The sequence below is a fragment of the Pararge aegeria genome, chromosome Z (genome assembly GCF_905163445.1).
Source record: "Pararge aegeria chromosome Z, ilParAegt1.1, whole genome shotgun sequence".
Lineage (NCBI taxonomy): Eukaryota > Metazoa > Arthropoda > Insecta > Lepidoptera > Nymphalidae > Pararge > Pararge aegeria.
This window is the reverse complement of record NC_053208.1, coordinates 22,370,169-22,442,257: the sequence shown is the minus strand read 5'-3', so window position 1 is coordinate 22,442,257 and position 72,089 is coordinate 22,370,169. Positions and strand designations below refer to the sequence as shown.

Genomic DNA, 72,089 nt, shown 5'->3' with positions numbered 1-72,089 from the left:
AATATTATTGGTTTGTTTATAATTTAAGTAGTGCCGTCCTTGCCGTTCTTCACTATGTTAGCTGGAGCTGAATTTAAATATAAATTGACTGGTTTTTAAGGGTGTATCGTAATTGGTTCATAACATTGTCGATTCACAGTAGAAGAGTTTGAGCCTCAGACCTTAAAAATCAATTGAAGCACAGTTATTTATCTAGTTTCATTGATTGAATGAAATATTTTACATCAGAAATATCTCCCAACACGAAACTTAATTACTTAAAATTACATACAACTCTGTTAATTTAGATAGATATTGCTACATTTTAGTTTTAGTTTTTACCCAGTATTACACCGCATATAATTGATACGTTATTATTTTAGTTCGTACGGTCACGACATTTAAATTTATAAATAGGTTGCACAGTTCTAAGGTATAACTCTCTTCTTTTGTTTTTACTAGGTTTAAAACAATAATACATATTTCAGATAACAAACAAAAAAAAAAATCATTGGTTGGACATACCTTTCACTGTTTCATTGCCAAGTTACCGAAAATAATTATACAAACAACAAAACAAATTCCGGAACTACAGTTTTAAACATGGCCCTTCGTGTACATATTGATAGGTATATTTTTACTAGCTGCGCGACGCAATACGAAATAGTCAATAAATTATTACGAAAAAATATTTAAGAAGTAAAAATTATTTTCAGTTTAACTGTGAGCTTCTGCTTTATTCTCATTAAGTTTTTCTTTATTTCGTAACATTTACTTAAAGGTAGAAAAAAATATCGTCCTAGTCGTTCTAGGTAGGGATAAGTTATAGAACGCGCAATTATGCTTAATCAATAGTCAAGCATAGGTAGGTTAAGGTAGGTAATGTAATATTATCCATGTGCTCAAACAATGGCGTTATCACAGTAATCTGTACAGTTAGTAGTAAGTTAGTTACATTACGGCGTAGTAATAAATTCCACCCTCATAATCTTCTAAAATTCGAAGTACCATAACATTTCTACCGCGCACTTGCAAATTGTGGAACAATCTCCCATCAGATGAGTTTCCTCCAAAATAAAATCTAGGGACATTCAAGGGTTGGAACAGCAAACTCCTTAAAAGCCGGCAACGCATCGGTGGCTCCTCTGGTGCTGCAGATGTTTATGGGCGGCGGTGATCACTAAACATCAGGTGACCCACTTGCTCGTTTGCCAAAATATATATAGTAGGAAAGACAGAAAAACATTAAACATATGGTTAGTTCATGAAATACAAACGAGTGGTATGAAATATAAAGGCCCAAACGAGTATTCAAACTAGTTGATATCTTATCGTTATCGTCGTTCTAAGTAACGATTAGTTGAAGAACAGGCATAAAAGCAAATGGTGTAATATAATACAGATACCCAATCAATAGCGTTGTATAAAACGAGTAGTAGTAGAGAGTAGTTAGTAGTAGGTTATATTAGTTTTATCTAGAACGACTAGAACGATAAAATATATCCTTTTATAATTACTGATACAGTTTTACCAGTAAAAAAGTGCACCAGACTCCGAACCTGAAATAATATAAAAGTTTTCTTTTTAATTGTAATTTTAATTTTTAATTTTTGGTTTTAATGTTAGAATTATAATTTATTTGGTCTATTTTGTATGTTAATTAATGTTAACTTTTATTTTAATCTCTTTATTTTGATATTCTTTTGTATACGAGTCCTGACCTGAAACTATAATAATTTTATTTTTATTCTTTCAAATGAGTAGTGTGTAGGGAGTAGGAACAGTTAGTAGGTTAAATTAGTAAAGGCTGAGTATCAGTTATTATAGTAAGATATATTTTATCGTTCTAGATATGGGTACATTTTTGACACAACTTAGTTAAATTGTACGTTGGTATGTACAGTTACTAGTAATTAGCCAAAAATTAAAAAAACCTAATTACCTAGAAACATCAGAAATGAAACTTTTATTTGATCGTTCTAGTCGTTCCAGATGATGATAAGTTACTGAACACGCACTTGTGCAGTAAAAACGAATAGTCTGTACAGTTAGTAGTAAGTTAAAATATCTCTGTGGTTTGCCTATGAAATTAGTAAAGACCTAGAAGATCGAGGCATAAAAGTTTTTAGTCTAGTTATTCGCGCACAAAATGCCGTTAAAACGAGTAGTCTGTACAGTTATTAGTAAGTTAAAATATATCTGTGGTTAACCGATTAAATTATTAAAGACCTAGCAGATCGAGGTATAAATGTAGTTAATATTCTATCGTTCTAGTTCTAATTATTCTAGGTTAGTTATTGGCGCACAAAATGCAGTGAAAACGAATAGTCTGTACAGGTCAAAATATCAATTCAAAAAATTATAAAGATAGTTAATAATCATTATAATTTTATCGATCTAGTCGTTTTAGGTAACGATTAGTTATCGAACGCGCAAGAAGCAATATAAACGTAGTTTAAGTTAGGTTGAGGAAGTTTGTTGTATAGTACGAAGACACGAAAAATGTGTTAAACGAGTAGTATGTACAGTTATTAGTAAGTTAAAATATCTCTTTGTTTTTCCCATTAAATTAGTAAAGACCTAGCAGATAAAGGTATAAAATTAGTTAATATTCTTTCGTTCAAGTTATTATAGGTGAGTAAATGAACACAAAAGCAGTAAAAACGAGTAGCCTGTACAGTTAATAGTAAGTTAAAATATCTCTGTAAAAACCTAATAAAAATAGTAAATAATAATTATATTTTTATCGATCTAGTCGTTTTAGGTAACGATTAATTATCGAACGCGCAAGAAGCAATATAAATAAGGAAGTTTGTTGTAAAGTACGAAGTCACGATAAATGTGTTAAACCAGTAGTATGTACAGTTATTAGTAAGTTAAAATATATCTGTGTTTTGCCTATTAAATTAGTGAAGACCTAGCAGATCGATGTATAAAATTACTTAATATTCCATCGTTCAAGTTATTCTAGGTTATTCAGATACAAGACCAAAAAAAACGAGTAGTTTGTACAGTTATTAGTAAGTTAAAAATATCTCTGTTGAAACTGAAAGCAGAACAAATTATTATAAAAATAGTTCATAATAATTTTAATTTTATCGATCTAGTCGTTTAATGTAACGATTAGTAATTGAACGCGCAAGAAGCAATATAAACGTAGTGGAAGTAGTTGTATGGTACCAAGAAGACGATTAATTTGTTAATTGAGTAGTGTTTGTACAGCTAAAGTCAAAATATCTGCGGGATCTGACGCATGAATTTAGTAATAAGTGGTATGGTTATTGCAATTCACGAATGCGAGCGGGATTAATCAGCGGTAAACATATTATATCTCTTAATATGTTGCAGCGACGTGACGTATCGAAAGATCGAGTATAGTCATAAAATGAATTCGTTTTGCAAAATTACACTTGTTATTTACATATTTTAGACCACAACTATGTATGCCCTAAATACAACCCCAGAAAAAAAATTCCGTGTTGCAGCTGTTCATCTCATAGTAACCATATTAAAATAATTTGAATAGGCAATACAGACATTAAAATATTACGCTACATTAGTATTATTTTTACTGATTTATTGTTCATTGGAGTTAATGCCCTCTGAATCCCTTTAACTAATCGCTTTGTATGTCACTTTAAACAAATATCGTGTGCTGACGGCAGGTCAAAATACAGTTGTCAACATCCCCTCCTCTAGTACCATCTATTGTGAATTGCGTTCAAAAGCTCGTCTGCCCAGCGTGGTGATTTTAAACAAGCCCTCCCCCCTTTCTTGGGAGAGGCCCTTAGTCCAGCAGTGGAGTGATATCGGTTTCAATTTACCGGAAAATTTTGGTTATTAGCCAGTTTATTTTAATGTTTTGCGTTTAACCGGTTAAATGATTAACGAACCGAAATGCTATAGGTTACCGTTTCTTAATGAGCGAACGATTTCATAACGTTTACCTGTTTACGCAAGACGCGCTAGTGACAAATGTCAAGCCTAGTTCGTGACGTGTGCGAGTCGTACTTCGCGGCAAAGAACCAAAATGGTATACATTTCTTATAAATCTTTTTAAATTTATATTTGCCGATTCTTCTAAATGTTGATTTGTAATGACGTCCAGTACGAAATTTTGTTAAATAAATTGTATGGTTTAGGAGTACGGGGCATACACACGCATGGTTTAGATCATATTCGGAAAATCGCGGACAATACGTTGACGTAGAATACTAATACCAGAAAACTGGTTTATTAACCTATACTCGATCAGACGTGGAAAACATGACTAACTCAATACCCCAAGGAAGCGTCCTTGGGTGTATTTTGTTTTTAATTTATATCAAATAATTCAAAAATTTCTGATGAATATTGTGTATTATTTGCGGATGACATTTCTTTATTATTCTCTAAAACAAATACTTTAAATTTTCACTAAATCGATTACTTAATGACATAACAAATTGGATGAATGACAATAAATAAGACATAAATTTACAGAAAACAAAAACAATTCAATTTAACAATTCATTTTTTCAAACAACAAAATATTTATTTTACTTTCAATAATACCAATATAGAATGTGTTGATAGTTTAACCTTTTTTGGGCATTGACACTAATTTAAATTTGAAAAGTCATATTCGAAAAAACTGAAACGAGATTATCCAAATTCATATACGGACTAAGGGAACTAAAAAAGACCACAGATCTAAAAACGGCATCTACACATATTATACTAATGATACGCGTAGTTAAGATTTGGCGTTATTTTGTGAAAAATAGCACAAATGTACAGGACCTAAGTATTTAAATTACAAAAAAAATGCATAAGAATAACAGTCAATATAAATAAAGCAGACTCATGCCAACCTTATTTCAAAAACTCAAGACATCCTAACTCTTCTCTCCATATATCTATGAAATCTCAAAATTTGTAAAAAAAATATACAATTTGACACCAATATGAAAGAAAAAGAACGACGTTTTCCGGAAAAAACTAAAAGTAAATTAAATGCCCCTATTCAAAATTAGCAAAGTCCATACGCAATGTCAGTAAAAATATTTAACCGTCTACGTCATTCCCTTACTACTTATGATAAAACAAACTATCAAATCGTTAAACACTTACTGCAAGTCAAAGACTATCTTTAAAAAAATTTTATACCTAAACGTCTATTCGTATCAAAAAAGGTTACAATTTATCAAAAAACGATAATATTTGAAAAATATTTTACCTCGCTATGCTGACAACGTCTATTCGAATCAAAAAAGGTTACAATTTATCAAAAAACGATAATATTTGAAAAATATTTTACCTCGCTATGCTGACAATACTGCGTGGTAAAAAGCGTCGTGGAAACAAAAAGCACAAGTGACCCTAACGATAGCTCGATTGCGACTGATAGCTCCATTAGAACTTGAATTCAGACACGCACACTACCGCATATGCGCATATATACATATATAGTAACACGTTCAACCACCAGTAAAGCTCCTTCGTGAATTGCAAAAACTGTAAGCTTAAAGATTTCATTTTTTTTTAATTTCCCTTTTTAATTTTAATGAATATATAAGGAGAATTTACACACCAAGAATTTTTTAGATCACTATAAAAGTATTGAAAGCTATAAATTTTACCGTAGCTCTTTTGCCCTAAAAACGGTCAATGTCTTCCCTTACGTAAGGTAAATAGGTAGTCCCTTGTAGGTAAGTAGGTACTTTGGGCGATCAACTGCCGATTATTAAGTTTAATTTTACTTCACTTCGTCTTGCCTTGCCTTGTCAATGTAATCTAGGAGTCCACCTATTTCTCTATATTACTAGCTCTAAGGTTAATATAAATATTATTATGGATGGGAAAGCAAGATACAACCGTTCTACTTCGTCAAAATGCATTTTTAATACTTACATAAGATTTCCTTAATCTATATAGATATTAAAATGTTATGTTGGTTTGTGTACGCTTCAAAAACTCAAAAAGTTCTGCACCGATCGGGCTGAAATTTTAGCATGATATATAATACGCATCAAGGATTGTTTTTATCTATTTTTCTCACCCATTCCATCATAATGTGCATCAGCGAAGCGTGGCAGGGTACAGCTAGTAAATTATATTTCCCTATTCTTGACACTTAACAAAACCTTTAATTATATATAGGTACATATATGTCTACCATACATTTACGGTTAGATATCAGTTTCGAGAGCATAAAATTCTATCCTACCCCTCGATAAATGCTGCTATACTAGTATTCCTTGGGAACGCTGCAAGGATTATAGCCCTGACGGGTTTTCGATGCAGGAAGGCTTTCTCATATTCCACAAACACAGAGGCTAGATGTAGTAGAAGAAAGAGGCTCGTAAGAGTATCAAAACCATGCCTTGGTTATCCTGAAGGAAGGGAAACTTTTTGGAATGAAAAATAGTTAATTATCGAATGAGTTTACAATGGCCGACCCATGTTGAACTAAAATACAATACATGCGGAAACAACCAGAGATAAACGTAAGAATTAAATTGATTTATGTAAATTATATAGTGCTGTGAAATCCCCTAACCTTATAGTATAAGAATGTATAAAGCATTTACAGGCATGGGTTATAAATGAAACTATTGAGCCGTGTGGAGTCTTTATTATTGAAGAAAATACTTTTGACAAAATACTCGAGTGTATTAAGATATGGTAGTAATTTCATGATTACTGTCTAGAGTCATAGAACCGTTAGATTTAATAATTTAGTGGTAATAGAGCTTTTTGCAACAGCTCGTAATGTTGTGTTCCGGTCTGAAGGGCGTGATTTCCGGTATTATTGCACCTGGGGCTTAACACCTAAGTCTCAGGTTAATGGACACAGTGCAGTGTCGGTATGACAATACTTGGCATACCCTGCCAAGTATTGCTTTGTTTATAGCCGATGGTTTTCTCTTATCATAAGGGGGCCCATCTGGCTTCGTCCGTCAATAAATAAAATATAAAAAGTAAAGGTGTAGAGATCTTACCTAGGTAATTTAGGGACATATAGGCCATAGTTAGATTTTGCAGAAAAAACTCAAAAATAAAAAACAAAAAAAATACTACTTATTAGGTACGTATGATAAGAGTTCTCATATTACGAAATGCATTTAAGTAAATTAACTCAATTTAAAAAAGCCAAAAAAATAAAAATAAAAAATTATGTTTTTTAGCAATCAGAAGCAAAAGTAATGAAAACAACAATTAGATGGTTCGACAAAACAAATAGCTGTTGTTTTAACAGAGTACTGAGATGATTTTACTAAAAACCATCACGGCATGTCCCATTTGTTGGCTTGGTCAGACGCCCGGGGAACCCGTTGTAAACTTCCGGACGTCTACCCTCGATTGCTAACGAGAAAAGGATCAGGGCGGCTTGAACCCCCCACTTAGACCTCAGAGTCTTGTCCAATAGCTAACCGCTGCCTCTTAAGAGAAGCTAGCGAGCCGAAAACTGCCACAGTCTTCTTCCCACCTGTCAACGCCGCAGCGGATGCGCTTTTGGAGCCTCTCGTTTCGCAGAAATCGGCAACGGCTTCCCAAGAGCTCTCGCCGCTCAACATGGCAAGAAATACGATGGGCAGCGAGAGGTCCCCACTGATGGCCGCCACCAAAGTGCGGCGGGGTCGGCCACTGATGGCCGCCACCAAAGTGCGGCGGGGTCGGGGACGATTGGTCTGTGTGCCTAGGGATAGTCAGGATCGTCCTTTCTTCCGCAGCAGCACCTACCGTCCTAACTTCCACAATCTCGGGTAATATCCCGTCTCCAGGCTGTCATTGAATGGTGTAGTAGCTAAGACAGCTCCCGAGTTGCTTCAGCCAGCCAAGACCCTTCCCGGGATTACACCCGGTCCCGGCGCCTTCCTGCGCCTTCAGCATAACATCTTCAGAGACTAAGGGACTTCGACCGACCCTCATGCTCCTCGGAAGGAGCGCCATAATCGTAAATACAGGTGGTCACAGGTGTTCAGGTAGAAAGAGCCCGGAAACCACCCGATTTGGGAGTTCCGGCTCCAGAAAATCCGTGGAAGGGGCACTCCGCATATTGCCTGTTACGATGCGGGCAACACCCTAAAAGTTTATCGTCGAAATTTTAAAACTTATGAAATAAGGTATCTTTGCATTGTCTGAGCCTCGTACAATGATGAAAGAATCTGTGAATATAGTAATAATACAATACATAGGATATTTTTTATCTTGTAATTATCTTCTGGTAAATAAATTAAATGTAAATATTAAAGCTTCAATCGCTTTATAAAGAGGGCACACGGGTACCGGTAGTTAATCGATAAATAGATCCTTTAATTTAAAAGTAATGATGCCAATGCCTCAATAGCTCAATGGTTTAGGGGACGGACGGATACTGAAATTAGGTAATCGACCGTGAACGGTTAGACCGATTTGGCTAATTAAGGTCTTGAAATATTGGTTGAAATCTAGGGATAGTTAAACGGTGAGAAAATATTGCACCGATAGGTGGCGCTATTGTCGAATAATTTATTTAACGTGGCGCTGCTAAACCAGGCACGACGAAGTCTGCCGCAGTGCCGGGTCAGCTAGTCATCGGTATAAATTTAAAAAAGCAATGTGTCGTATCTCTTTCGAAGTGTCTCATTGTAATATGAACCTGCAAAAAGTAGCTGTAATTTTTCGTACTAGATGATGAAAATAGTCGTAGTACCTGAAACGTGACATAATTGGCAGAGAACTAAGGCCGCTACGCCGGGGAGATGGGGGATTAAAATCCTTCTTTTATTGATTTTTTATCATAATTATTAACACAAATGAGAAGAGTTTACACCGTAGTCCACCTAGCTGGACAAGTGCGGTATGGTAGGTTTCTTCACGATGTTTTCCTTCACCGTTTAATACAGTGATATTTTGATTATCACAGCGTAAATGTTATTTAAATTTTTACTAGTTTCTATATTTCATGTCTTTCGATAAAATAAACAAATAGAAATCTAAATTTAAAAAAAGAATTACGTCATCACTAGTTTAAACTCTATTTATAAGGAAAACTATATCTTCCAAACTGAAATGGTTCCTACTAGATAACGAATAAGTCGTTTTTAAGGGAGCTGAGTATGAGAATAAATTAATAACTACGAGAAGTTAGCCACTCTGTTGAGCTATTGATATCATTGTAAATAATTCATATTGTAAAAATGTATAAGAAAAATAGATAGATAGATAGATAAAGTCTTTATTGTTAAATTAAAAGTGAAAACAATAAAAAAAAACAAAAAAAATGTTTATAAAAAAAAAAACAAAAAAAAATATTTATGGTATATTATCTGCCCGCAAGTACGTATATATAGGTAAATAGATTCAGTTTTCCGTTAGCATTATATCCGTTTTCGCCAACAATCATTTTATTATGGACATGAAATTTTCCATACTGTTTTACACCCTTGAGGTATTTAAAAAATCGCTTTCAGACAGTTTTTAAATTCTAAACGATGACTTTAATGCCCTGTTTACTCTGTTAGGGATATATTTTAGAGAAATTCTTTCTTGGCGCATTAAAATAACCGAAAAGTAAATTTTAATAAACTTTAATAAATACGGGTCTCAGGCGGTCTTTCAATCCCCAAATGGCGGAGAAGTTGACCAACACTTCAATTTTATTTATTTGTATATGTAGGTAGAATTCAGTTAGTACAGTGAGTCAGCGGATGGAGGTTCTGCCAAAAAATATTCTGTGACAGATTTGATCCGTTACGTCCGTTGACCTATTTAACCTTGTAAATATGTATACTCAACGAAAATGGAAAGATAAAATTATTTAAATGTAAGATGTAAGGTTCTGTAAATATAGAAACAAAACATTGCGTGGAAAGTCCTAAAAGTAGGTAGAAATAGAAGTAGGTATTTGAAGTACAATAAAGTTATAAAAACTTCTAATGAAGTACAAGTTTTTATAACACTTGTAACTGTATCATTTAAATTAATTAAAAGTGAAAACAAGAAAAAAAAAACAAAAAAATATATAAAAGAAAAAAAAAAGAAAAATAATATTTAACGTAAGTATATGATTTGCCAGCAGGTATATATAGGTAAATAGATTATATATAATAATCAAGGATTGAAATGATTCAGTTTCTCGTTAGCATTATATCCGTTTTCGCCAACAATAATTTTATTAGGACGTAAAGTTTCTATACTGTGTTACACCCTTGAGGTTTGTATTTAAAAATTCGCTTCCAGAGTGTTTTTTAATTCTAAACTATGATTTTAATGCCCTGTACCCTGTTACGGATATATTTTAGAAAAATTCTTTTTATTTAAAAAATTTTAGCGCATAGAAACAACCGAAAAGTAAATTTTAATCAACTTTAATAATATTTCATGACGGTATTAACATACCGTCTTAGCTCCGTAACTTTGTGTTTTGATGTTTATAAATATTTATATCTATAAATTTATATTATCGTTTGTATTGACTGGAGATACTTTATTTCGCTCAAGCGGCCCAAACGATCACGTGTTAAACGCTCGTTTACGATGTCAAAGACACGGGGGTGACCAACGCCAGTTCTCAACTCTACGTTTGTACTGAGATAGCAGGTACCCACATAATCACTCTCTAACTGTTCTAACTGTACGACATACTCAATTACCTATGAACTAATTAAGAACCAATGTTTTTCATATATTGTTAATTCAGCTACAGTAATGTAGTAACTATACTCAAAATGGTCAAACAAAGCATAATATTATTTCACTTTAACACCTTCTTGAAAGTTTCTTGAAAGTACGAGTATGACTTTACAGCCAAAACGGCAAACACAAATAGCATTCTAATATTTACATTTATTTTGTTAACGGGTGCACCGTTGTACCTTCCGCTTTTCGTCAAAAACAATGAGTATAGGATGGCACTACTTAAGTAACATTTAAGTTGTATTTCGAATTAATCTTTTATACATTATATGATAATACGGACCGGAGAGGCAGGGGTATATTATAGATATAATAATACAAACGGTGATTGTACGAACGAGTGAATAATTTAGCCTGACAAACGGGTTTTTCTTTATTTAGATCATAATCCTTATCGAAGAATCTATTATACGAAAATAATAGGCCAGAATTACTAATTTTTTTATCTGTAGTTCTAACTTCACACAGTATCTACCTACTTTATAATTATTTTAAATCTATAGATTTTACACTTATCATATCTTAATATATTATTTATATTTAAAATAAATTACCGTATTAATTATAAGTTGTATACCTACTGGAAATTACTGTGATCTTAAATTATTATTTTGTCAAAAATACACATTTATGTAACCATACATTATATTCCTATATTCAACACTTGTTGTTTTAATTAACTAGTTATCTCTAATTGTTATAGGCACTTAAAATTTATATTTATGTGCCCGTTTAACAATTAGGGATAATCAATCTCTTAACTCTTATCTTTAGATAAGTTACCCTTTTTAACAAAATCTTATTTCCTGCACCTGCAAACATGTGTAATTAATTCTTCTAAAAATTCGCTCTTGCAATCAAAGCGCCGAGAGCTGATACCCTAAGCCAGAGGCTCCCAACCTTTTTAAGCTCACGACGCACTTACAAGTTTAGAAATTTCTTACGGCTGCACAGATTATTTGAAGATAGATATTATAGTTTATATTTTTGCATTTTTGCTTGCAAAAATGCAAATTGATCCAAATTTCGTCACACGTCACTTTTTTGTTTAAATACCTTCATTTCAGTATTTACATAGCGGAGAACGACGGGAGTTAAAACTATTCAGAAGTGTGGTCTGGTCTGGTCTGGTGAGAGACTTCGGCCCTGGCTAGTAACCACCCTACCGAAAAACACGTGCCGCCAAGTGATTTAGCGAAAAGGTACGATGTCACGTAGAAACCGATTAAGATTAGTAGATGGTAGCAGGTTAGCCCGTATTTGGAGAGGTGACAGAATAATTCCAACAAGCAGAATATTTTTCAAAATTCAAATTCAATTTAACTTTTATTTATTAGTCGGGGAAAAAGTCTTTTTGCATATTTAGTTTCATTAAACGTTTAATGAAATCTCTTTGGCCGTACTATTTGTACCTCTGTCTGGCTGGTTTTGATGACGTTAAAATTGTGAGTGAGTTTGATTTTTTTATGAAAAAAAATACTTGCTTGGTTTGTTAATTGTTGTTAACTGCCATTTTTCTTTTTTAGAACTAAAAATATTATTAACAAATCTAAATACCTTAGAGTGTCTTTTAAGAAAATTAAGGATCTAATGTTGTCGACTTAGTTTTTCGTTTCAAAAATAAGTTATCAAATCAAACGCTGCATAATTTATGTAAAATGAATAATTAAACGTTTCTCAGTAATCATTGGAAAGTAAGAAAATTAACAATTTATTTTTTTATTTTATTTATGGTTTACATATCAAAATAAAATAGCGTTCGTACCTATACCTTCCTTACCTTGCCAAGGACAATCACGTGATAGTTCTGTTTGCCGATGATATATCACTAACTTATAAAATAATTAGGCGTGATATAGCATGTGACGACGTAAACCACTCTCTCGCTTAAGTGATCCAGTGGTTGAAGCTAATAATTTGGTTCTTAACGGAAAAAAATCCAAGTGTACCTATAAATTTTACTTCACCAAATGTTAAACACGTGAAAACCACTGTACTACTTAATAATGAGGAACTGAAACTGAAGGATACAACAGTTTTTCTAAGAATAACGTTAGATTCTTAACTTCAATGGGGTCCTGATGTAGCTAAATAATTTTTCGAAAAGGCTTAGTTCTGCTGCCTATGCGGTAAAGAAGATACGCCATATGACCGACGTAGAAACTGCTGGGCTTGTCTATTTTAGTTTTGTCATATGGAATTTTACTATGGGGTAATGCTGCTGATATTAGCACAAAAATAATGCTACAGAAAAAGGCTTTTCGTACGACCCGGCCTATACGGGTCTATATTAGGACCTTTTCTACTACTTTTTTACATTATTTTACAAAAAACTAAATGCATGAAATTCATATGACCATGACCAAACATGTAAAAACCAATTGAATTGAATCTCGTGGATATGACAGTTTTTTTAGGAATAACGTGAGATGCCAAACTTCTATGGTGCCCTCATGTAAATAATATATGTTAGCTTAGTTCTACGGCCTATCCAAAAGAAGATACGCCTCATGACATACATAGAAATTTCTAGGCTAGTTTATATTAGTTACCTTCACAGCATTATAAAATAAGTAAATCTTTTAAAGGAAACAGTATACAATTTAATTTAACAGTAAACTCCGCTTAACGTTTTAAAAAGTCCAAAGTTTGTATTAAACGTACCTAAGCTAGAAAAGTACTGTTATAGTGTAAAGGACTACGTTAAAGATAAATTAGCTTGGGTGTGAATTATTGCTCTAACCAGGTTGTTTCTTAAATAGTTTTAAGTGACAATGTGAGATGGTGCTGACAGAAAAAATCACTAAGTCCGAGACGTACCTCTAGGGTACCTTTAGTTTTAAGATGCTAGTTATCGCCTCCATCTCACTTCTATTTACCAATATTTTATGTACCTATGTATGTTACATTACCTAATGTAAGCATCATAAGTATCATCCATTTACATATATAATATGATATTTGACTTTTACTTTGATTTGGACTGGGTTGTCGTATGGACAACACGAATAATGAACCTGAAAGGTTATTTAAATGCGTTTGTCAGGACAACTGTTGAATGAATATATAAAATAAATAAATTAACATAACAGAAGTTAAAGGCGGACAAAGTAAAAGTTTTTTTTTTAATCATCTATATTTCAGCCTTTGGCGCAGTCTAAGATGGTAGCAGGTTGACCTGTAAGGGTAGGGTAATCATATTAATACTTTTACTCATTGTAGACCCACCGGACAAGATTCAGAAATGATAAATTCCCTATGCCATCTATGGAATCAAACTCGGGATCACCTAATAAGAATCCGGTGATTTCACGCACCCGGTTACAGCTAATACTAGCTTCTCGCTCTCCTTCTGTAAACGTATTCAGTACAACTCAAACGTATCCATAGTCAAAAATACTAACCACTAGTAGTCTATTCATCATAGGTTGACGTATTAACTGAATGGTACTAACGCCAATATAGTTCACGCGTCACGTTATGATGAAAAAACTAGTCTACTATTTTAATATTTTAATTTATCAATTTATATTTTCAACCAGCGTTTTTTTAAATTTAATTACCAATTAAAGATATTCATACTACTAAAGCCTAATAATGAAGCGGTGCTGAAATTGCAAGAACAACCAAATGTAAGTTGGTAATGCGCCGAGGGATGTAACCGAAATTACAGTCGGTGCAGCTCATGGATCTATCCTAGGTTCTCTATGTTATCCAGAATACGTAAACGAAAAATACTGTGCAAAATTCCAATATGCAGACTCAGGAACATAGCACATGCATAAATAGCTGCTAAAAAGCTAAGATCAATATTTAAAATTAATAATGCTTGACCATTTTGCCTTCACGGGCCTCCACGTATTTAATCTTACAATCGACTATACAGATTGGCTCTGAATCCAAGCGGCACAGAACCGTGGAATTTGTAACTCCCTACCTACCTAAGACCTTTGTCCAGAAGTGGACGTCTATCGGTTGATATGATGACGATAAATTTCCATACATAAAACAAATATAAAATAACAAATGTAGGTACACGCCTTAGGTGAAAGCGTTTTATTATCCATATATTACATTTTTAGTACCTATACTTATTATTTTTATGGAACAAATAAAAAAATGCAATAAAGTATATTAAAAAAAATTCAACTGGACTGAATTGCAACTTTAAATATGATAACTCTCAAATACGATTTCTTTTTAACTTTTTTTTTATTACTTATGGTGTAGCGCTTGACTACTGTCTCGCCTGATGGAAATTGCAGATGTGGCCTAAGACGGGACGCGCTTGCCTAGAAGATACATATTGACTCTTGAATTAAAGATACCCAAGTTGTAAGATTTAGGAAACACATAACTCGGCTGGGCGTTGCAAATCCCAGCTATGCGTATAAAAAAAATGCAAATCGCTTTGTGTGAGATTTTTGGGATACTAACAATATAAGGGTGTAAACACGCCTGGTGTCTTACGGTGCCATTGTAAAATGGTGAAGGGGGAACGAGATCGAACAATTCCTGAGTACACTTCTCGAAGTATATCCTAAAAAACACCGACAAACTGGCTACCATACGACTATGATCGAGATTTTGGAGTTTAGCCAAAAGTGTCTTGGGACGGCAATCTACAGCATCTAAAGCGGCCAATTGATATTTGGCTGAGCCATCATAAAGCCATCACTACTTCATGCGCTGAGCCCACTCATCATTATCGATTCTTTCCTCCGTCTGTCACAGCGTACTGGACGAAGCTGTTATAAATTAAACTTAAACCAAACCCCCGTAATTAAAAAAAGTTACATTTTCACTTTGATTACGATAAAAAGATTGTCGGTTGGTAGTGATTTTACCGCGACACTATAATTTCAATTATTATATACAAATTGGTCTTTCAAAGCCGCCAGCAAATAGCCATTATATTATTTGTTCGTTTGTGTTAATAACACAGCTGCATAACGTATGACAACTAATAAACTAATTGATTTATTATTAGAAGCTGCACTAAGAGCGGAGACATGAAATTTCGCAAACGCATTCAATTGTGACGGTTACTTTTGCCGCCAAGACTGGCTGTTGCAGGTGAAGATGATTACCGACGAGGAACTCGTCAACGGCTAATTGCACAGACAAAAACATTGAACATGCGTTCAATTTTAACATTTTATTCTAAATGTCTTCATGACATAGCTGTTGCATTCTGGGTTGGCATCCGACGAGGAACTCCTCAACGAATTTGACCACAGACTCAAAATTTTGCATAGGTGTTTAATTCTAATCTTTGATTCATATTGAGAAAAAATCTTGTGGATAATATCGAAATTCCTTCTTCAGCAGATGCAGATGGTGAGGCCGAGGCTCGATGTTCGTGCTGTCCGCGGAGCAAGTCCGCACGCTTGTGGATATGGCTAAAACTTGGGCTCGATGGTGAAATTCGACGCCGGACGACACAGGCGATCAGCGATAAAGTTATCCGGTAAGAAGAACTCACTACTTTAATAGACAAATACTTATATTTAAATTTATTTTAAAATTCTGTTTAAAAAGCTCATTGCTAATCGGATGCTAATCGTTTCGAATGACATTTGATCGAGCACTCGCCTACCTATCTGTAATCCTCAGTCATCATAGCTCTCCATATTATTTTTTTCGAAGTTTCGTCCTCTGCAAAAAACCATGACTAAAAAAATATATATGATACCTTAAGTATCGCGATGTAAGAAAATACTGTTTCATGTTTTCAGGGTATGGCACAAACAAGCGGGAAAGCAGGCACCGTATTTAAACAGATGAGCTGAGATGCGACATTTGCTGTGTGATGCATACTTAGACCAGGTAAGCAGAATTTTTACAACTATACAGTCAGGCGAAGATAGGCCATTTTTTACTTCAGTAAAATTTCTACGAAATATTTTGTTCTATTGTCAGAAAAACTGTTTGAATTTGTAGAAATAATGATAGCTTAGTTACCTGAAGTATCGCAATATAAGAAAATACTGTTTCACGTTTTCAGGGTACGGCACAAACAAGCGGGAAAAGCAGGCACCGTATTTAAACAGATGAGATGAGATGCGATATATGCTGTGTGATGCATACTTAGACCAGGTAAGCAGAATTTTTAGAACTATACAGTGAGGCGAAGAAAGGCCATTTTTTACTTCAGTAAAATTTCTACGAAATATTTTGATCTCTTCTCAGAAAAACTGTTTGAATTTGTAGAAATGATGATAGCTTAGTTACCTGAAGTATCGCAATATAAGAAAATACAATTTCATGTTTTCAGGGTATGGCACAAACAAGCGGGAAAAGCAGGCACCGTATTTAAACAGATGAGATGAGATGCGACATATGCTGTGTGATGCATACTTAGACCAGGTAAGCAGAATTTTTATAACTATACAGTGAGGCGAATATAGGCCATTGTTTACTTTGGTAATAACTTAAAAGGTTAACCCGGCTAAGTTTGTTGTGGGCGCGTTTGGAACCCTCGTAGCTTTAGGTTTAAGTTGGCGAACGAAGTTATCACCATCCCTTTACAATTATGTCAACAAACATTTATCGTGATAGGCCTACATGAATAAAGAAATTTTAAATTTTAATTTGCATTTGGATAAAATAGCTAACAGAAATCTATCGTCTTGTTTTAGATTGGAAAATCTGGGCAAACCACATCACATTCAACAAGCAGCATTTGGCAGCAGCAGCTTTTAAGCAGCTTTTGGCAGTACTCTGGGTACGTAGAAGCAGGATTCAGTAAACATTTATAAAATTTGGCTACATTGTTCTTATTTACATCTTTGCTCTGTTTGCCTTGGCGAAAAATAATAAAGTTATAATCGATGTGTATTTGTCCGCGAAAGATGATATTAATTGCGCGATAGATAGTTATGTAGTAAAAGTATAAAAGGAGGAGATAATGAGGCTGATGATAAGGAGTTTTTACACGTCAAGTATTCAAAGTACTGGTAGTGTGCGTATTTGAAGAAAATAATAAAAGAAATCAAAGATGACAGTATGTTCTGCCGAGAAAATTAACGCCTGTGAGACGGGCAACATGAAGGAGAGCATCGAAAAATTACAACCAACATTGATATCATCCTCTTAAAATGTGTTCTATTGTCTTCTAAAACGGTTAATCGTTTTTATTTCAGTTCTAAAATTCCTACAATACTACTGTTGGGTTAAAAGATGTAACTAGAACAATGGAGCATGTAAGGAAGATTTGATCCCGGCAGCCAAGAAGCGACACCCCTGAACACCATTTAAGAAGGACAATAATAGACAGGTACAAACTTTAAAATTTATTTTGAGGAAAATATCAATTTTGAATTGGTTTAGTTCAAACCATCTTCATCGTCATCATCATCATCTCAACCACATGAAGCCCACTCCTGAACATAAGTATTTTTAGGGATTTTAACTCGATACGATTTTGTGCAACTAATAATATCTAGGCCTTGATTTTTCTTTAAGACATGGCTTTTTACATAAAATATAATTGATATATGATTTTACCCGTCGACGCCAGTTAAAACATTCCTTTATAAAGCTGTTTGGTATTAAACTTGGGACCGACATAAATTATTTTACACTTGTTTGTACTGTAGAACTTAGAACCGCGCGCTAACCTAGTTAATCAAAATAAATAGGTTCTTGTTAGTAAGGCAGATAAATGCAGAAAATAAAACATCCTCATTATGAAACGAATAAAAACATCATAAATAATACCTTGTTATCAAAGAATTAAGAAAAATAATTCTACCCCAGCAATGGCTGGCTGAGCTTTTCAAACTATTGTACAAGCCATGACACTGCTGCACAAGGACTATCAAAAAATATTTTAATTTTATTTTTTTTAAATTGGTAGATACTTTCTAATGCGCGCAGGTTGGGAAGTCCTGCTATGACAAATTTCAAACCCAAGATGGCCGCTACCATAAAATGGCGAATTATATTTTTTGTAACAATTGCCTTAATATGCTTAAATTGAATAATATATTATTCACTACATTCAATAACACTATATTGATAGTCGGGGGTTTTCAAATTTTAAATTGATAGATTTGTATTGTTTAAGACAGTTTACAGTTGTCATAGAAATAATAAAGAATTTTTCTTAACTAGGTGTTGGATGGTGGAGAAAGAAGTTGGCGTTGAAGATTTAAAAGGAAAGCTGGAAGCTGAAAAAAGTGCTTACAGTGTATATTAATAAATTAACGCACCCGGTGGTTTGTGTAAAAATCTGGATTTTAAGTTTTTCGATTTAAGAGCCCGGTTCTTGCCGGACTTAAAAAAGGCCCTCAATAATCCGATTTCCTTCGAAATCCTAAAACTACAATGAGAGAATTATTTACTATGAAGAGTTATTTATTGACTGAGTTTGAAGTTTTGTTATAAAAATGAAACAAATTTTTATAACGAAACTTTTTGTATACTGTTATTATTATTATTGTGTAACTTAAATTTTTTTTTATACATCTTAAGATACACAATACTTTATGTGTTACTTAAGAACTTCTTAGGTATTCCGATAAAAATACTTGATTTCCTTTTTAAATGTAGTCACAGATCAAGTCAACGCCACTGAAGACGCAGACCGGAAGCGGCAGTTGGTCTTTGCTTAATAGATCTTTCGAGAACGCATAAATTACTTTTATGCTTTCCCAAAAACGTTTAAAATTTGTCTATTTAGTTCTTATAGTTTTTTTTAATAAATTCTACATGTAATTGTTTTTTAGTATAATACACGCGTTATACTTAAAATATAAATATTATTAAGCGATTATTATTAAGCGGTTATTATTGAGTTAAGATTTCAAATAGTGACATAATTTTTTTGCATATTTTAACAAGAAGTTCCTCAGTTTTCAACTCTGGGCGTTCATTGCATTGAAATCTTAATGCGCATGAAATATATATGTTGTGATATCATACAAGTAAATAGGAATCAGGGCCACATCTGTTTCGAAAGGTTGTTTTTTGGGCCATTATTCTTGGGCTCGCGTTTGGATAACAAATTGACTAGTGCAACCTTGGTGTACGACCGCTGCTTATGATGTCGGGACATATTCCGCGGATAATGGTTCTTATGCACTCGGTTTCTTAATCCGTAATGTTATAATGGCCGCGGCACGGAAGAGGACACCGTCTGTAAAAATTACCCTTAAAATGTTCGGTATAAATAATTGACAAGGCGATATAACCTTTCTTATTTTTTATTTAATAAAAACAATAAATGTATTTACACGTAATTTTCACGCGGGTTATAAGATATGAAGCATTTAAAACACGTCGAATGTACAATTAGTGGTAAGTGCTTAATATATATATATATCTCCTCTTTGGTTAGAAATTCCAATTTAAAATTTATACAGCTATTGATTGACCCATGCTTTTGTGTTTTGAAAGCTCTAATTCATTGGTTTTTTCCTCTCAGTTTACAGAATGAAATATCGCGTTATTTACGAGTACGAGTTCCATCGTGTCACCAGTGCTGTAGAAATGATTCGAAGGATTACCCGACATAGGACCTATGGCGCCGGTGTCGCCAAAGAAAACACGGTTCGTTGTTGGTTCCAACGTTTTCGTTCTGGTAATTTCGACCTGCAAATCAAGCCCCGTGGAGGGCTGGAGACCAAAGTTTACAATGAAGAATTTAAGGCTTTTGTGGAAGCGGGTCCATCGCAAACCACGTCCGAGATAGCTGCAGGCTGCGGTGTTAGTGATAAAACTGTGTTTTTTACAAATGGAATCAATAAATTATTTATGAGATAGCAAATGTGCATAGATAGAAATGGTACATACTTCGATTAAATAAATATATTATATATTAAAAAAAAAAACGACTTTATGTTCCTCTCTTTCAAAACGCCAATTTCCTCTGGAGGATGTAATATTAATAAGTCATACATACGATAAAGTTTCAAATATTGCGTAGTATGTATATACTTATTCAATTAAACCTTTACCCCACTTTCTCTTATATATTTTAAGCGTACGTGAATAATAAAATTTAATGGAAGGTCAACTGATGTTTACATCGAACGTGAAAACAGCTGGAAGCTCAGGAAATTATTCTAAGAGAGGTGACGTTGGTAAATTGACACTTAAAAAACAATACCTTTAATAATTTTTAAGATAATTTAACAAATATATAACTATATCGTAACTCTATGTATTTAGTACTTAAAGTTTCTTCAAATCTTCTACGAAGGTGAATTTACAGGATTCGAATAGCATATAATAATATTAGCGCACTGCAGTTTTAAGGTTGAAATGAAATAAATTGGAAGTTACTGACAATTAGACAGCACTTTAGAAGAGTTTCACCACTCGCTACCTAGACCCCTTCTTTTGACTCATATGTTATTTATCTTCTACTATGTAGGCTTGTTTAGGCTCGAGTTTCCACTGGTAATCTTTGTCGAGATACTTCCATGGCGAAAGCACCGGACGTGCGCTCTCCGCAACCCGCGAGAACTATCTATTCAAATTTTTGAACCAATCTCGCAATGATTTCTTGCTCGGTTTTCGTTGTCTTCATACTATTCATCACATGCATGCAGTTCTGCGATTAATAATCCATAATCAATGATCTTTCATTGAATACATAAATGAAATAGATCAGATGAATTTAAGATTATTCAAGATGATCGTCAAACACGAGTAATTACAGCAAAAGCGAATCAGTAGCGAATTAAATCACATTGATCCCTTCTAATATACTCGTTATATAATAATAATACCATATAGTGATTCTTCGTCCTCCCTTTTCGGGGGAATGGCCGTATGCCATCTTTAACTTTTTTCTTATTACGTGCGTTTTGGACGTTTAAATAATGGAAGGTAAAAAAAAATCGTGGAGAAAATTGCATTCTTAAAAGTTTTCATAATGTTCAGAAAGGCGTAAGAAGTCTTTGTGCACTTCGTCAACATCTTGCATCGTGGACCACGGCCTAAAACCTCTCCTTCTTGCGACGGGATACCTACAACGGTTAGCAAGAAGTAAATGCATATTATTTGAAAAAAACATTTTATTTAATATCTAAATCTATTATCTAGCTTTAATTGTTAAGGATTGACTTGACGGCGATCAAAGAACAACATGAAACGTCGGAGAATACGGTGATAGCGTTTAGCGAGGAGTTGATATCCTTACCATCCAGTCCAGTAAACTCACCGTCACCGTCGCATGAAAATGTACACGCGATAATGCTCGGAGCGACTCAATAACGCCACCCCAATAATGCGTTTTTAACGTCCGTCGAGTTACCTAGTTCCGTGTTTTATGTAGACCTATTAGTTGCCTGAATGAAATAAATAAATAAAAACAAAGGTTATAGAAACAAAATTAAGGTTGTTGTTTTTTTATCGAACGATATTAGTAAGCTTCATCCATCTCGAAGAGCACATGAATGAGATTGTAATGTAGCATCGTTTTCCCCAGATAATGCTGCTAAATTGTTTGTTAGTAGTCTAAAGTAAACTTAAGAAATATTATCAGGTTTATCAACATTACCATTCTTTCACATTGTATGTACATAAAGTAGTACATTGTGTGTATTATAGAAAGACATTGATTTTAAACTTTCATTTAGTTTAGTTCAAATAGGGCGTAAAGCCGAATTAAGGCGCGCGGCGTCCAAGAGTTCATTCTTCGTTCGAAGGTTGCATACTTAAAACCGCTAAGGACGTAGTTTGGAAGCCTTTGTTTTAGAATATCAATTGCTTTAGACCAGGGCCAGTATTCTCTTTTGACGAGAAGAAACTCTCTAGACCATAGAAATCTAAATAATTGAAAAATATTATTTTCTGAACTAAAGCACGTTGCATATGAATCTTGAACTCTTCACATATCAATCGCATATCAGTCGTTTTCGCTATCCATCCAGTTTCGATACTACTAGACGTCTTCTGGATTGTTTACGTTCATAATTTGTTCTAAGCGTACATTGTGTTATCGAGGCATAGCATACATAAACAAATGTTCCTATGAAATATTAAAACAGTGCCTGATGTAAATTTACGTAGCATACATGGGACGGGACCTGCGTACTACCTACGTGAGACCAGACTGTCTCTAGCTTTATGGTAAAGATTTACTTTGTTATCAAAGAAAATGTTGAATTTTAAACCTATTGTCTTGGTTTTCTTAAAATTGTACGCAGAGGTCTCCTCTCAGTATGAGAAACTTATAGACCATAGACCACCAAGCTGGCCAAGTATGTTGCATGAGAAGGCTTGTAAAGTATTTCTATTTCAAAGCACGATGTCTTCCTTTAGAGTTTGAACAAGTTATACAGACACAGTTTATATAGACACGCACGTAATATTGAAAAGTTGGAGAAACGCGCCGTGCCAATCCTAAGATTACGTATCTGCAGTTCCTTGATGTTCATTTTTCCCTCATTATCATTGTATAATAGAGATATTTATAACGATATTTTGCCGTGTGGTGACGGCAGATCAGAATACGGTTGTCACCACCCCATCTCTACCCACGGGTGTCGTACGAGGCGACTAAGGGACTAGCAGAGAGCGGGCAGTAGCGTCCTCTGTGCTATTACTTCCATCTACTGCGATCACTAACCCGTTTGCCCAGCGTGGTTATTAGTCAAACCGTCTCCTTGGTATTTAGTCCAGCGGTGGACTGGTATAGGGCTATTGATGTTAAGAAGGTACTTAAGAAATAACTTTTCATGTTAATCTTCCATCGCCACTAGAAGAGTAAATGAACACTGTTTCTTAAGTAACTACTTCAAGCATTAATTAAAAAGAGGCATAAAACGGTAGGAAAGAAGAACAATTTTGCAAATACGCATCGATACTGAATCAGCGTACCTATTTTAAATTAGGTTACTAGGCTCACTAAACGTGTGTGCGAACTACCAACGTCGAAAGGTCGATTAGGATATTAATCTGATATTATATGTAAGGTCTTAGTAATAGGCATTTATAAATAAATGGGATCCCTTAATTCAGTCTTATACTATCTTCTTATTATTGCCATTTTCCCATGCTGTGTTGGTCGGAACACCATGTCTTCTTCCATTAAGTACCAGTAGCCGTCAGCTCACCAACCATTTATTTTGCATATCCTCGATCTTACAATCCATTCGTCACTTTTAATAGTTTCGTATAAGGTCAAAGACAAGATATTAAATTACATGATTCGTATCACCACGAGCAAGGCTGTGAAGGGCAGGAGACAATTATCTCCCCGGGGAAAGGTTAAAAATGTATCTTTTCCCACAGCGGTATCAACTCTTAGAGCACTGGCGCACAAGTGGAGATAATGTCTTAATTATATACGTGTAATAAATAATAAACGGGTGTAAACTTCTTCTATTCCACGTTGCCGTGCTTTAGCAGGTGGATACTTTAATTATATCCCCTGTCAGCGGATATAATCGGGGGATATAATTTTGGTCTCCTGCCTGTGCTAGCCGAACTGTGGCAGCACCAGTGGTATCGTATGACACTGCCCCTGCCACGCGCTGTGCACGGAACGCAGTCGGAGTGACGCGTTCCATACAGTTTCATAGGATACGACGGGGGTCCAAGTCTGCAATTGCAATTTTAAATCAGTGGTCAATTTAGTTAAGGTCGTCCACAGTTTTGTTGTGATACTACCTTTACCTAAATAAAAAATTTGAAATTCGTTTTAGTGAACGGTTAACTTAAGCGTGAAACGTGTACCAAATTGCAATATATTCTTGAAGTTTATTTTAAAAACAATTCCATGCCTTTAGTGGGCATCCTACGATGCGATGATTCCTTTATTATTGCCTTTATTTAACTATCAGCAATTTATAAAAAAAAGAACTTTGTTACCAAACAAATAGGTTCATTATCTTATACTATCCATACATATCTATATATATAAAAGAAAGTTGTGTTAGTTACACCATTTATAACTCAAGACAGGCTGGACCAATTTTTATGATTTTAGATTTTTTGGATTTCTCTTAGACCGGAAGAGGATGATAAGTTTTAAAATATAATATTCGTCAAAAAAATCCGCGTTACGAAGTTCGCCGGGACAGCTAGTTATAAATATAAATAATTTGATCGAGTAGGTATAGTGACTCTCAAAGCAAAGGTACTCAGCGGATTAATAGTTAAGGCTCGACAGGAATATAAATTCCTTGCAGCTAGATAAGTTTTCTTTGTAAAATCTTTGCCTTATTATTAAGATTTCTATTGTTTGGACAAACTATATTGCTACTTCAAAGGAAATGAAAAAGCCAACTACTGCGAGCAAGAACTAGAATTTTAGTTGAAACTGTAGTAAACATAAAAGATCGCACCGATTTATAACTCATATATTAACAGAATATTTACTACCATATCACCGGGGTCCCGGTGATATGGTAGTAAATATTCTGATTAACAGTTTTTATGTTAACACCGTTCGCAAAAAAGTGAAAGATACTCCACTCGCTACCGCGAACGGCACATAAACAAGAAGGTACTAGGTAGGTACGTGCTGTTGCTGTTTTAAATTTCAATATTTTCATTTTAGATCCGTCTACTTAAATATAAAACGAAAAAGACTCGCTTTACTCACGCGTAGACCATAATGAATGTAGGTACCATAGCCTTGCGACCAGCTGAGCGTCACCTAATCAGAAAACACGACATTTTACGTAACGACTTTTGGCGTCACTCTCTGCCATGGTCGTGTCACTTTCACCATAATAACTGACTTTCTACGATTAAGTATATTTGGGTGAATCTGTGTGACAATTACTATGTTTAAAGTCATTCGGGACAAATTATGCGGTGTAGGTACATTGAACGCACGCCTTATTTACATAAAATGTTTCCCACGATCAGTAGGTATATACGTAAAGTTATTTAATATATTTTATAATGGACACGGATATTATTCTACGTAGCAAACTTTACTCACCAACTTAACTTACTCGTATTACTACGATCCCGAAGATTGGCTTATTAGGTAAAAGTTTTTACAAGAGTAGGGTGCTTTCGCATGGAAATGAGAAAAAAAAAACAGAATGTTCAATTAATTTGTGAAAATCAGACAAATCTGTAAGTGATAATAATGTTGAAACAGATCTTTTATAATAAGCTCTCTAAACACGTTTAGCTCAGACACTGAAGCATGCTCGGAAGATGTTGACTTCGCGTTCGTCTAAGCCATTATTGTATGTGGTGATTTGTGAAGTCATACAACCGGAACAGCTGCCAGAAAAGTTGTTAAATACGGAAACTAGCAGCTAGTTTCAATTAGTTACCTACTATTTGGATCTGGTAGTTAATTGATAAGATTTTTACACGGGCGTGGTGCAGGGTAAAAATTATTGTAATAACGTCCGAATTATCCCGACTTAATATTATGGGGATGGTGTTATAGTTATTTATTGGTAAGCAGTAGGTTTACTGCAAGTGTCCGACTACTGGTGTAGAGCGTTTCAGCTCTTAATAACTCTCAGATAAGAGAGGAATGGAGGATTGTGATGACACTTGTCTATCATTCAAAACTGCACTCCTGCCCCTTACGTCTAAAACTTATACCTACTAATAAGTTAAATATATTTTTAAAATTTTTCAGTTACTTTAAATTTTAAATCTTTCGATCTAATTATTTTAATATGGTGAGCTCCCAGCCGTACCTAATGAAATAAAAAGTTGCGACGAGTGTGGTTTTATGGGAAGAGACAATTCCCATCGTGTCACACTTATTTATTTGTATGTGTGATAGATAAGTTTGTCTGGTAATTCCATAAATCCCCATTGACAATTCTGAGGGAGCTGTTAAATAGAACGTTCGAATTATCGCAACATAAGTCGACGGTGCGTTATGTGTAATAGTTATATGTAGGTGCGCAGGTGGTTATGCAGTGCGTGAGCTCGTAAACCGTGACCGACAGCAGAGCACATGCACCAAGTTATCTCGTGCAATATGCACCGTGTCCGTTATTGTACACGGATTTTATTTCTCTATATTATGTTACATCACAATCGTGAACCCATTACTCGCTCGACAAGAAATTAGTTTCCAGCCGGCTTAGAGTCTACAGAAGTAATGCTTTCTTGTGTAGACCAATGCTTGTTTCGCGATAGCATGGCATTGCATTTCCCAGAGGGTCAGACTTCGGAATCACTTTCGCGGGGCCGAGTTCGTATCCCAGCACGCACCTCTAACTTTTCTAATGTGCGTTTTTCCCAGCACGCACCTCTAACTTTTCTTCCAAGTAATGTGCGTTTTTACCAGATAAATGTACTTGCTTTAAGTGATATTTAATTACCTACTTAACACGCACATATTTCCAAAAAGTTAGAGGTCCATGTCGGGAATACCCCGAAAGGAAAGCCGATGTTAAAGCCAAACAATCGAGCTTATAGGTAAAGCTGAGAACTGATGCCTTATGCCTTAGAGGACTGTTTTCTATCTATCTGCATCGTAAAACGTTTCTGTGCTATAAAACTCGTTAGGTAACTTAAAAAAATAACAACTCCTTTTAGTTGATACTAGTTCTTGTGTCTACTTACCTACTTTGTTTATTCAAAGAATAGATAAGTTTTCTTTGTAAAATGTATTCATTGAAAGTAGAAATAATTACGCGTAGTTAAAGATTGAACTGATTATGCTCCGTTGACATATTGCCACTCAGATCGTTTTTCGTTTTATTTCGGTTAAATAAAATATATTTTACCACTTTCATAAAAGCTACACTAAAGTAAATTCTAGAAACATCTTTAATAACACATAATAGTTTATTTTCATTATAAAGTGTTAAGTGATTAATAAATAACAAAGATAATACAAACACCGCCAGAGATTATTATTACTATATTGTGCCGCGTGGTGACGGCAGAACAGAATACAGTTGTCACCACCCCTCCTCTACCCGCGGGTGTCGTACGAGGCGACTAAGGGAATATAGCAGAGAGCGGGCAGCAACCTCCTCTGTGTATTACTTCCATCTACTGCGATCACTAACCCGTTTGCCCAGCGTAGTTATTAGGCAAACTGGTATAGGGCTATTGATGTTAAGAAGGTACTTATGAAACAACTTGTCATGTAAATCTTCCGTCGCTCCTAGGAGATTAAATGAACAATGTTTCTTAAGTACCTACTTCAAGCATTAATTAAAAAGAGGCATAAAACGGTAGGAAAGAAGAACAATATTTGCAAACTTTTTTTTTCATTAATATAATCATTAATAATAGGTTTATTATGCTTTCGCAATAGGTCGATTAGGATATTAATCTAATATTATATGTAAGGTCTTAGTAATAGACATTTATAAATAAATGGGATTCCTTAATTCAGTCTTATACTATCTTCTTATTATTGCCATTTTCTCAGGCTGTGTTGGTCGGAACACCATGTCTTTTTCCATTGACTACCAGTAGACGTCAACTCACTAACCTTTTATTTTGCATATCCTCTATCTCACAAACCATGCATCACTTATAATAGTTTTGAATAAGGTCAAAGTCAAGATATAAAATTACATGATTCGTATCACCACGAGCAAGGCAGGAGACAATTATCTCCCCGTGGAAAGGATGAAAATGTACCGTTTTCCCACAGCGGTATCAACTCTTAGAGCACTGGCGCACAAGTGGAAATAATATCTTAATAATATACGTGTAATAAAAAACTGGGGTAAACTTCTCCTATTCCACGTTGCCGTGCTTTAGCAGGTGGATACTTTAATAATATCCCCTGTCATCGGATAAAATCGGGGGATATAATTTTTGTCATCTGCCTGTGCTAGCCGTGCTGTGGCAGCACCAGTGGTATCGTATGACACTGCCCCTGCCACGCGCTGTGCACGGAACGCAGTCGGAGTGACGCGTTCCATACAGTTTCATAGGATACGACGGGGGTCCAAGTCTGCTATTGCAATTTTAAATCAGTGGTCAATTTAGTTAAGGTCGTCCACAGTTTTGTTGTGATACTACCTTTACCTAAATAAAAAATTTGAAATTCCTTTTAGTGAACGGTTAACTTAATGTTGAAACGTGTACCAAATTGCAATATATTCTTAAAGTATATTTTAAAAACCGTTCCATGCCTTTGGTGGGCATCCTACGGTGCGATGATTCCTTTATTTCACCATCAGCAATTTAAAAAAAAAGTACTTTGTTACCAAGCAAATTGGTTCATGATCTTATACTATCCATACATATTATTATCACTACTTAATCCAATTTTAGCATAAAATTTCATTCATCATCAACTATCATTCATTCAACCCTCATTTACATCACGAGCAAGTGTCTGTATTTTAAAATTCTATTTGAGTACGTAGGTATCTACTATAATTAGTTTTAGAAGAAAAAAAAATTAAACTAACATTAAGTTAATTTTTTTAAGATATTGTAATTGTTTAGACTACTTTAAGATTCTGTACGTATTTTAAAAACTTTGTTATTAAATAATAAAGTTATATAATAAGTTAATAATTTGATCGAGTATAATGACTCTCAAAGCGAGAACACTCAGCAGGATTATAGTTAAGGCTCGACAGGAATATAAATTTCCATGTAGCTAGATAGGTACTCTTTGTAATATTGATTCATTGTAAATAGAATTAAGTACGCGTAGTTTAAGATTGAACTGATTCTGATGAGCTGCGGTTAATATATAACCAACATACATTACGTCGTGTAGAAGGTAGTGCCTGCTAAAGGATACTAATGCAATTTAACTCTTCCACCAATTATATGGGTTTAGCGCCAGACTGCCTGCATCAAGCACCAAGTTATAGTTAAATAAAAATACTAAAACATCTGATAATATTATTAAAGCATAAATTACCTTCGCAAAAATTCTGCAAAAGACAGCTCATCCGATAGTTCACAGTTATTTTAGGATGATAATATAAATGTAAGATAATTTAAATATAGTAGGTATCTACTTAAGATTAGGATAAACCTACTTAAGATTAGGATAAACTTATTCCGTCATTTATTATAATGTCTATGATCTAAGTATAGCGATACTTTAGTCTACTATCTAAGCATTTTTTTTATATTTTTTTGAATTTTTATATAAAAACTAATGAACTAAATCTATATTTAGCTTATTTATATTTAAACTTTTTTCTTTTTTGTCTTTTTTTAGTTTTATATTTTTTCTATCTACTTTTTCAAACTTTTGGATTAATTTACAGTATCTTATTGTATATCATAACTTTTTTTTTAAGTCTTTTCTTATTATTCTATATTTTAATAATAATTAAGTGTGATTACTAATGAGTCCTTTAAGCAGCAAAACCTAGATTTAGCAGTGGAAACCGCCGGATAGCTTGTGTTATAGCTATTAATTTTCCATAGTCTAAATCAAAGGCTCGTTAAGATAGCATGATAACATGCCTTTCTTAATGGTTTAAGCAAGGCATGTTATTATATACCTGCATTAATTAGTAACTACTATGATAAATTGGAAAAAAAATAACCTAATCAATATTTAGGTTTACACGTGTAATAAATAGTAAACGGGTGTAAACTTCTTCTATTCCATGTTGCCGTGCCTTAGCAGGTGGATACTTTCATTATATCCCCTGTCAGCGGATATAATCGGGGGATATAATTTTAAGGAGGTTTATAAGCAATAGGGATAATTAAGGAAATTATAATTTCAAAACTGCGCTAGTTTCGTACAGTCGATAATAGGTAAACATAACTTAAGTTTAGCGCTAGACTGCCAGCATCAAGCACCAAGTTATAGTTAAGTAAAAAATACTATAACATCTGATAATATTATTAAAACAAAAATTACCTTCGAATAAATTCTGCAAAAGACAGCTCATCCGATAGTTTACGTTCAGTTATTTTAGGATGATAATATAAATGTAAGTAAGATAATTTAAATATAGTAGGTACCTACTTAGATTAGAAGTTAGTACCTATGTATTTTTGTAAGACTCTGCAAATAGATGATATTGATATAGCCAATACGATTTTAGAAAATAGGAAGTGACTCCGCTGATCTTCCAGCCTGCTGGACTGCAGTTTGAAAGTTACGTTTATGTCCTCGCCTTTTTTGATAACAGACTATTTTAATTAATTTCAGTCTTGATTAATACTTAAATTGAAATGCAAACGAAACCTCGATCGTACTGAAATTTATTGGATTAGAAAAAATTGATTTTGTAAAATAGAAGAATGACTTGACCTAAACGATTTTGTCACAACCTGCACAGCTAGAATGGGCAAGGCACTATTTTCTCCCCGGGGAAAGGATAAAAATGTATCTTCTCGCACAGCTTTATCAACTCTCAGAGCATTGGGCACAAAAGTGGAAATACTTAATATCCAAATAATATACGTGTAATAAAAAACTGGGGTAAACTTCTCCTATTCCATGTTCCCGTGCTTTAGCAGGTGGGCACGTTAAATTTATCCTTTGTCAGGGGATATAATTTTTGTCTCATCCCTGTGCCAGCCCAGCAGAGGCTTAAAAAATGTTACTCTCAATTATGTTTTATTTACGAATGAAGATGATACATACACTTATAGGACGTTGTGAAAAGCGTTGCAGCTGCTTGATTTACTTACTTTTCCAACCAGTTCCCAAATCGTTTTTTAAGGTAGGTTGCCAGGCCTTGTCACGGTTGCATAAGTTAGTGAATCGGGTAGCAGAAACGCACTTCGCAACGTCCTATGAGCCTGGAATAAACTCATTATTTAATAATTTATATGATACATATGGCGTGTTAACGTTATGTTTACTCGTAAATAAAACATAATCCCTTATCCTGTTATCTTTCGTCATTTCACCTACCACAAAATCATTTGTATATTATATTCTATTATTTATAAATATATTTATGGTGTATTGTTATATTTGGCCCGGGTTTGGGTTCGTCATAAGGGCCTTTTTTATAGTTATGACGTACCCACCAACCTGAAATCAATTGGATATCTAATACCCTATCTAAGACTTTAACCGCAGAGAGGTGTGGTCTTATTTTGGAGATTCCAATTTAGTCAATTTTAAAACAAAACTACCAAAATCATTAAAATTGTGTGGTGACAAATTTTCAATACTATCTATAGCCAACCGCTGAAATCATTATCTTAGGATGGATTTTCTCAATAGGCATCTTATGCAAATTGTTTATAAAGTAAATATGTCACTGTCATCTTGCGGACATCACATTAGAGCAATCTTATTCATTGTTCTTAGTAACGATCATATTTATATTTATGCATCTTTGCCCTTCGATTTTATTTTAAGAGCAAAGCACACTTGATACGTTAGAAGCACGTGTGCGTGACAGCAACCAGCTGCATCGTATGAAATTGTATGGAACGCGTCACTCCGATTGCGTTCCGGGCACAGCGCGTGGCAGGGACAGTGTCATACGATGCTACAGGTGCTGCCACGCAGACGTACCTACTGTTACCCACTTTCATGGTGTGTATTGTTCTTTAGTGTTGAGGGGAGTACTTAGAGGACTGTTTTCTATCTATCTGCATCGTAAAACGTTTCTGTGCTATAAAACTCGTTAGGTAACTTAAAAAAATAACAACTCCTTTTAGTTGATACTAGTTCTTGTGTCTACTTACCTACTTTGTTTATTCAAAGAATAGATAAGTTTTCTTTGTAAAATGTATTCATTGAAAGTAGAAATAATTACGCGTAGTTAAAGATTGAACTGATTATGCTCCGTTGACATATTGCCACTCAGATCGTTTTTCGTTTTATTTCGGTTAAATAAAATATATTTTACCACTTTCCTAAAAGCTACACTAAAGTAAATTCTAGAAACATCTTTAATAACACATAATAGTTTATTTTCATTATAAAGTGTTAAGTGATTAATAAATAACAAAGATAATACAAACACCGCCATAGATTATTATTACTATATTGTGCCGCGTGGTGACGGCAGAACAGAATACAGTTATCACCACCCCTCCTCTACCCGCGGGTGTAGTACGAGGCGACTAAGGGAATATAGCAGAGAGCGGGCAGTAGCGTCCTCTGTGTATTACTTCCATCTACTGCGATCACTAACCCGTTTGCCCAGCGTAGTTATTAGGCAAACTGGTATAGGGCTATTGATGTTAAGAAGGTACTTATGAAACAACTTGTCACGTAAATCTTCCGTCGCTCCTAGGAGATTAAATGAACATTCTGTTTCTTAGGTACCTACTGCAAGCATTAATTAAAAAGAGGCATAAAACGGTAGAAAAGAAGAACAATATTTGCAAACTTATTTTTTCATTAATATAATCATTAATAATAGGTTTATTATGCTTTCGCAATAGGTCGATTAGGATATTAATCTAATATTATATGTAAGGTCTTAGTAATAGGCATTTATAAATAAATGGGATCCCTTAATTCAGTTTTATACTATCTTCTTATTATTGCCATTTTCCCATGCTGTGTTGGTCGGAACACCATGTCTTTTTCCATTGACTACCAGTAGCCGTCAACTCACTAACCTTTTATTTTGCATATCCTCGCTCTCACAAACCATGCATCACTTATAATAGTTTTGAATAAGGTCAAAGTCAAGATATAAAATTACATGATTCGTATCACCAAGAGCAAGGCTATGGTAGGCAGGAGACAATTATCTCCCCGTGGAAAGGATGAAAATGTATCTTTTAATAATATACGTGTAATAAAAAACTGGGGTAAACTTCTCCTATTCCATGTTCCCGTGCTTTAGCAGGTGGGCACGTTAAATTTATCCTTTGTCAGGGGATATAATCGGGGGATATAATTTTTGTCTCCTCCCTGTGCCAGCCCAGCAGAGGCTTATAAATGTTACTCTCAATTATGTTTTATTTACGAATGAAGATGGTATATACACTTGTAGGACTTTGTGAAAAGCGTTGCAGCTGCTTAATTTACTTACTTTTCCAACCAGTTCCCAAAGAATTTTTAGGTAGGTTGCCAGACCTTGTCACGGTTGGATAAGTTAGTGAATCGGGCAGCAGAAACGCACTTCGCAACGTCCTATTAGCCTGGAATAAACTCATTATTTAATAATTTATATGATACATATGGCGTGTAAATGTTATCTTTACTCGTAAATAAAACATAATCCCTTATCCCGTAATCTTTCGTCATTTCACCTACCACAAAATCATTGATTTCCATTTGAATATTATATTCTATTATTTATAAATGAAAAAAAAAATGAAATTAAATCTTCAATACAGCCAGCTAATTTGGGCCCTGCTTCTCTATTTTATTCTTATCGTAACATTATGTTAGCCTCGATAAATGATGTTTAAATTTGCATTGCGAGGTGTCTTTATGACCGTCGCAAAAAGCGGTCCGCTCGCAGGTTAATTTTTAATGATATAGAGACTCAGGACCCTTGTATCGTATCGGAAAAAGCTTGAAGATCAAGCAGAGTTACGAGTAATTGTAATTCTTATGTGCTATCTTGTTAATTATAGTATTGCTTAATATTTTTGATAAATTATATTATCTTGTAGCCAGTAAGCACAGACTAAAGGTACAACAAAAGGGGAAGCTCATATTTCCCCAATGCCTCGGCCGCCGGTGCGAATGATGCGTCTTTGGCAGGACTCTAATGCATATTACCATAATTGATGCTTTAGCCTGTGTTTACGAACTGCTTTGTCTACCTAACCTAATACTAACTCTTGTCCACATTTAAGCTCAACATGATTAAGGTTATTGTATTATTATTTTGCAAAGTTGTATCTTTAATTATTTTCTACTTAAAAACCTATGGTATAAATTTTTGACTACAATTGTATTAATCGACCAAAACAACGTTCGGAAAATATTCTTATGTTTCACAAAATGTGGAAGGGAACAATGTAAGTAGTCGCTGTGTCTGTCTTTTTCGCATTGGTTTCTCGCTCAGGAGCTCGACTTCACCGTCGGAGGGCCGAGTTCGAATCCCAGCACGCACCTCTAACTTTTCTAAGTTATGTGCGTTTTAAGTAATTAAAATATCCCTTGCTTCAACGGTGAAGGAAGACATCGTGAGAAAATCTGTGCATCCCTGTGAGTTCTACATAATGTTCTCAAAGGTGTGTGGTGTCCACCAATCCATCATGGGGGACTACGGCTTTAACCCCTTCTCATTGTGGGAGGAGGCCCGTGCTCTGTCTGGTAATGGTAAAATACTAACTACCAAAATATCAATTTTCTAAATATATTTCACAAAAGAAGCCAAAAAAATTGAGAAAAGCAATACCTAAGGCCGGTGATGGAAGTCGAGAACTGCGGATTATAAATTCCACAAAAATTACCATTAGAAAATAGCAAAACGTAGTTTTTTTGAGAATCTTAGACAGAAGACTTTGAATCAAAATGCTATGGGATTTGAGCAGTGACACAAATTGTACCGAATTGAAGGAGGCTAGTGTGCATACACGGCCAATTACAGGGATAAAGCAATCACCTCTACACTTTTCAAAAGTATGGACCGTGCATTGAATAAGATGCTCTTGGCATACCTCGAGGATAAACACCGAGGACAGAGGCTTTTGTCGTAAACGACCCACGGGTGACCTTTTAGTGTAGGTATGTCATGGGCTAAGCGATCGACAACGGTGAAGCGCTTACCGCTTCACTTGACGTGTCGAAGTTGTTGGTGTATAATGAAGTGTTATGCTTAGCTCGGGTTTGTGTTCGTCATAAGGGCCTTTTTTATAGTTATGAAGTACCCAGCAAACTTAAATCAATTAGACCGCACAGAGGCTTTGGCAGGTGTGGTCTTATTTTGGAGATTCCAATTTAGTCAATTTTAATACTAAACTACCAAAATCATTAAAATTGTACGACGTGATAAATTTATAATACTTTCTATAGCCAACCGCTGAAATCATTATCTTTGGATGGACTTTCTCAATAGACAACTTATGCAAATTGTTCTTAAAGTAAATATGTCACTGTCAACTTGCGGACACCACATTAGAGCGATCTTATTCATTGTTCTTAGTAACGATCATATTTATATTTTTACATCTTTGCCCTTCGATTTTATTTTAATAACAATGCACACTTGATACGTTAGTAGCACGTGTGCGTGACAGCAACCAGCTGCATCGTATGAAATTGTATGGAACGCGTAACTCCAACTGCGTTCCGGGCACAGCGCGTGGCAGGGGCAGTATCATACGATGCTACAGCTGGTGCTGCCACGCAGACCCACATCCACTGTCATGGTGTGTATTGCCCTTTAGTGTTGAGAGGAGTATTTAGAGGACTGTTTTCTACCTATCTGCATCGTAAAACGTTTCTGGGCTATAAAATTCGTTAGGTAACTTAAAAAAATAACAACTCATTTTAGTTGATACTATGTTCTTGTATCTACTTACCTACTTTGTTTATTCAAAATATCAAAACTTCCAAGTAAAAAAACAGATAAAAATTAAAGCATATAGTATGTATAGTATATTATAGTCTCTAAAATACAGGTCACCTAGTGTGTGTAGAGACAGCCAAGCCAAAATATTCGTGCACTTTCCATCAAAATCTCGGTAACGTCGCTACTCAAATACGAATTAGCTCGTATCAGGCTCATAATGGTACCGTTACCGAAATTATGAAGTATCCCGAAATTATTTTAATAACCAAATATATCGACATGACGCCTTATTTTCGTACTAAATTTCATATGAAGGTACCTAATCTACTTACAATATAAATGCAGATGCAGCGACGCGACGCATTACCCAACTTATTAAAACCACAGTGACATTAAGTATATACCTACTTGGAAATATTTTTTTTTTGCTTTTCTTTAGGGTAAGTCTAATTATAAAAGGAAGGAATTTATATAGGGATAAATCTATTTATTTTTTAAGGACTCTATTTTAAGCCATATCTACAATTATTTACGATACATACTAAAAATAGAGTCCATATTGCGTTGCTTTGTTCTCTACCTCGGTTTGCACCTACTTTAAGAGCACAAAATACAGGTAAAAAGAAGACTGAAAGAGTATTTTTAAAATTATCTACGTTTAAGGATATGTAGTTTGATAACTAATAACAGGGCTGGTTGCCGTAAATGGGTGAACAAATGAACTCTTTGAGTCTTTCCATACCAAACGACGTATTTTGGTCGATTAATATTGTGGTTTGTACCCTCAGTACAAGTTTAGTACGTTCGCAGTCTTAGACGTTTCGAGTATCTAAACACAATAACTCTAAGGTTTAATGGATCTAAAATTACTTCTGCCATGAGAACTAGCTGAATATGTAGATAATTTCCTTTTACTCTTGAGCTTCCAGCGTTTCGATACTCGAAAATGACTTCACGGTTTGAAGTGTACTAAGCTTTCATTTTGAGGTAAGCGTAATATTATTTTTGTATGCAACATATTCTTCAAATTACTAATATGGTATTTTTAGATTTATACTTATATTAGATTTATTTTCTACTTAGATATAAGCCTACTAAGTATTCCATATAGAGGCTTCAGATGGAATCAATATATTAATTGTGCCCATTCTGGTAAAAGCAGTAGATACCTAATACCTACACAATTTACAGATTATTATCAAATACCAGAAAAAGCCAGTTTCCATACTAATAATTTTTATCTATTTAGTTAGGCCGATACCTTCTAATTTAACGCGATGATTGACTTGAAACTGAAAATTTTATGAAATCATAGTTTTATTTGATAATAGCTATACTAGTATTGAATTAGTAATAAGATTACTATTTTTATGTTGGTCCCATAGCCAAACTTTCACTGAGAGGATTATACTTAAATCAGTGTAACGATATTTCTTTATAGAACACGTAAGAATACTACGTACTCTAAAGTTTAGTTAAAAGTTTTCGCAGATGTTTAACGACATAATTTTTGGTGGAGTTAATACGGTTTATCTATAAGTAGTTCTAGCCATTCAGTACATACTGAAAGCTATTCAACTGATCGTAAATTAGTCAGCATTCTAAATTAAAGATCAAATTCTAAGAAGAAACACGTTAAATTCCAGGTTTTGTTTAATAAAACTAAACTTTGCTTCGATTAAAACTAAAATTTCCCTTGCTCAATCTCTTCTTCTTCCTATACTGGATTATGCCGACTCGTGTTATCCTGACCTTACCGAAGAGCTTCTTAATAAGCTCGAGCGCCTTCAAAATGTACGCATCCGATTTGTGTTTGCACTGCGTAAATTTGATCACATATCGGAGTACCGAGCTAGACTAAAGTGGTTGCCTATCCGTTTACGCCGTGAACTTCATCTACTTTCCTTCTTTTATTCTATTATTAAAAGTCATTTACCTCCCTCTTATTTAAGGGATCGTTTTCGCTTTATCTCTGACTCATCTTCTCATTCCAACCTTCGATCCCGCCTTGGTAACCATCTGGTACTCCCATTTTGTAAAACGAAGTTCTTCAGTAATTCTTTCATCTTTGAGGCAATTATGCTCTGGAACAATCTGCCTGCTGAAATCAGTGGAAGTAGTTCCCTTCCGATATGTAAGAGTCGTCTGAAGGGCTACTACCTCTCTTTGAGTGATGGAATCTGAAGTATATTCTTTCTTTTAAATTGTGTGTTAAAATCTACTTATGTATATTATGTTTGTTATATATTGATATATATTATGAATATTTATATATTGCGTATATTTATTTAAATTATATATGTATTTGTATCTTTACATTTATATATCAACACTCTTGGCACCATCCCGTTCTCTCGCTGTAAGTCCTATCTACAAAGGTTGCCTGTAAGAGATTGCTTGCAGCAATAAGGCCGCCTTTGCATGTCTACATTGTGTTCTGTATACTCCTTACTGTTTCTTTTCCTGTATGTTATACGTGCAATAAAGTGTTTCTTCTTCTTCTTCTTCAAACGAATAATAACTTAGCCACTAACCACACTATAACACATTAGGTCAGATCAAATTATGATAACCGTATTGACACTATCAAATGTCGAGTATCTTAAACGTAATAAAACTAGTTGGTAATACTATCTATTTACTATACCATTATACTTATTAATAAGTACTCATTATACTATCGCAAATACATTTTATGTTACTTTCTTTGCCTGAGTGGTTTGATTTATAGCCCTGATTACCTTTTCTAGTCACTAAGATAAATTATTGTTTTTATAAATAATTTGAATTCTACTTACAAGAATTAAACAAGAAAAAGAAAAGCAGAACAATTTTTTGAAGTAAAACTTCTTAAGGCGCGACTAGGGACTCAGGTTTTTTCTGACGGAAGTAACACTTACTTACAGAACTCTAAATATCTTGTAGTGTAACTGATGTTTTAATCTACCTTTATTCTGGTATACACGTACCTACCTAGTAACATCATAATTTATTATAAGTTCTATTAAAGTATTGCATTTGATTCGATGGTAGAAAATTTTTGAAACGTGACGACATCAAACGAGTCGCTGGGAGCCGATGGAAACAAGCGGCCCAGGACTGTGGATTTTGGAACTTTCTACAAAAGACCAATGTCCAGCAGTGGACTTCAATCGGTTGAAGTGATAATAATGATGATGAAGAGTTAGTATTAGGTTATGTAGAAAAAGCAGTTCGTAAACACAGGCTAAAGCATCAATCTGCATTAGAATCCTGCCATGGCAGCAAAGACACATCATTCGCACCGACGGCACACTAACTTATAAAATATAACGGCGTGAATTAGCTTTTGACGACGTAAACTACTCTCTCGCTAAAGTGATCCAGTGGTTGAAGCTAATAGTTTGGTTCTTAAAGGAAAAAAATCCAAGTGTATAAATTTTACTTCACCAAATGTTAAACACGTGAAAACCACTGCACTACTTAATAATGAGAAACTGAAACTGAAGGATACGACAGTTTTTCTAAGAATAACGTTAGATTCTTAACTTCAATGGGGCCCTGATGTACCTAAATAATTTATCAAAAAGGCTTACTTCTGCTGCCTATGCGGTAAAGAAGATACGCCATATGACCGTAGTATGCCATCTATGGAATCAAACTCGGGATCACCTAATAAGAATCTAATACTAGCTTCTCGCTCTCCTTCTGTAAACGTATTCAGTACAACTCAAACGTAACCATAGTCAAAAATACTAACCACTAGTAGTCTATTCATCATAGGTTGACGTATGAACTGAATGGTACTAACGCCAATATAGTTCACGCGTCACGTTATGATGAAAAAACTAGTCTACTATTTTAATATTTTTAAATTTATCAATTTATATTTTCAACCAGCGTTTTTAAAATGTAATTACCAATCATATGTATTTTTTATTTTAATCTAAAGACTTTCTTAATGAGTCATTATTTTATGCCTAAACCCAGAAAATTAACCGATTATATTAGCGAGCACGACTTTTATTGATTTTTCTGCTTGGCATCGCCCATTTTGTTTCTAGTCTTCGCTGCGTTTGGTTTGGAGTTTTCTTCATTTTGTTAATTTAATTTTAGTCATAATTGGGCTTATTGGTTATTTCATCTTTTTGTTTTGTAATGTGTAAGGTGTGCTGCAGAAATTATCATTAATAAGGGAAATATACTACAGATACGAAGAATCTCAAGCCGATGTAAGTATTTCATAGTACGCATGCAGTGCAATATATGTATATTTTTATTTTGTATTAATAAAGTACCGACGACAATTTGTTTATTTTACTTTTCTATGTAAATCTTGTAAATAATAATGTTTGGCGACTTGTTTTATTTTATTACTCTTTATAAATATGCATATTACTCGTTTTATGTATCTATATCTACATATCTACATAATCTATTAAAACTTTTTTTTTTATATAATCATTGTTAAAACGCCCTTTTTGTGAAGCTTGGCAAATGCAACCTTATCGCACGCATGCGCTGAATTATTTAACTGAATGATTTTTACTGTATTGTTTTAAACTTTTTATCTTTACCTACTAATGTTATAAAAGCGAAATTTTGTATATTAGTTACTTTATACTCTGTAGACTTCCATGTAGCGGCGTATCGATGTTGTATTTTGGTTATACAATATAGAGCTAGAGTCAGTTTTAGGCATATTTTTGTGGATGAAATTCGATGTTAATATTCTCCATTACATAAAATTCACAAAATATTTTTAATAATACAAGTTTTAATAAATTAAATTTGTATTATTGGAGCAGAGATGATGCACAGTATCTATGAGAGTGCCAACGCTTTTTCACCATTTTTTTTATAGTAGGTAATAATAGTCAGACCCAGCAGGTGGGCCGCCTGATGGTAAACGGAGACCATAGCCTAAAAACAGAGCAACACTTCATAGGGCATGCAAGGAGAACGTCCTGCAACACGGCTCCGTGTCCATCGAATTTGAGCCGTCGGTGTAAAGCCTCACGTACCCTGTAATTACACCGGCAACCACGCATTTCAGACCGGAACACAGCATTGCAACAATGCTGCTTAGCGGCAGAAATAAGCATGGCGATAGTAGTTCCCCAGACGAGCTCTGTCACAAAAAGCTAAAGATATTCATACTACTAAAGCCTAATACTGAAGCGGTGCTGTAATTGCAAGAACAACCAAATGTAAGTTGGTAATGCGCCGAGGGATGTAACCGAAATTACAGTCGGTGCAGCTCATGGATCTATCCTAGGTTCTCTATGTTATCCAGAATACGTAAACGAAAAATACTGTGCAAAATTCCAATATGCAGACTCAGGAACAAAGCACATGCATAAATAGCTGCTAAAAAGCTAAGATCAATATTTATAATTAATAATGCTTGACCATTTTGCCTTCACGGGCCTCCACGTGTTTAATCTTACAATCGACTATACAGATTGGCTCTGAACTGCATGCGATCCCAGCAAAAAATCGTCTTCAGCAAATTCCATATCACATTGCTCGGAGGAGACGTTGGGGTCCCAAGGTGCTGGAATGGCAGCCCCGCACGCAGCGTTGGTCGACCCCCAACGAGGTGGACAGACGACATTTAACGCGTCGCAGATAGCCGCTGGATCCAAGCGGCACAGAACCGTGGAATTTGGAACTCCCTACCTACCTAAGACCTTTGTCCAGAAGTGGACGTCTATCGGTTGATATGATGACGATAAATTTCCATACATAAAACAAATATAAAATAACAAATGTAGGTACACGCCTTAGGTGAAAGCGTTTTATTATCCATCTATTACATTTTTAGTAAACTTATTATTTTTATGGAACAAATAAAAAAATGCAATACAGTATATTGAAAAAAATTCAACTGGACTGAATTGCAACTTTAAATATGATAACTCTCAAATACGATTTCTTTTTAACTTTTTTTTTATTAGTTTTGGAGTAGCGCTTGACTACAGTCTCGCCTGATGGAAATTGCAGATGTGGCCTAAGACGGGACGCGCTTGCCTAGAAGATACATATTGACTCTTGAATTAAAGATACCCAAGTTGTAAGATTTAGGAAACACATAACTCGGCAGGGCGTTGCAAATCCCAGCCATGCGTATAAAAAAAAATGCAAATCGCTTTGTGTGAGATTTTTGGGATACTAACAATATAAGGACGTAAACACGCCCGGTGTCTTACGGTGCCATTGTAAAATGGTGAAGGGGGAACGAGATCGAACAATTCCTGAGTACACTTCTCGAAGTGTATCCTAAAAAACACCGACAAACTGGCTACCCTACGACTATGATCGAGATTTTGGAGTTTAGCCAAAAGTGGTGAAACCTCGCCTATAAGTCTCTTGGGACGGCAATCTACAGCATCTAAAGCGGCCAATTGATATTTGGCTGAGCCATCATAAAGCCATTACTACTTCAGTACTCCATGCACAACCGCACCTGAGCCTGATATAGGGTAACCAGTTGGTGGGGCATGAAGTACCGCCTCACATTATTGAGAATACCAATTATTTTTTGGTGGCTGGTGGTTCTTTAGATTCTATGGATCTACCGAAGTTGATGTTAGCAGAGATATCAGCTCTCAGGAGGTCAATTAGGTCAGTGTTCCGTTCGGAAATACCTTGAAAAAGTTGGAGTCAGTCAGAATAGTAAATTTGAACTCCACTAAATTCGCATCACCCCAATCAGAAACTTCTTCAAGGGAGGATTTCAAGCATTGTTTCATTTCACTCTGAGATCTACATCGCGTATACTTCTTGTGCTTGGAGTCGTAACTCTCCGTTACAGTGCTACCATCCCAAGGATTCCAGACTTTAGCAGATCATTACGGTGCAGAAGAAACAGATATTATGTAATACTCTTAATCCAGCTAAAAATCACATTATCACTACTCATAAGCAAAGTTTTAAATTATAATAACAAAATATTATGCTTTTAATTAACTAGTTATAAGAGTAAAAAAATTGTGTTAAATCCAAATAACCATTATGTAAAATATCGACTACCTTGTACCAAGTTTAATAAAGAGCCTGGCTTTTCGATTAAGGGTCTCAAACACAAAGAAAAAAACTTTGAAAAAAGTTATTAAAAATATCATATTGTAATCGATGTCATAAATTTAAACTGACAGGATTTGAACCTGCGACTCTGGCAGTCGCAGCCTGAGCTACGGCTCTTCAACTACCGATACCGATATTAGTATATGCATTTATATCTGATATTATATCTGGTACTGATATTATATTCTTATCAATCACTAACAATCCCAGTGCTGGCAACGGGATTGCTTGACGCATTTACTTACCTCTTGGCGGTGTATCTTCACACCATTTGAGCTATAGAATATTAAGTATTTATGCAGTTTCAGGATATTAAGATTATGGTAGGTTTACCTACTTGGAACAAATCAATTTAAAATATCAACATGATGGGGCAGCGGGCTTTCAAAATACGTGGTCACATAGACACGTCTAAAATAATTTACAATAGTCATATGATAGGGCTGAGCCCCAAAGCGTTGAGTTTTCAAAAAAATATCAACGTAGACTTCACAAGGCAGCCATTCTTAAACATGGATTAGAAAAGCTGGTGTTAATCTGAGCTAAATTAGTGAATTATTGTAAAATAGCGTTTACTAGACAAACCTATCCTAATTTAAAGTGGCATTTACCACGAGATCAAAGGCGTTGGACTTCTGTATTCTTCTTTATACTGTGACTATGCAGAGGACAGAGCGCATGACGAGAGTGGCACTGCAGGGTATTGATTTTCTCTAATAAAGGAGTGGCCTGCGTCCAGTTTGGCTCCAGTCATCGTTTCGTTTGGTTGTGTCTCAGTTATTTAAGGTATATTTATTAATTCTCTATTTAGGGTTTTTGCGTGTGTGTATAAATGCAAGAGACATTCATTAAGCAGGAAATACTCTTCAAGTGCGGAGAATATAATGTCAACGTAAGTATATTGTAATATTAAATAATATGGTATATAGGTATTTTATATATATTCTTTAGGTTGCCGGTATCTAGTATGTATCTATTAGGCAGACAATGTATTTTACGCTAGATTTATCATCTGTGTTTAGTTACAGTGCATACACCCTTTTTGCTAAGCTCGCCCGGGTAAAGCTAGCATACGCATGCGCAGAATGTACCAATTGGGTATTGGGTGTAGCTTTTAACCAAGGTGACCTGAAAGATATCTGAGATTAAAACTCAAACTTACCTAAAATCTAGCCCCATTATCTTGTCATTATATCATATTATTTTTCACAACAGGCAAAAAAGTTTGTCACTTTGAAGAATGGTGGTAGAATACCACCAACCCATAACTTTAATTAAAAAGAATTCAGAACTTAATTATTATTAGACATATACAAATTGGTATACTCAAAATAAGCCATAATATTCTTTTTTAACTTTTGGGCAATAGACAGTGCAGTGTATCATTCTCAATCAGTGCGAATAATTTATTAAAATTTGCACTGTGACCACGCCATTTTTTAAGCTCACCCGGGCAAAGCTAGCATACGCATGCGCAGAGTCTAGTCATCATTATTGGTTTTTTCCTTCAACTTTCACATCATATTGGATGGAGCTTTTAAACTTGAAACTTTAATAACTTTTAAATTATTCTGACCATAGAAACTCAAACCTCAACCTTGTAAATGAGAGTCATCTTGTAAATGAGAATGTCAAGTTTGTAATTGAGATAATGCCACTTTGTTTACTCAGGCTACCTGAAATTACGTCAACGTTGCGCGGTGCATAATGCTTAGGGAACTCCTCACTTATCAGGGGAAAAAAATATAAATTCGGTTTTTGTAATTCATAAGAAAAAAATTAATAATACAAACACAAAATACCACACCTTGTGGCATGAGACACAGACAATTGGTCAGTTTTTATTGATTCAACCACGAAACCATAATCTTAATTATTATTAGTAATAGTATACGTATACAAATTGGTATTTCAAAATAGACAGCAAAAATAATCTTATTTGCTTGGTTTACCACCTAATAACGCAGCTGCATAACGCATGCGCACACTTATTGATTTGATCATAACAAAGAACGGGCCGTGTTCAGTTGGTGGATCATTCTCGATCTGTGCAAACGTTTTTTGTTCATAGGATATACAAATTGGTATTTCGAAACAGTTAACTAATAGCCATAATATTCTTTATTAACTGGGCTTACCCACCCAATAACAACCACCACCACTTATTGCCTTTGTTCATCGATTGAAACCGTAAACGGGACACAGGACTGATGAACCATTTCCGTTGCAAAGCAGGACAATAAACAGTGCCGTTGGTGGATCATTCTTGATCAGTGCGAACTTTTTCGTTGAGCGACATAATGTTATCTACTTTTTATTAAAAAAAGTTAAGATTCAGCATTTCGACACCCTCTTTGTAAGCTCGCCCGGGCAAAGCTAGCATACGCATGCGCAAAGTCTACTCGTCATTAGTTATTTTTTTCTTCAACTTGCCCACCGGTTTTAAACTTGATGATGATTAAACTTGATACTTGAATGGAGCTTTTAAACTTGGTGGCTTTAAAAATATTTCTGACTTTGAAAACTCAAACCGGATCCCCTTATCTTATAATTCAAATTGATAATGCCTCTTTGTTAACTAAAACCACAAGTTTGGTTCGAGTTATATTAATCGGTTTCTACGCGACATCAAACCGGAAAGTATCGCTTACCGCCTTTTTAGAGACGTACCGCCTTTATCGGTAGGGTGCTATCGTGGTAGCATGCCTGCAAACAGACATAATATTCTTTGTTAGCTCGGATGACTCGTCCAATAACGCAGCTGCATAACGCATGCGCACAGTTTTTGATTTGTTCATAACAACCATATCAAAGCAAGTAACCGCTTTTTCGTGGTAAAGCACGACAAGGAACAGTGCAGCGACTCTCACTTGGTGGATCATTCTCCATTAGTCATCATCATGATCAACTCTTTGCCGGCCCACTAAGGGGCACGGGTCTCTTCTCAGATTTAAGATGTTTCAGGCTTAGTCGACCACGCTTGCAAAGTGCGGATTGGTAGACTTCACACACATTTGAGAACGTTATCCTCCTCCTTCCTCAAGATGTTCTTCTTCACCATCAAAGCAAGTGATATTTAAAATGTCTTAAATTGTCACAGCTCTCAATCATTACGAACAGTTTTTGTTGTCCGAAAAGATTTAATCCCCATTCTAAATGGTAAGACTTAGCATTGTGATTGCACCTCTTTTGTAAGCTGACAAAAGAGCAGCAAAGCTATCATACGCATGCGCTGAGCCCACTCATCATTATCGATTCTTTCCTCCGTCTGTCACAGCGTACTGGACGAAGCTGTTATAAATTAAACTTAAAACAAACCCCCTAAAAAAGTTGCATTTTCACTTTGATTACGATAAAAAGATTGTCGGTTGGTAGTGATTTTACCGCGACACTATAATTTCAATTATTATATACAAATTGGTCTTTCAAAGCCGCCAGCAAATAGCCATTACATTATTTGTTCGTTTGTGTTAATAACGCAGCTGCATAACGTATGACAACTAATAAACTAATTGATTTATTATTAGAAGCTGCACTAAGAGCGGAGACATGAAATTTCGCAAACGCATTCAATTGTGACGGTTACTTTTACTTACCGCCAAGACTGGCTGTTGCAGGTGAAGATGATTACCGACGAGGAACTCGTCAACGGCTAATTGCACAGACAAAAACATTGAACATGCGTTCAATTTTAACATTTTATTCTAAATGTCTTCATGACATAGCTGTTGCATTCTGGGTTGGCATCCGACGAGGAACTCCTCAACGAATTTGACCACAGACTCAAAATTTTGCATAGGTGTTTAATTCTGATCTTTGATTCATATTGAGAAAAAATCTTGTGGATAAATTCGAAATTCCTTCTTCAGCAGATGCAGATGGTGAGGCCGAGGCTCGATGTTCGTGCTGTCCGCGGAGCAAGTCCGCACGCTTGTGGATATGGCTAAAACTTGAGCTCGATGGTGAAATTCGACGCCGGACGACACAGGCGATCAGCGATAAAGTTATCCGGTAAGAAGAACTCACTACTTTAATAGACAAATACTTATATTTAAATTTATTTTAAAATTCTGTTTAAAAAGCTCATTGCTAATCGGATGCTAATCGTTTCGAATGACATTTGATCGAGCACTCGCCTACCTATCTGTAATACCTGAAGCGTGTTCTTAGATTCACCCGTTTACTAAACCCTCAGTCATCAAAGCTCTCCATATTATTTTTTTCGAAGTTTCGTCCTCTGCAAAAAACCATGACTGAAAAAAAACATACAATCTTCTCAGGAGAGATGATCACTAAATGAATCAGATCAGATCGATCAAAAATTTGTAAAATAATTTACTTCAGTAAAATTTCTACGAAATATTTTGTTCTCTTGTCAGAAAAACTGTTTGAATTTGTAGAAATAATGATAGCTTAGTTACCTGAAGTATCGCAATATAAGAAAATACTGTTTCATGTTTTCAGGGTACGGCACAAACAAGCGGGAAAAGCAGGCACCGTATTTAAACAGATGAGATGAGATGCGACATATGCTGTGTGATGCATACTTAGACCAGGTAAGCAGAATTTTTAGAACTATGCAGTGAGGCGAAGAAAGGCAATTTTTTACTTCAGTAAAATTTCTACGAAATATTTTGATCTCTTCTCAGAAAAACGGTTAGAATTTGTAGAAATGATGATAGCTTAGTTACCTGAAGTATCGCAATATAAGAAAATACAATTTCATGTTTTCAGGGTATGGCACAAACAAGCGGGAAAGCAGGCACCGTATTTAAACAGATGAGATGAGATGCGACATATGCTGTGTGATGCATACTTAGACCAGGTAAGCAGAATTTTTACAACTATACAGTCAGGCGAAGATAGGCCATTTTTTACTTCAGTAAAATTTCTACGAAATATTTTGTTCTCTTCTCAGAAAAACTGTTTGAATTTGTAGAAATAATGATAGCTTAGTTACCTGAAGTATCGCAATATAAGAAAATACTGTTTCATGTTTTCAGGGTACGGCACAAACAAGCAGGAAAAGCAGGCACCGTATTTAAACAGATGAGATGAGATGCGATATATGCTGTGTGATGCATACTTAGACCAGGTAAGCAGAATTTTTAGAACTATACAGTGAGGCGAAGAAAGGCCATTTTTTACTTCAGTAAAATTTCTACGAAATATTTTGATATCTTCTCAGAAAAACTGTTTGAATTTGTAGAAATGATGATAGCTTAGTTACCTGAAGTATCGCAATATAAGAAAATACAATTTCATGTTTTCAGGGTATGGCACAAACAAGCGGGAAAGCAGGCACCGCATTTAAACAGATGAGATGAGATGCGACATATGCTGTGTGATGCATACTTAGACCAGGTAAGCAGAATTTTGCAACTATGCAGTCAGGCGAAGATAGGCCATTTTTTACTTCAGTAAAATTTCTACGAAATATTTTGTTCTCTTGTCAGAAAAACTGTTTGAATTTGTAGAAATAATGATAGCTTAGTTACCTGAAGTATCGCAATATAAGAAAATACTGTTTCATGTTTTCAGGGTATGGCACAAACAAGCGGGAAAAGCAGGCACCGTATTTAAACAGATGAGATGAGATGCAACATTTGCTGTGTGATGCATACTTAGACCAGGTAAGCAGAATTTTTACAACTATACAGTCAGGCGGAGATAGGCCATTTTTTACTTCAATAAAACTTCTACGAAATATTTTGTTCTCTTCTCGGAAAAACTGTTTGAATTTGTAGAAATAATGATAGCTTGGTTACCTGAAGTATCGCAATATAAGAAAATACTGTTTCATGTTTTCAGGGTACGGCACAAACAAGCAGGAAAAGCAGGCACCATATTTAAACAGATGAGATGAGATGCGATATATGCTGTGTGATGCATACTTAGACCAGGTAAGCAGAATTTTTAGAACTATACAGTGAGGCGAAGAAAGGCCATTTTTTACTTCAGTAAAATTTCTACGAAATATTTTGATCTCTTCTCAGAAAAACTGTTTGAATTTGTAGAAATGATGATAGCTTAGTTACCTAAAGTATCGCAATATAAGAAAATACAGTTTCATGTTTTCAGGGTATGGCACAAACAAGCGGGAAAGCAGGCACCGCATTTAAACAGATGAGATGAGATGCGACATATGCTGTGTGATGCATACTTAGACCAGGTAAGCAGAATTTTTGCAACTATGCAGTCAGGCGAAGATAGGCCATTTTTTACTTCAGTAAAATTTCTACGAAATATTTTGTTCTCTTGTCAGAAAAACTGTTTGAATTTGTAGAAATAATGATAGCTTAGTTACCTGAAGTATCGCAATATAAGAAAATACTGTTTCATGTTTTCAGGGTATGGCACAAACAAGCGGGAAAAGCAGGCACCGTATTTAAACAGATGAGATGAGATGCAACATTTGCTGTGTGATGCATACTTAGACCAGGTAAGCAGAATTTTTACAACTATACAGTCAGGCGGAGATAGGCCATTTTTTACTTCAATAAAACTTCTACGAAATATTTTGTTCTCTTCTCGGAAAAACTGTTTGAATTTGTAGAAATAATGATAGCTTGGTTACCTGAAGTATCGCAATATAAGAAAATACTATTTCATGTTTTCAGGGTATGGCACAAACAAGCGCAAAAGCAGGCACCGTATTTAAACAGATGAGATGAGATGCGACATACGCTGTGTGATGCATACTTAGACCAGGTAAGCAGAATTTTTACAACTATGCAGTCAGGCGAAGATAGGCCATTTTTTACTTCAGTAAAATTTCTACGAAATATTTTGTTCTCTTCTCAGAAAAACTGTTTGAATTTGTAGAAATGATGATAGCTTAGTTACCTGAAGTATCGCAATATAAGAAAATACAATTTCATGTTTTCAGGGTATGGCACAAACAAGCGGGAAAGCAGGCACCGTATTTAAACAGATGAGATGAGATGCGACATATGCTGTGTGATGCATACTTAGACCAGGTAAGCAGAATTTTTGCAACTATGCAGTCAGGCGGAGATAGGCAATTTTTTACTTCAATAAAATTTCTATGAAATACTTGTTCTCTTCTCGGAAAAACTGTTTGAATTTGTAGAAATAATGATAGCTTAGTTACCTGAAGTATCGCAATATAAGAAAATACTGTTTCATGTTTTCAGGGTATGGCACAAACAAGCGGGAAAAGCAGGCACCGTATTTAAACAGATGAGATGAGATGCAACATTTGCTGTGTGATGCATACTTAGACCAGGTAAGCAGAATTTTTACAACTATACAGTCAGGCGGAGATAGGCCATTTTTTACTTCAATAAAACTTCTACGAAATATTTTGTTCTCTTCTCGGAAAAACTATTTGAATTTGTAGAAATAATGATAGCTTGGTTACCTGAAGTATCGCAATATAAGAAAATACTATTTCATGTTTTCAGGGTATGGCACAAACAAGCGCAAAAGCAGGCACCGTATTTAAACAGATGAGATGAGATGCGACATACGCTGTGTGATGCATACTTAGACCAGGTAAGCAGAATTTTTACAACTATGCAGTCAGGCGGAGATAGGCCATTTTTTACTTCAGTAAAATTTCTACGAAATATTTTGTTCTCTTGTCAGAAAAACTGTTTGAATTTGTAGAAATAATGATAGCTTAGTTACCTGAAGTATCGCAATATAAGAAAATACTGTTTCATGTTTTCAGGGTATGGCACAAACAAGCGGGAAAAGCAGGCACCGTATTTAAACAGATGAGATGAGATGCAACATTTGCTGTGTGATGCATACTTAGACCAGGTAAGCAGAATTTTTACAACTATATAGTCAGGCGGAGATAGGCCATTTTTTACTTCAGTAAAATTTCTACGAAATATTTTGTTCTCTTGTCAGAAAAACTGTTTAAATTTGTAGAAATAATGATAGCTTAGTTACCTGAAGTATCGCAATATAAGAAAATACTGTTTCATGTTTTCAGGGTATGGCACAAACAAGCGGGAAAAGCAGGCACCGTATTTAAACAGATGAGATGAGATGCAACATTTGCTGTGTGATGCATACTTAGACCAGGTAAGCAGAATTTTTACAACTATACAGTCAGGCGGAGATAGGCCATTTTTTACTTCAATAAAACTTCTACGAAATATTTTGTTCTCTTCTCGAAAAACTGTTTGAATTTGTAGAAATAATGATAGCTTGGTTACCTGAAGTATCGCAATATAAAAAAATACTATTTCATGTTTTCAGGGTATGGCACAAACAAGCGCAAAAGCAGGCACCGTATTTAAACAGATGAGATGAGATGCGACATATGCTGTGTGATGCATACTTAGACCAGGTAAGCAGAATTTTTGCAACTATGCAGTCAGGCGAAGATAGGCCATTTTTTACTTCAGTAAAATTTCTAGGAAATATTTTGTTCTCTTGTCAGAAAAACTGTTTGAATTTGTAGAAATAATGATAGCTTAGTTACCTGAAGTATCGCAATATAAGAAAATACTGTTTCATGTTTTCAGGGTATGGCACAAACAAGCGGGAAAAGCAGGCACCGTATTTAAACAGATGAGATGAGATGCAACATTTGCTGTGTGATGCATACTTAGACCAGGTAAGCAGAATTTTTACAACTATACAGTCAGGCGGAGATAGGCCATTTTTTACTTCAATAAAACTTCTACGAAATATTTTGTTCTCTTCTTGGAAAAACTGTTTGAATTTGTAGAAATGATGATAGCTTAGTTACCTGAAGTATCGCAATATAAGAAAATACTGTTTCATGTTTTCAGGGTATGGCACAAACAAGCGGGAAAAGCAGGCACCGTATTTAAACAGATGAGATGAGATGCAACATTTGCTGTGTGATGCATACTTAGACCAGGTAAGCAGAATTTTTACAACTATACAGTCAGGCGGAGATAGGCCATTTTTTACTTCAATAAAACTTCTACGAAATATTTTGTTCTCTTCTCGGAAAAACTGTTTGAATTTGTAGAAATAATGATAGCTTGGTTACCTGAAGTATCGCAATATAAGAAAATACTATTTCATGTTTTCAGGGTATGGCACAAACAAGCGCAAAAGCAGGCACCGTATTTAAACAGATGAGATGAGATGCGACATACGCTGTGTGATGCATACTTAGACCAGGTAAGCAGAATTTTTAAAACTATGCAGTCAGGCGGAGATAGGCCATTTTTTACTTCAGTAAAATTTCTACGAAATATTTTGTTCTCTTGTCAGAAAAACTGTTTGAATTTGTAGAAATAATGATAGCTTAGTTACCTGAAGTATCGCAATATAAGAAAATACTGTTTCATGTTTTCAGGGTATGGCACAAACAAGCGGGAAAAGCAGGCACCGTATTTAAACAGATGAGATGAGATGCAACATTTGCTGTGTGATGCATACTTAGACCAGGTAAGCAGAATTTTTACAACTATACAGTCAGGCGGAGATAGGCCATTTTTTACTTCAGTAAAATTTCTACGAAATATTTTGTTCTCTTGTCAGAAAAACTGTTTAAATTTGTAGAAATAATGATAGCTTAGTTACCTGAAGTATCGCAATATAAGAAAATACTGTTTCATGTTTTCAGGGTATGGCACAAACAAGCGGGAAAAGCAGGCACCGTATTTAAACAGATGAGATGAGATGCAACATTTGCTGTGTGATGCATACTTAGACCAGGTAAGCAGAATTTTTACAACTATACAGTCAGGCGGAGATAGGCCATTTTTTACTTCAATAAAACTTCTACGAAATATTTTGTTCTCTTCTCGAAAAACTGTTTGAATTTGTAGAAATAATGATAGCTTGGTTACCTGAAGTATCGCAATATAAAAAAATACTATTTCATGTTTTCAGGGTATGGCACAAACAAGCGCAAAAGCAGGCACCGTATTTAAACAGATGAGATGAGATGCGACATATGCTGTGTGATGCATACTTAGACCAGGTAAGCAGAATTTTTGCAACTATGCAGTCAGGCGAAGATAGGCCATTTTTTACTTCAGTAAAATTTCTAGGAAATATTTTGTTCTCTTGTCAGAAAAACTGTTTGAATTTGTAGAAATAATGATAGCTTAGTTACCTGAAGTATCGCAATATAAGAAAATACTGTTTCATGTTTTCAGGGTATGGCACAAACAAGCGGGAAAAGCAGGCACCGTATTTAAACAGATGAGATGAGATGCAACATTTGCTGTGTGATGCATACTTAGACCAGGTAAGCAGAATTTTTACAACTATACAGTCAGGCGGAGATAGGCCATTTTTTACTTCAATAAAACTTCTACGAAATATTTTGTTCTCTTCTCGGAAAAACTGTTTGAATTTGTAGAAATAATGATAGCTTGGTTACCTGAAGTATCGCAATATAAGAAAATACTATTTCATGTTTTCAGGGTATGGCACAAACAAGCGCAAAAGCAGGCACCGTATTTAAACAGATGAGATGAGATGCGACATACGCTGTGTGATGCATACTTAGACCAGGTAAGCAGAATTTTTACAACTATGCAGTCAGGCGAAGATAGGCCATTTTTTACTTCAGTAAAATTTCTACGAAATATTTTGTTCTCTTCTCAGAAAAACTGTTTGAATTTGTAGAAATGATGATAGCTTAGTTACCTGAAGTATCGCAATATAAGAAAATACAATTTCATGTTTTCAGGGTATGGCACAAACAAGCGGGAAAGCAGGCACCGTATTTAAACAGATGAGATGAGATGCGACATATGCTGTGTGATGCATACTTAGACCAGGTAATTAGAATTTTTCCAACTATGCAGTCAGGCGGAGATAGGCAATTTTTTACTTCAATAAAATTTCTATGAAATACTTGTTCTCTTCTCGGAAAAACTGTTTGAATTTGTAGAAATAATGATAGCTTAGTTACCTGAAGTATCGCAATATAAGAAAATACTGTTTCATGTTTTCAGGGTATGGCACAAACAAGCGGGAAAAGCAGGCACCGTATTTAAACAGATGAGATGAGATGCAACATTTGCTGTGTGATGCATACTTAGACCAGGTAAGCAGAATTTTTACAACTATACAGTCAGGCGGAGATAGGCCATTTTTTTACTTCAATAAAACTTCTACGAAATATTTTGTTCTCTTCTCGGAAAAACTGTTTGAATTTGTAGAAATAATGATAGCTTGGTTACCTGAAGTATCGCAATATAAGAAAATACTATTTCATGTTTTCAGGGTATGGCACAAACAAGCGCAAAAGCAGGCACCGTATTTAAACAGATGAGATGAGATGCGACATACGCTGTGTGATGCATACTTAGACCAGGTAAGCAGAATTTTTAAAACTATGCAGTCAGGCGGAGATAGGCCATTTTTTACTTCAGTAAAATTTCTACGAAATATTTTGTTCTCTTGTCAGAAAAACTGTTTGAATTTGTAGAAATAATGATAGCTTAGTTACCTGAAGTATCGCAATATAAGAAAATACTGTTTCATGTTTTCAGGGTATGGCACAAACAAGCGGGAAAAGCAGGCACCGTATTTAAACAGATGAGATGAGATGCAACATTTGCTGTGTGATGCATACTTAGACCAGGTAAGCAGAATTTTTACAACTATACAGTCAGGCGGAGATAGGCCATTTTTTACTTCAGTAAAATTTCTACGAAATATTTTGTTCTCTTGTCAGAAAAACTGTTTGAATTTGTAGAAATAATGATAGCTTAGTTACCTGAAGTATCGCAATATAAGAAAATACTGTTTCATGTTTTCAGGGTATGGCACAAACAAGCGGGAAAAGCAGGCACCGTATTTAAACAGATGAGATGAGATGCAACATTTGCTGTGTGATGCATACTTAGACCAGGTAAGCAGAATTTTTACAACTATACAGTCAGGCGGAGATAGGCCATTTTTTACTTCAATAAAACTTCTACGAAATATTTTGTTCTCTTCTCGAAAAACTGTTTGAATTTGTAGAAATAATGATAGCTTGGTTACCTGAAGTATCGCAATATAAAAAAATACTATTTCATGTTTTCAGGGTATGGCACAAACAAGCGCAAAAGCAGGCACCGTATTTAAACAGATGAGATGAGATGCGACATATGCTGTGTGATGCATACTTAGACCAGGTAAGCAGAATTTTTGCAACTATGCAGTCAGGCGAAGATAGGCCATTTTTTACTTCAGTAAAATTTCTAGGAAATATTTTGTTCTCTTGTCAGAAAAACTGTTTGAATTTGTAGAAATAATGATAGCTTAGTTACCTGAAGTATCGCAATATAAGAAAATACTGTTTCATGTTTTCAGGGTATGGCACAAACAAGCGGGAAAAGCAGGCACCGTATTTAAACAGATGAGATGAGATGCAACATTTGCTGTGTGATGCATACTTAGACCAGGTAAGCAGAATTTTTACAACTATACAGTCAGGCGGAGATAGGCCATTTTTTACTTCAATAAAACTTCTACGAAATATTTTGTTCTCTTCTCGGAAAAACTGTTTGAATTTGTAGAAATAATGATAGCTTGGTTACCTGAAGTATCGCAATATAAGAAAATACTATTTCATGTTTTCAGGGTATGGCACAAACAAGCGCAAAAGCAGGCACCGTATTTAAACAGATGAGATGAGATGCGACATACGCTGTGTGATGCATACTTAGACCAGGTAAGCAGAATTTTTACAACTATGCAGTCAGGCGAAGATAGGCCATTTTTTACTTCAGTAAAATTTCTACGAAATATTTTGTTCTCTTCTCAGAAAAACTGTTTGAATTTGTAGAAATGATGATAGCTTAGTTACCTGAAGTATCGCAATATAAGAAAATACAATTTCATGTTTTCAGGGTATGGCACAAACAAGCGGGAAAGCAGGCACCGTATTTAAACAGATGAGATGAGATGCGACATATGCTGTGTGATGCATACTTAGACCAGGTAATTAGAATTTTTCCAACTATGCAGTCAGGCGGAGATAGGCAATTTTTTACTTCAATAAAATTTCTATGAAATACTTGTTCTCTTCTCGGAAAAACTGTTTGAATTTGTAGAAATAATGATAGCTTAGTTACCTGAAGTATCGCAATATAAGAAAATACTGTTTCATGTTTTCAGGGTATGGCACAAACAAGCGGGAAAAGCAGGCACCGTATTTAAACAGATGAGATGAGATGCAACATTTGCTGTGTGATGCATACTTAGACCAGGTAAGCAGAATTTTTACAACTATACAGTCAGGCGGAGATAGGCCATTTTTTTACTTCAATAAAACTTCTACGAAATATTTTGTTCTCTTCTCGGAAAAACTGTTTGAATTTGTAGAAATAATGATAGCTTGGTTACCTGAAGTATCGCAATATAAGAAAATACTATTTCATGTTTTCAGGGTATGGCACAAACAAGCGCAAAAGCAGGCACCGTATTTAAACAGATGAGATGAGATGCGACATACGCTGTGTGATGCATACTTAGACCAGGTAAGCAGAATTTTTACAACTATGCAGTCAGGCGGAGATAGGCCATTTTTTACTTCAGTAAAATTTCTACGAAATATTTTGTTCTCTTGTCAGAAAAACTGTTTGAATTTGTAGAAATGATGATAGCTTAGTTACCTGAAGTATCGCAATATAAGAAAATACAATTTCATGTTTTCAGGGTATGGCACAAACAAGCGGGAAAAGCAGGCACCGTATTTAAACAGATGACATGAGATGCGACATATGCTGTGTGATGCATACTTAGACCAGGTAAGCAGAATTTTTATAACTATACAGTGAGGCGAATAAAGGCCATTGTTTACTTTGGTAATAACTTAAAAGGTTAACGCGGCTAAGTTTGTTGTGGGCTCTTCTTAGACCAGGGCGCGTTTGGAACCCTCGTAGCTTTAGGTTTAAGTTGGCGAACGAAGTTATCACCATCCCCTTACAATTATGTAAACAAACATTTATCGTGATAGGCCTACATGAATAAATAAATTTTTAATTAAAATTTGGTTAAAATAGCTAACAGAAATCTATCTTTTGGTTTTAGATTGGAAAATCTGGGTAAACCACATAACATTCAACAAGCAGCATTTGGCAGCAGCAGCTTTTAAGCAGCTTTTGGCAGTACTCTGGGTACGTAGAAGCTGGATTCAGTAAACATTTATAAAATTTGGCTACATTGTTCTTATTTACATCTTTGCTCTGTTTGCCTTGGCGAAAAATAATAAAGTTATAATCGATGTGTATTTGACCGCGAAAGATGATATTAATTGCGCGATAGATAGTTATGTAGTAAAAGTATAAAAGGAGGAGATAATGAGGCTGATGATAAGGAGTTTTTACACGTCAAGTATTCAAAGTACTGGTAGTGTGCGTATTTGAAGAAAATAATAAAAGAAATCAAAGATGACAGTATGTTCTGCCGAGAAAATAGACGCTTGTGAGACGGGCAACATGAAGGAGAGCATCGAAAAATTACAACCAACATTGATATCATCCTCTTAAAATGTGTTCTATTGTCTTCTAAAACGGTTAATGGTTTATTTTCAGTTCTAAAATTCCTACAATACTACTGTTGGGTTAAAAGATGTAACTAGAACAATGGAGCATGTAAGGAAGTTTTGATCCCGGCAGCCAAGAAGCGACACCCCTAAACACCATTTAAGAAGGACAATAATAGACAGGTACAAACTTTAAAATTTATTTTGAGGAAAATATCAATTTTGAAATGGTTTAGTTCAAACCATCTTCATCGTCATCATCATCATCTCAACCACATGAGGCCCACTCCTGAACATAAGTATTTTTAGGGATTTTAACTCGATACGATTTTGTGCAACTCGTTACGCTTTTATGAAAATAGACAAAGATATTTATCTCTTAAAAGATTAGGGGACTTGCTTATCTAGTCCTTGATTTTTCTTTAAGACATGGCTTTTTACATAAAATATAATTGATATATGATTTTACCCGTCGACGCCAGTTAAAACATTCCTTTATGAAGCTGTTTGGTATTAAACTTGGGACCGACATAAATTATTTTACACTTGTTTGTACTGTAGAACTTAGAACCGCGCGCTAACCTAGTTAATCAAAATAAATAGGTTTATTTATTTATTTTATTTATTTATTTATTTAAGAGCAACATGCTAATGGATTGACAGTAGGGACTTCAATGGATTTTAGCCATGTGAAGCATGAAGTGATATCTTAATTGCGCTTTTGATTTATCCTCAATGAAACCTATATCTTCCTATCTACTTCAGACACTCTATGACCCATAGCAAAAAATATCGTCGGTTCTTTGTTCTGTGAACGGAAAATGAACGAACATACTAAAAAATATTCTTCCGCATTAATATTATTAGCAGGGATTAAAAATACTTGGATTTAATTTTGAATAATTTATTAACAGTCCGCGAAGGACTTGCATAATTAAATTGGCTTTGGCTTGAAATTCAATGTCGGTTTGGTTAGCAACATGCATATTACACGTTTTTTAAACATAGGACACACACGAACACATGGACTGATATGCACGTCAATGACAAGTGCACATAGCATTGACAAAGCGTCATATAAACTTAATTTGCAAAAAATAAAAAAAATTTAACACAAAATTTAACTCACCGATAAATGTTCGGTGAGTTTTTTTCTAAAAGCTGTGGGTGAGTCATGGAAGATATCGATGCTAGGTATCTTTTTAGATAAATCGTTGTATTTCGCACAAATACGTATAATAGGCGCTTGTTTTCCGAGATGGGAATGCGGAATGCGGTTCTTGTTAGTAAGGCAGATAAATGCAGAAAATAAAACATCCTCATTATGAAACGAATAAAAACATCATAAATAATACCTTGTTATCAAAGAATTAAGAAAAATAATTCTACCCCAGCAATGGCTGGCTGAGCTTTTCAAACTATTGTACAAGCCATGACACTGCTGCACAAGGACTATCAAAAAAAAAAAATTTTTAATTTTATTTTTTTGAAATTGTAGGTACTTTCTAATGCGCGCAGGTTGGGAAGTCCTGCTATGACAAATTTTAAACCCAAGATGGCCGCTACAATAAAATGGCGAATTATATTTTTTGTAACAATTGCCTTAATATGCTTAAATTGAATAATATATTATTCACTACATTTAATTACACTATATTGATAGTCGGGGGTTTTCAAATTTTAAATTGATAGATTTGTATTGTTTAAGACAGTTTACAGTTGTCATAGAAATAATAAAGAATTTTTCTTAACTAGGTGTTGGATGGTGGAGAAAGAAGTTGGCGCTGAAGATTTAAAAGGAAAGCTGGAAGCTGAAAAAAGTGCTTACAGTGTATATTAATAAATTAACGCACCCGGTGTTTTGTGTAAAAATCTGGATTTTAAGTTTTTCGATTCAAGTGCCCGGTTCTTGCCGAACTTGAAAAAGGCCCTCAATAATCCGATTTCCTTCGAAATCCTAAAACTACAATGAGAGAATTATTTACTATGAAGAGTTATTTATTGACTGAGTTTGAAGTTTTGTTATAAAAATGAAACAAATTTTTATAACAAAACTTTTTGTATACTGTTATTATTATTATTGTGTAACTTAAATTTTTTTATACATCTTAAGATACACAATACTTTATGTGTTACTTAAGAACTTCTTAGGTATTCCGATAAAAATACTTGATTTCCTTTTTAAATGTAGTCACAGATCAAGTCAACGCCACTGAAGACGCAGACCGGAAGCGGCGGTTGGTCTTTGCTTAATAGATCTTTCGAGAACGCATAAATTACTTTTATGCTTTCCCAAATACGTTTAAAATTTGTCTATTTAGTTCTTATATTTTTTTTTAATAAATTCTACATGTAATTGTTTAATAGTATAATACACGCGTTATACTTAAAATATAAATATTATTAAGCGATTATTATTAAGCGGTTATTATTGAGTTAAGATTTCAAATAGTGACATAATTTTTTTGCATATTTTAACAAGAAGTTCCTCAGTTTTCAACTCTGGGCGTTCATTGCATTGAAATCTTAATGCGCATGAAATATATATGTTGTGATATCATACAAGTAAATAGGAATCAGGGCCACATCTGTTTCGAAAGGTTGTTTTTTGGGCCATTATTCTTGGGCTCGCGTTTGGATAACAAATTGACTAGTGCAACCTTGGTGTACGACCCCTGCTTATGATGTCGGGACATATTCCGCGGAAAATGGTTCTTACGCACTCGGTTTCTTAATCCGTAATGTTATAATTGCCGTGGCACGGAAGAGGACACCGACTGTAAAAATTACCGTTCGTTAATTATATGTTCGTTATAAATAATTGACAAGGCGATATAACCTTTCTTATTTTTTATTTAATAAAAACAATAAATGTATTAAAAAAGTTTCACTTACACGTATTTTTCACGCGGGTTATAAGATATGAAGCATTTAAAACACGTCGAATGTACAATTAGTGGTAAGTGCTGAATATATATATATATATTATGTCTCCTCTTTGGTTAGAAATTGCAATTTAAAATTTATACAGCTATTGATTGACCCATGCTTTTGTGTTTTCGAAAGCCCTAATCATTTGTTTTTTCCTCTCAGTTTGCAGAATGAAATATCGCGTTATTTACGAGTACGAGTTCCATCGTGTCACCAGTGCTGTAGAAATGACTCGAAGGATTACCCGACATAGAACCTATGGCGCCGGTGTCGCAAAAGAAAACACGGTGGGTTGTTGGTGCCTGCAAATCAAGCCCCGTGGAGGGCTGGAGACCAAAGTTTATAATGAAGAATTGAAGGCTTTTGTGGAAGCGGGTCCATCGCAAACCACGTCCGAGCTAGCTGCAGGCTGCGGTGTTAGTGATAAAACTGTTTTCAAATTGGGAAGGTGTAAAAACTTCAAAGGTGGGTACCTCATGGACTGAGTGCAGCAATCCGACGACGCGCGACGACTGCTGGGTTACAGCACCTGCTGATTCCCGTCCAAATGGTTTTTTTACTAATGGAATCAATAAATTTTTTATAAGATAGCAAATGTGAATAGATAGAAATGGTACATACTTCGATTAAATAAATATATTATATTAAAAAAAAACGACTTTATGTTTCTCTCTTTCAGAACGCCAATTTCCTCTGAAGGATGTAATATTAATTAGTCATACATACGATAAAGCTTCAAATATTGCGTAGTATGTGTATACTTATTCAATGGAATCCTTTACCCCACTTTCGACTTTTGAAATATTTATTTTAAGTAAGTATTTAAAATGACAGTAATTATTATTTATTTGTTTGGTAACTATTATTTACCCTTACTAGTTAAGTAAAATACCTTTAGTTTTTTGTTTACTTAGAATTAAATAGATAACGAATTTAATGGAAGGCCACCTGATGTTTACATCGAACGTAAAAACAGCTGGAAGCTCAGGGAATTATTCTAAGAGAGAGGACGTTGGTAAATTGACACTTAAAAAACAATACCTTTAATAATATTGAAGACAAGGTCACAAATGTATAACTATATTGTAACCCTTTGTATTTAGTACTTAAGGTTTCTTCAAATGTTCTACTAAGGTTAATTTACAGGATTCCAATAGCATATAATAATATTAGCGCACTGCAGTTTTAAGGTTGAAATGAAATAAAATGAAAGTTACTGTCAATTAGACAGCCGTATGCGATCTTTAACTTTTTCTTATTACGTGCGTTTTGGACGTTTAAATAATGGCACATAAATAAAAAAATCGTGGAGAAAACAGCATTCTTAAAAGTTTTCATAATGTTCAGAAAGGCGTAAGAAGTCTTTGTGCACTTCGTCAACATCTTGCATTTCGGACCACGGCCTAAAACCTCTCCTTCTTACGGGATACCTACAACGGTTAGCAAGAAGTAAATGCATATTATTTGAAAAAAACATTTAATTTAATATCTAAATCTATTATCTAAAGCTATAATTGTTAAGGACTGACTTGACGGCGATCAAAGAACAACATGAAACGTCGGAGAATACGGTGATAGCGTTGAGCGAGGAGTTGATATCCTGACCATCCAGTCCAGTAAACTCACCGTCACCGTCGCATGTAAATGTAAACGCGATAATGCTCGGAGCGACTCAATAACGCCACCCAGCAATAATGCGTTTTCAACGCCCGTCGAGTCACCTAGGGATAATGACCGCGCAAATAAAGCGTACGTTCGGAAAAAATAACTGAACTTCCAGTACAGTTCCAGTATTCACAAGCAGCCATAAATGTAGCCATAATAAACATCTCGGAAGGTCCCGCTGACGTTTTCGAGTCCTGCGCAGTCTACTAACCAAATCTCAATCCCAGCGGATGCATAGATGCGGATAACTTTTATCTAGTGGAGACGAACCGCAGGCTGATTAGAAATAAACAGGGTACAGTACCGTCGGAAAAAATGCTGTAAACGGCAAAACAATGTCGCTTTACATTGGAGTCAATTGGATCATGATAACGTCTGGTTGAGGGGAACAGGTGTTGCGCTCGCAACGTAGAATTACACATGACTCAGGAAAAGCCTATGTCGCGGTGGGCAACCTATTTTACTTCGAGCTTACAGTTCCGGCCGGGTGCAAAGAATTGATGATGAAATGAGATGAAGCTTTAGGGAAGCTAGACAAAAATTCTCGTCTTGGATTAAATTTTTTATTTATTGTTATTTTTATAAATTGTATGGTATCCGTGTTTTATGTAGACCTATTAGTTGCCTGAATGAAATAAATAAATAAAAACAAAGGTTATAGGAACAAAATTAAGGTTGTTGTTTTTTTATCGAACGATATTAGTAAGCTTCATCCATCTCGAAGAGCACATGAATAAGATCGTAATGTAGCATCGTATTCCCCAGATAATGCTGCTAAATTGTTTGTTAGTAGTCTAAAGTAAACTTAAGAAATATTGTCAGGTTTATCAACATTGCTATTCTTTCACATTGTATGTACATAAAGTAGTACATTGTGTGTATTATAGAAGGACATTGATTTTCATTTAGTTTAGTTAAAATAGGGCGTAAAGGCGTAAAGCGCGCGGCGTCCCAGATTTCATTCTTCGATCGAAGGTTGCATACTTAAAACCGCTAAGGACGTAGTTTGGAAGCCTTTGTTTAAGAATATCAATTGCTTTAGACCAGGGCCAGTATTCTCTATTGACGAGAAAAACTCTCTAGACCATAGAAATCTAAATAATTGAAAAATATTATTTTCTGAACTAAAGCACGTTGCATATGAATCTTGAACTCTTCATATATCAATCGCATATCATATCGTTTTCGCTATCCATCCAGTTTCGATGCTACTAGACGTCTTCTGGATTGTTTGCGTTCAAACTTTGTACTAAGCGTACATGTGTTATCGAGGACTTACGCGTAGCATGCATAAACAAATGTTCCTACGAAATATTAAAACAGTGCCTGATGTAAATTTACGTTGCATACATGGGACGGGACCTGCGTACTACCTACGTGAGACCAGACTGTCTCTAGCTTTATGGTAAAGATTTACTTTGTTACCAAAGAAAATGTTGAATTTTAAACCTATTGTCTTGGTTTTCTTAAAATTGTACGCAGAGGTCTCCTCTCAGTATGAGAAACTTATAGACCATAGACCACCAAGCTGGCCAAGTATGTTGCATGAGAAGGCTTGTAAAGTATTTCTATTTCAAAGCACGATGTCTTCCTTTAGAGTTTGAACAAGTTATACAGACACAGTTTATATAGACACGCACGTAATATTGAAAAGTTGGAGAAACGCGCCGTGCAAATCCTAAGATTACGTATCTGCAGTTCCTTGATGTTCATTTTTCCCTCATTATCATTGTATAATAGAGATATTTATAACGATATTTTGCCGTGTGGTGACGGCAGATCAGAATACGGTTGTCACCACCCCATCTCTACCCACGGGTGTCGTACGAGGCGACTAAGGGACTAGCAGAGAGCGGGCAGTAGCGTCCTCTGTGCTATTACTTCCATCTACTGCGATCACTAACCCGTTTGCCCAGCGTGGTTATTAGTCAAACCGTCTCCTTGGCATTTAGTCCAGCGGTGGACTGGTATAGGGCTATTGATGTTAAGAAGGTACTCAAGAAATTACTTTTCATGTAAATCTTCCATCGCCACTAGAAGAGTAAATGAACACTGTTTCTTAAGTACCTACTTCAAGCATTAATTAAAAAGAGGCATAAAACGGTAGGAAAGAAAAACAATTTCGCAAATACGCATCGATACTGAATCAGCGTACCTATTTTAAATTAGGTTACAAGGCTCACTAAACGTGTGTGCGAACTACCAACGTCGAAAGGTCGATATTAATCTGATATTATACGTAAGGTCTTAGTAATAGGCATTTATAAATAAATGGGATCCCTTAATTCAGTCTTATACTATCTTCTTATTATTGCCATTTTCCCATGCTGTGTTGGTCGGAACTCCATGTCTTCTTCCATTAAGTACCAGTAGCCGTCAGCTCACTAACCATTTATTTTGCATATCCTCGATCTTACAATCCATTCGTCACTTTTAATAGTTTCGTATAAGGTCAAAGACAAGATATTAAATTACATTATTCGTATCACCACGGGCAAGGTTGTGAAGGGCAGGAGACAATTATCTCCCCGGGGAAAGGTTAAAAATGTATCTTTTCCCACAGCGGTATCAACTCTTAGAGCACTGGCGCACAAGTGGAAATAATATCTTAATAATATACGTGTAATAAATAATAAACGGGTGTAAACTTCTTCTATTCCACGTTGCCGTGCTTTCGCAGGTGGATACTTTAATTATATCCCCTGTCACACATTTAATCTTAGAATATGTACGAGAATAGAAAGTAAGTAGTAGACATAGATAATATACTAACCTGGGGGTGGTAGGCGATGTTCATCCGAAACCATTGCAGCGTGCGAAAGTAGTCAGTTAGTAACATTAAGTACCATGTAAGATCAATACCATTTAAAAAAAAAAATCAACTTTAAAATTGAAAAAGTAAAGATTCTTAAGTATCGGTTCTTAAGAACGGTTTACTTAAGAGTGAAACGTGTACCAAAGTGCATTTCCATGCCTTTGGTGGGCTTCTTACGATGCGATGATTCCTTTATTATTGCCTTTATTTAACTATCAGCAATTTATAAAAAAAAGAACTTTGGTACCAAGCAAATAGGTTCATTATCTTATACTATCCATAGATTTTTTGGATTTCTTTTAGACCGGAAGAGGATAATATTCGTCAAAAAAATCCGCGTTACGAAGTTCGCCGGGACAGCTAGTTATAAATATAAATAATTTGATCGAGTAGGTATAGTGACTCTCAAAGCAAAGGTACTCAGCGGATTAATAGTTAAGGCTCGACAGGAATATAAATTCCTTGCAGCTAGATAAGTTTTCTTTGTAAAATGTATTCATTGAAAGTAGAATTAATTACGCGTAGTTAAAGATTGAACTGATTATGCTCCGTTGACATATTGCCACTCAGATCGTTTTTCGTTTTATTTCGGTTAAATAAAATATATTTTACCACTTTCATAAAAGCTACACTAAAGTAAATTCTAGAAACATCTTTAATAACACATAATAGTTTATTTTCATTATTAAGTGTTAAGTGATTAATAAATAACAAAGATAATACAAACACCGCCAGAGATTATTATTACTATATTGTGCCGCGTGGTGACGGCAGAACAGAATACAGTTGTCACCACCCCTCCTCTACCCGCGGGTGTCGTACGAGGCGACTAAGGGAATATAGCAGAGAGCGGGCAGCAGCGTCCTCTGTGTATTACTTCCATCTACTGCGATCACTAACCCGTTTGCCCAGCGTAGTTATTATGCAAACTGGTATAGGGCTATTGATGTTAAGACAGTACTTATGAAACAACTTGTCATGTAAATCTTCCGTCGCTCCTAGAAGATTAAATGAACAATGTTTCTTAAGTACCTACTTCAAGCATTAATTAAAAAGAGGCATAAAACGGTAGAAAAGAAGAACAATATTTGCAAACTTTTTTTTTCATTAATATAATCATTAATAATAGGTTTATTATGCTTTCGCAATAGGCCGATTAGGATATTAATCTAATATTATATGTAAGGTCTTAGTAATAGGCTTTTATAAATAAATGGGATCCCTTAATTCAGTCTTATACTATCTTCTTATTATTGCTATTTTCCCATGCTGTGTTGGTCGGAACACCATGTCTTTTTCCATTGACTACCAGTAGCCGTCAACTCACTAACCTTTTATTTTGCATATCCTCGCTCTCACAAACCATGCATCACTTATAATAGTTTTGAATAAGGTCAAAGTCAAGATATAAAATTACATGATTCGTATCACCACGAGCAAGGCTATGGTAGGCAGGAGACGATTATCTCCCCGTGGAAAGGATGAATATGTATCTTTTAATAATATACGTGTAATAAAAAACTGGGGTAAACTTCTCCTATTCCACGTTGCCGTGCTTTAGCAGGTGGATACTTTAATAATATCCCCTGTCATCGGATAAAATCGGGGGATATAATTTTTGTCATCTGCCTGTGCTAGCCGTGCTGTGGCAGCACCAGTGGTATCGTATGACACTGCCCCTGCCACGCGCTGTGCACGGAACGCAGTCGGAGTGACGCGTTCCATACAGTTTCATAGGATACGACGGGGGTCCAAGTCTGCTATTGCAATTTTAAATCAGTGGTCAATTTAGTTAAGGTCGTCCACAGTTTTGTTGTGATACTACCTTTACCTAAATAAAAAATTTGAAATTCCTTTTAGTGAACGGTTAACTTAATGTTGAAACGTGTACCAAATTGCAATATATTCTTAAAGTATATTTTAAAAACCGTTCCATGCCTTTGGTGGGCATCCTACGGTGCGATTATTCCTTTATTTCACCATCAGCAATTTAAAAAAAAAGTACTTTGTTACCAAGCAAATTGGTTCATGATCTTATACTATCCATACATATTATCACTACTTAATCCAATTTTAGCATAAAATTTCATTCATCATCAACTATCATTCATTCAACCCTCATTTACATCACGAGCAAGTGTCTGTATTTTAAAATTCTATTTGAGTACGTAGGTACCTACTATAATTAGATTTAGTAGAAAAAAAAAATTAAACTAACATTAAGTGAATTTTTTTAAGATATTGTAATTGTTTAGGCTACTTTAAGATTCTGTACGTATTTTTAAAACTTTGTTATAATAAAGTTATATAATAAGTTAATAATTTGATCGAGTATAATGACTCTCAAAGCGAGAACACTCAGCAGGATTATAGTTAAGGCTCGACAGGAATATAAATTCCTTGTAGCTAGATAGGTACTCTTTGTAATATTGATTCATTGTAAATAGAATTAAGTACGCGTAGTTTAAGATTGAACTGATTATATTCCGTTGACATTCTGCCACTCTGATGGTCTTTCAACCAGAATTTTCACAGATTCTCATACAACAAGAAATCCATAAAAGTTAAAGATACTAATAACTGTCATCGCACTTTTATTAATAGATTCACATATTTTACCAAAGTTTATTTGAAGCAGTGATAGCCAAGTTTTGCGTGGGCCGAGTTCGAATCACTTTCTTTACTTACACATATATTTAATTAAGCCCCATTTACATCAGTGAAAATAAACTGGTAATCCAAAATTGATCAATGAAAGCTGACAATATTAATGAAAATTCGTATGAATATGTGTTACGTTGTTTGTAATAAATTGCCGTAGTAGGTAGGTACTGAAATGTTGATAGCGCATTGGGCAGGAACTCGACCTCACCTTCACCACCAAATTGGTGAGTTAAATCTTAAAAATTCTGATGAGCTGCGGTTAATATATAACCAACATACATTACATTTACCAGCATTAGGTACCTACAACGCCGTGTAGAAGGTAGTGCCTGCTAAAGGATACTAATGCAATTTTACTCTTCAACCAATTATATGGGTTTAGCGCCAGACTGCCTGCATCAAGCACCAAGTTATAGGGTAATAAAAAATACTAAAACATCTGATAATATTATTAAAGCATAAATTACCTTCGCAAAAATTCTGCAAAAGACAGCTCATCCGATAGTTCACAGTTATTTTAGGATGATAATATAAATGTAAGATAATTTAAATTTAGTAGGTACCTACTTAAGATTAGGATAAACCTACTTAAGATTAGGATAGACTTATTCCGTCATTTATTATAATGTCTATGATCTAAGTATAGCGATACTTTAGTCTACTATCTAAGCATTTTTTTTATATTTTTTTGAATTTTTATATAAAAACTAATGCACTAAATGTATATTTAGCTTATTTATATTTAAAACTTTTTTCTTTTTTGTCTTTTTTTAGTTTTATATTTTTTCTATCTACTTTTCAAACTTTTGGATTAATTTACAGTATCTTATTGTATATCATAACTTTTTTTTTAAGTCTTTTCTTATTATTCTATATTTTAATAATAATTAAGTGTGATTACTAATGAGTCCTTTAAGCAGCAAAACCTAGATTTAGCAGTGGAAACCGCCGGATAGCTTGTGTTATAGCTATTCATTTTCCATAGTCTAAATCAAAGGCTCGTTAAGATAGCATAATAACATGCCTTTCTTAATGGTTTAAGCAAGGCATGTTATTATATACCTGCATTAATTAGTAACTACTATGATAAATTGGAAAAAAAATAACCTAATCAATATTTAGGTTTATACGTGTAATAAATAGTAAACGGGTGTAAACTTCTTCTATTCCATGTTGCCGTGCCTTAGCAGGTGGATACTTTCATTATATCCCCTGTCAGCGGATATAATCGGGGGATATCATTTTAAGGAGGTTTACAAGCAATAGGGATAATTAAGGAAATTATAATTTCAAAACTGCGCTAGTTTCGTACAGTCGATAATAGGTAAACATAACTTAAGTTAAGCGCTAGACTGCCTGCATCAAGCACCAAGTTATAGTTAAGTAAAAAATACTAAAACATCTGATAATATTATTAAAACATAAATTACCTTCGAATAAACTCTGCAATGGACAGCTCATCCGATAGTTCAGGTTCAGTTATTTTAGGATGATAATATAAATGTAAGTAAGATAATTTAAATATAGTAGGTACCTACTTAGATTAGAAGTTAGTACCTATGTATTTTTGTAAGACTCTGCAAATAGATGATATTGATATAGCCAATACGATTTTAGAAAATAGGAAGTGACTCCGCTGATCTTCCAGCCTGCTGGACTGCAATTTGAAAGTTACGTTTATGTCTTCGCCTTTTTTGATAACAGACTATTTGAATTAATTTCAGTCTTTATTAATACTTAAATTGAAATGCAAACAAAACCTCGATCGTACTGAAATTTATTGGATTAGAAAAAATTAATATTAAATATTGATTTTGTAAAATAGAAGAATGACTTGACCTAAACGATTTTGTCACAACCTGCACAGCTGGAATGGGCAAGGCACTACTTTCTCCCCGGGGAAAGGATAAAAATGTATCTTCTCGCACAGCTTTATCAACTCTCAGAGCATTGGCACAAAAGTGGAAATAATATCCAAATAATATACGTGTAATAAAAAACTGGGGTAAACTTCTCTTATTCCATGTTCCCGTGCTTTAGCAGGTGGGCACGTTAAATTTATCCTTTGTCAGGGGATATAATTTTTGTCTCATCCCTGTGCCAGCCCAGCAGAGGCTTAAAAAATGTTACTCTCAATTATGTTTTATTTACGAATGAAGATGATATATACACTTATAGGACGTTGTGAAAAGCGTTGCAGCTGCTTAATTTACTTACTTTTCCAACCAGTTCCCAAATCGTTTTTAGGTAGGTTGCCAGACCTTGTCACGGTTGCATAAGTTAGTGAATCGGGCAGCAGAAACGCACTTCGCAACGTCCTATGAGCCTGGAATAAACTCATTATTTAATAATTTATATGATACATATGGCGTGTCAACGTTATGTTAACTCGTAAATAAAACATAATCCCTTATCCTGTTATCTTTCGTCAATTCACCTACCACAAAATCATTGATTTCCATTTGTATATTATATTCTATTATATATAAATATGTTTATGGTGAAGTGTTATATTTGGCCCGGGTTTGGGTTCGTCATAAGGGCCTTTTTTATAGTTATGACGTACCCACCAACCTTAAATCCATTGGATATCTAATACTTTGATTACTATCTAAGACTTTAACCGCAGAGAGGTCTTATTTTGGAGATTCCAATTTAGTAAATTTAAAAACAAAACTACCAAAATCATTAAAATTGTGTGATGTGACAAATTTTCAATACTATCTATAGCAAACCGGATTTTCTCAATAGGCATCTTATGCAAATTGTACATAAAGTAAATATGTCACTGTCATCTTGCGGACATCACATTAGAGCAATCTTATTCATTGTTCTTAGTAATGATCATATTTATATTTATGCATCTTTGCCCTTCGATTTTATTTTAAGAGCAAAGCACACTTGATACGTTAGTAGCACGTGTGCGTGACAGCAACCAGCTGCATCGTATGAAATTGTATGGAACGCGTCACTCCGATTACGTTCCGGGCACAGCGCGTGGCAGGGACAGTATCATACGATGCTACAGGTGCTGCCACGCAGACGTACCTACTGTTACCCACTTTCATGGTGTGTATTGTTCTTTAGTGTTGAGGGGAGTACTTAGAGGACTGTTTTCTATCTATCTGCATCGTAAAACGTTTCTGTGCTATAAAACTCGTTAGGTAACTTTAAAAAATAACAACTCAATTTAGTTGATACTATGTTCTTGTGTCTACTTACCTACTTTGTTTATTCAAAAAATAGATAAGTTTTCTTCGTAAAATATATTCATTGAAAGTAGAATTATTTACGCGTAGTTAGTTAAAGATTGAACTGATTATGCTCCGTTGACATATTGCCACTCAGATCGTTTTTCGTTTTATTTCGGTTAAATAAAATATATTTTACCACTTTCCTCAAAGCTACACTAAAATAAAACTAAAGTAAATTCTAGAAACATCTTTAATAACACATAATAGTTTATTTTCATTATTAAGTGTTAAGTGATTAATAAATAACAAAGATAATACAAACACCGCCAGAGATTATTATTACTATATTGTGCCGCGTGGTGACGGCAGAACAGAATACAGTTGTCACCACCCCTCCTCTACCCGCGGGTGTCATACGAGGCGACTAAGGGAATATAGCAGAGAGCGGGCAGCAGCGTCCTCTGTGTATTACTTCCATCTACTGCGATCACTAACCCGTTAGCCCAGCGTAGTTATTATGCAAACTGGTATAGGGCTATTGATGTTAAGACAGTACTTATGAAACAACTTGTCATGTAAATCTTCCGTCGCTCCTAGAAGATTAAATGAACAATGTTTCTTAAGTACCTACTTCAAGCATTAATTAAAAAGAGGCATAAAACGGTAGAAAAGAAGAACAATATTTGCAAACTTTTTTTTTCATTAATATAATCATTAATAATAGGTTTATTATGCTTTCGCAATAGGCCGATTAGGATATTAATCTAATATTATATGTAAGGTCTTAGTAATAGGCTTTTATAAATAAATGGGATCCCTTAATTCAGTCTTATACTATCTTCTTATTATTGCTATTTTCCCATGCTGTGTTGGTCGGAACACCATGTCTTTTTCCATTGACTACCAGTAGCCGTCAACTCTCTCTCTCTCTCTCTCTCTCTCTCTCTCTACGTCGTGTTCCTCATTGCTGAGGGTCGTGACCCCTTCCACTAACAACTTTTTGGACGATTTTGTGCCATTTGACTCGGCTTTGAGCAACGTTTAAAGCCGTATGCACTTTGGTGTCGAGAACAGTGCGGATTTGATCCGACCAACGAATCGGGCTACGTCCTCGAGGTCTCTTTCCTTCCACTTTGCCAGTGACCACTATCTTTCCAAGATTGTCTCCATCTCTTCTGGCAATGTGACCGAAGTACTCGAGAATCCTCTTAAGACAGGTGGTTGATAGCCTTCTTGTAATTTTAAGCTGTCTCAAAATCGATGCGTTGGTCCTGCGTGCCATCCACGGGATTCGCAACATTCTCCTCCAGCACCACATCTCAAAAGCGTCAATACGTTGTCTATCAGCTGCTTTAATGGTCCATGTC

General features: G+C 35.0%; 6 long non-coding RNA genes across 6 annotated transcripts; all 6 read left to right on the top strand.

Annotated features, from left to right (window-relative positions):
* Window positions 1-16,454: 16,454 nt before the first annotated feature.
* On the top strand, window positions 16,455-18,852 carry LOC120636531. Its single transcript, XR_005659382.1, has 4 exons — window positions 16,455-16,470; window positions 17,283-17,368; window positions 17,787-17,920; window positions 18,760-18,852. It is a non-coding gene; the product is annotated as an uncharacterized LOC120636531 (long non-coding RNA).
* A 24,956-nt stretch (window positions 18,853-43,808) lies between these two features.
* Window positions 43,809-47,755, top strand: LOC120636009. Its single transcript, XR_005659329.1, has 3 exons — window positions 43,809-43,893; window positions 46,871-47,012; window positions 47,736-47,755. It is a non-coding gene; the product is annotated as an uncharacterized LOC120636009 (long non-coding RNA).
* Window positions 47,756-49,147: 1,392 nt separating this feature from the next.
* LOC120636006 lies at window positions 49,148-50,736 on the top strand. The gene is made up of 7 exons (XR_005659326.1): window positions 49,148-49,173; window positions 49,352-49,443; window positions 49,622-49,712; window positions 49,891-49,981; window positions 50,159-50,250; window positions 50,429-50,519; window positions 50,698-50,736. It is a non-coding gene; the product is annotated as an uncharacterized LOC120636006 (long non-coding RNA).
* Window positions 50,737-51,794: 1,058 nt separating this feature from the next.
* LOC120636007 lies at window positions 51,795-52,353 on the top strand. Its single transcript, XR_005659327.1, has 3 exons — window positions 51,795-51,867; window positions 52,046-52,136; window positions 52,315-52,353. It is a non-coding gene; the product is annotated as an uncharacterized LOC120636007 (long non-coding RNA).
* A 508-nt stretch (window positions 52,354-52,861) lies between these two features.
* On the top strand, window positions 52,862-54,508 carry LOC120636005. Its single transcript, XR_005659325.1, has 7 exons — window positions 52,862-52,944; window positions 53,123-53,214; window positions 53,393-53,483; window positions 53,662-53,752; window positions 53,930-54,021; window positions 54,201-54,291; window positions 54,470-54,508. It is a non-coding gene; the product is annotated as an uncharacterized LOC120636005 (long non-coding RNA).
* Window positions 54,509-55,016: 508 nt separating this feature from the next.
* LOC120636004 lies at window positions 55,017-57,623 on the top strand. The gene is made up of 9 exons (XR_005659324.1): window positions 55,017-55,099; window positions 55,278-55,369; window positions 55,548-55,638; window positions 55,817-55,907; window positions 56,085-56,176; window positions 56,356-56,446; window positions 56,625-56,716; window positions 57,000-57,085; window positions 57,503-57,623. It is a non-coding gene; the product is annotated as an uncharacterized LOC120636004 (long non-coding RNA).
* Window positions 57,624-72,089: the final 14,466 nt, after the last annotated feature.